The sequence below is a fragment of the Pyxicephalus adspersus genome, chromosome 5 (assembly GCF_032062135.1).
Source record: "Pyxicephalus adspersus chromosome 5, UCB_Pads_2.0, whole genome shotgun sequence".
Lineage (NCBI taxonomy): Eukaryota > Metazoa > Chordata > Amphibia > Anura > Pyxicephalidae > Pyxicephalus > Pyxicephalus adspersus.
The window spans coordinates 101978152-102050240 of record NC_092862.1 but is presented as its reverse complement, the minus strand read 5'-3'; the positions used below and the strand labels follow the sequence as shown (position 1 = coordinate 102050240).

Below are 72089 nucleotides of genomic sequence, written 5' to 3'. Positions count from 1 at the left end.
GTTCTGTTTCCCTCCTGCAGACCCTATTGGGAATGAATGGGGGCTGCAGTGAGCGATACTAGTACGCCTTCAGCTGTCACATGAGCAGACGTTGTTTCTTTTTGAACCAGTTCTGCCATGCGTGTGTCCAAGTGGTTCACTAGGTGCCAGCCTTAAGAAGCTATACAAAATTGTGCAACAAATAAGCAGTTGTGAACCTGGCCAAAATGTACATTAGTAAAATTCATAGATTTACCACTAATAAAATTGTAAATACATATACATCAAGATATATATGAATTCAAAAACACTCATACGCAGGTTAAATTTGAAAAAAAGAATCCTTATTAAAGTGAAGAAATTTAAATAAAAAAGTTAATATAAGGTAAGCCTGTCCCCCTGTAATGCTTAGTTGACAATTAGTTTACAATCAGTGATTTGTTGACTGATAAATGGATTCCCAATGTATTTCTCAGTTTCCCACTTCTTTCGGGGAGTATATCAGTAAGCTGGGGATTTTTAGTTGAATAGAACAAGAATAATCATGTAACCATATTTGTGAATTAGTCAGCCATAGGCTGAGAAATCACTGATTGTAAACAATGTTCAACTACTGATTTTGTGTAGATGTATTATGTTTATGTTTACATTTTATGTAAATGTTTTATATTTTATTGAAGTTATAATAAAAATATCATGTTTTTCCTATACCCTTGCCACTAAAATCCATTCCTTTCAATCTCACAATTAAATCTGTATTACAATGCTCTTCAGCCTTTTGTTTTTTGTTGTTTTGTAACTTTTAGGGTTGTGGCAAACCTGTAATGATTGCTTGACTATTTGTCTATCTTTTCTATCATGTCACATTGATATATTCTGCAATGAATAAATCAAGTATAACTCACTCAGCGTTGATAAACTTTCTTTATTTGGGCATAAATGAGCTGAATTACAGCAAAAGTAACTCCTACAGTTTTTCGCAAACACATCAGATACAGCTTTCACAGCATTAATTAGAAGCAAGTATGTAATGTACAGATGTATTACTAAGCCCACTCTGATTCCTTTTTCAGATAATTAATTTTAACATGGGAATCATAAAGAAAGAATAACAACCAACAACAGAATGTAGAAAAAAGAGAAGAGAAAAAATTACTGCAAAAAAACCCTGTGCTGGATAAAAAGACTGTTAGGAGATAATGCAAACCTCATCGATCATTATTAGTAAATATTTCACTTGTAAGTTCTCATCCATAATCTATTATACTATATTCTATTTTGGAAATCTGTCTAGACATTTGAGGGTTTGTGAGCTCTTCTATATTTCTCATCATTTTGTTGAACCAAACTGTTAAGTATAACTCAAGGTGCACACTCAGATATCCTTTACATGCTGTTCTGGATGTTTTCCTGAGAGCCCAGCCTTTAGGTTAAATACTGCTCATAGTATGCCCAGAGTTCTTCTTTATTTGAACAGAGCTTTGTTATTTCTCATTTGAGAAGGAATGGGCTTTTAGCTGCATTTAACAGTTGATTATTTTTCCAAATAGAATGTTTGATCAAATGGAAGAGCATATGGATGATGGACGTTGGACAATGTGAATATTGGATCTTCTCTGGACAACAGACAGGCTTTCATCTCTCTTGGTGCGAATTTCTTTGTAAAGTCTTTATGCAGACATGTACCTGTAAATAATTTTTAATACTTATTCAGGATTCAGGGAACTTGGGCTAATATGTCCTTATGAACCAAAGAACTATGACCTGAGGGGATCATAGGGACTCTAATAGACCCTCTACAAATGCCACTCGTGTTTTGTTTATTTTTTAATGTACATCTTCCAGGTCAAGCTGAACAGGAGATGCAGATCACATCTGTGTATCCAGAACTACGCTTCTCATGATTCATAAGAATGTATACAATAGGAAAGAAATGAATGACATGAAAGCCAGAAAATCAATGAAAGGGCACAGTGTGGATCAGACGAACAAGACTTGATGACGCTAGTCCATCAGCCTGGAAATAAGACAGGTCAAATGATTTACTGGCGTTTCTAATGTTTACTTTGTATTTTGACCAGAAGAAAAAGATTAATTTAGATCTTTATTTAGGCAAAAAAAGTCTGATGTTTTTCTTTTCTGGGTTTTAAAATATACAGTTTGGTTTGATTTTACATTACTTTTAGCATTGCTGTTTATGAAAAGCACATCTAGCCTGCTGCAGGTAAAGCTACATACACATGTCCAATTGTTCTCGTCCGATAATCAGCTCAGGGCCGATATCGGATGAGAATCTGGCGTGTGTACAGTGCCGGCCATTCATCGTCTGAACGGCAGTCCTGGGGGATCCACGGCCGATGGACGGTGAATGATCTTAATGGAAGTGAAGGGGGAGAGTGTGCAGCGGGGTGCTGCTCAATGTTTCCCCCCCATCCCCCCCCCCCTCCATAGAGCAGAACAGTGCTGTGTGTACAGCACTCATTCGTGCATCGTGCAGTCCTACTAATATAGAGAGAACTATATAAACTAATATATATAGAGAGAATTATTGCTTGTGTAGCACTTTACAAAAACTAAAAAACTCTGTGTGATTACACCCTTCAGGCATCTTCTGTATCTTATAGTTATGTACACCAATCAGCCAAAACATTAAAACCGTTAGCTGATTAGAATAACATTGATTATCTGGTTACAATGGCAAATCAAGGTGTGGGATATATTGTAGGAAGTAAAGTCAGTTTTTCTAGTTGTGATAATGCAGGAAAATGGTAAAGTGTAAAGATCATTGCTATCAAGAAATTTGTCAGAGCAAACAATACATTTGGTTTATCAATGTATATACAGTTCAGATCTAAGGACAGATTTTTTCTTTAATTTTATGGTATTGTGCAAATTGGTAGTCACTCTGTTTCTGGAGTGAGAACAAATGAAAAGCAATTAAGGTAATGTAATGAGACTATAAAATGAGTACATAAAATATTTTTACCCAATATTGTGTAGAGAAAAAGAAAACAGATTCTGTTTATGCAATTTTTTGTAAACATTGAATCTATTAGTAAAAAGGACTTTTGTTTCCACATGGTGGTGCTAACTCACAAAGAAAGATGAAAGCTCTCTGCAGCACAGTTATGCCGACTCCTTTCACCCAAACAACACCTTACCACTGATCTGCATGCACAAAATGATTTTAGGACAGTACCCCAATAGTGTTCCTGTACAGGAACATAGAAAAATACACTTCAGACAAAGCAAACATTCCTATGTACAAAATTGCTATGTGTGTCACCAAGATGGTAAGGGTCATTTAAGGCCCATGCTGGGCCGCAGAAGTATTCTATGGGTTAAGCTGCCATTCCAAAGTCTGCCAATTCAAGTGAATAGGAGCAGCCACAGTCAGTTGCTATGCACTGTCCCGTGTCTGAAAATAGCCTAAATGAGCGTAAAACTCTGCAAAGCGGACATAACCATGAAACGTTGACAAGCCATCTTGTTCTTCTCCACACTATTCAAAACTTAAAAAAAAAAATTTGGTTGAGCTTTTAACTTTACTTATCTTGCAGGGACATTTACTATTCATGTTGTACATCTCAGATGCATTTTACTTTTATTCTATATTCTGCTTACCTGTTTACAACATTATTCATAAACTAGAACATTGGCAGTAGGCTTTTCCTATGCTTTATTGACTGTTTACATGCAGCAGTTGCAAAAGCAGTTTTTTCTACAAAAAATAAAAATCAATAACTGCTAGGCCATTTCCTTATAAAATGAATGATTGTAGAAGATTTTTTTCCAGGAATTCAACAAGTATTGCAGTTGCTGTGCATTTCAGTTTATGTCCAGAGATGCTATGCGTAGGGTCTAATGGTCAAAGCTACCACCAACCTTTTCAATACACTTGCATAGATATGCTTTTTAAATGCTTGGTGTTTTTTTTTTTGTATTTGAAAGGAATTTGGTTAGTATTTGTAAAGAAACACAAACAAAGGAAATGTTTCCATTACCTATACTTCTCAATTTCCTGCACAACACAAGCACAATCCGAAAAAAAAAAAAATCCTATCCCAGCAGGGGTGTCTCTTCCTTAAGGAAACTTAACCCTTCAATTTTCTCTGCAATGCCATGTACAAAACACACCACAAATCGTGTTTAATTTAAAATGCCCATTTTTGTTGTATTCATGTCCATTTTATTGCCCCAGCTAAAATTAGATCATATATTTTGTTGAGACATCTATTTATAACAGTTTTCCTGCATTTAATCATTTTTAAGTCATTGCAAAAAAGAGATCAGCATTGCCGAATTGTGACTAAGGATGTTAAGATAATAATTATTTTTTAATGACTATTTTAAAAATATTTTTAGCACAAAATGTTTTATATTTAAGTAATATGACAATAGACTTTGCAAAGCTCTACTAATTATGTTAATGCTATACAAATATAAGATAATACAAATAATTATAATAAATGTAACCTGTTCCCTGCCAGTGACATATAGTAGTATGGTATATACTGGTCGGTGGCATATAATAAATAGTGGCATTAATAGGGTAAAGCAGAACCAGATTTACTATTCTCTTTCCGCTTTCCTCATCACATTATATATGCTAACCCGATACAGTTTGTCACAAAAATCAATCCTGTAGATTCTCCTGGGCTTGCCAGGCAGACGTTGCTCTTGATTTATTTGGCTTACTTTCTCCTGCAAGCAAAAAGTTTTTAATGGAATCTAACAGCAGGAAAGGTTGCTGCAATCGGAGTATACAATTTTACATTCAACACACAGCAGCTGCATTGATTTTACCTGTTAACATGTATTTATTCCTGATGTTTTAGTGCTAAGCTTATGTAGGTGCTAGGGTTTTATAATACTTATTTTTTTTATTACAAAACACAGAAATCATACTTTTCAACATTTACATGTCATGTGTTACATATAGATGCACACGGCACCTGTTTAGTACATACATGGTGGCAAGTAGCTACAGATTGATCTGGGACAGGATATACCTGCCACCCAGGTTACAGCATTTCTTGTAGTAAACAAAACTCCAGAGGAAGGGTATAACATTATAATCTATTATAATAATTTCTTCTTTTGGAACCTTTCCAGGAAAAAAGTCAGGGTGGGCTCCCTGGCCATTGTCACATTCTAATTGTCTGTGACACTAAATAGACTGTGCATAGTGCTGGAACAATGGCAATGGACATATACAAATAAAAGTGGGTGCTAGAAACCCTATAACAGACATTTGTGTTGACATTAGAAATGTGCTCCTGCCTGTATATTTATATATATATATATATATAATTGTATCAAAAAACTAAAGCTACACACAGCAACTCATGAGAGGCCCTGTTGTGTCTGATCATTAGGAAGTCACTTGTCCTATTTAGTAAACCAATACAGTAAACTGTGGTTGTGTATAAATATGGTTTATAACCCATAGCAACCAATAGAAAAACTCTTTTTATTATTTCCAGTGCAGGACATTTGATCTAGTTGCTAGATTTTTACACTTTGCATATTATAAAGCTGCATATTATGAAAGTAATTGGAGGAAAAACTATTGTGTGCCATCTGTATTTCACATCAACCAACTGGATTCTCTCTTCTTTTATTATGTAGGTTTGATTTTATATAAGAAGAAAAATCACATGGATTATCATATGAATTAAAACCCTGAAAAAAGTCTGAAATGACTGAAAATGGTGCTTCCTTCTTTAAAACAAGTCTTTTAGCCACCAGCAAAGAACTGTGAGCTATACTAAGTTATACCAGGAGACAAAACTTTCCATGCTGGTGACCAAACAGGAAATGAAAAGTTCTCGTCCTTCTCTGACCTTTTAAAAAATAAAATATGTTGTCAGTTTTACTCCTGTTAGAATGATTTTGCTTACTCCTTTATGAGTGATATGGTTCCTTCTTACTGTTTACTAGGAGTCGTGCTTTATTTTTTATATATTTTTTGTACTACAAAACAAAGTTGACTTTTGGCAATCCATTACATTCTAACTGTCTTTCTGCAACTACTATCTTTACCCGGATAGTCCTTATGAATGTCAATTTGATACCAGACTATGCTAAAGCAGAATTTTCTATCAGTCAGTTAAGCCATTTCTAGTATTTAAATGTACACAGAATTCTGTTCATAGAAATAAACATTATGTGGCAACTCTATTTGAGCAGAAGAAAATACCAACATCAGTTCTGGTATATATATATATATATATATATATATATATATATATATATATACTTTATTAGTATCTTTATTTTAACAAAATTATTCCAATGTAGAACAGTACATTTGCTTGACTTATACCATGAACTTTTTCTTAATTACAAGCTACATGTAATTCCTGAAAGCCAATGCAAAGAATTTGTCCTTATAATGGAAAAAACCACAAGATTGCCTGGAGGGCACAGCTAGCAGTTTTCTTAGAACAGTGAAGACCAAGGTGATAAGGGTCATCAGGCTGCAACTGGCTTCTGTAGTAGACTGGTATAATTACATGATGTGGAAAGCTTATTATATTGCTGACGGTAAAATAACTGAATTTGGTGATGTTAATTATATAAATTTCAGAAAAGGAAGTTTTAATGTTTGTCGTCCTAAGTGCAATATTTCAAAAATATATGGGCTTAAAGTGGGTTGTGTTTGCTGATCTGTGAAAATGTTGTTCAAATAGATGTGATCAGCAAGCATTTTTTCTGCTGTGACTTTATATATATATATATATATATATATCATTTAATTAGGAAAATGCACTACTTCCCCCAGAAAATTGTTGCAATTTTAAATGCTTTTGTATTTTCATGTATATTTCTTTTTTTGGCACTAGAAAAATACAAGAAAACAGAGAAAAAAATCTGAGACATTCCAAAATGTCAGAAAATAACCTGGACAAAATTATTGGCACCATCAACCTAATATTTGGTAGCACACTCTTTGGAAGAAATAACTGATGTTAATCACTTTCTGTAACAATCAATGAGTTTCTGAACCACTCTTTCTTTGCCAGCTGCAAAAAATGCAAGGGTGCCCACATCACTCTCATCACCTTTCTGAATGTTGAGCATTGCAACACTAATGCTTGACCTCCTTTGCTGTTCTTCCCACTTTCCTACTTACATTCTGAAATCTTCTGCAAAGAGGATGTCTCTTTCTTTATTATTTGCCCAGAGTTCAGGTGTAAAGATTGTACACACGTAAAAAAATTGCATGCAGTATATAATTTGATTTGGAAATTGAATGAATTTCCATGAATTAAATGAATTTTAATAAGAGCGTATTCTGTGCAAATAGTATAATAAACTTTATTTGTAGTTTAAGTGCTATTTAAGTTTGATGAACAAAAACAAAAATATACTTGGTTTAGTGTTGTTTAAAGAAAGGCATGCCTATTTTTGCGCATGTGGATTTGATGCATAACATTAATTCATGTAAAGTTTTTATTTTTCAGTGTTTCATTTCTGAACATGCAGTTTTCTTCTGCTGACAACACAGTTAAACTTACAGGACTGTGAAAAGTGGATCTCTCTCAAGAATTGTAAAAGAACTGCAAAAAACTAACTTTCAAAATAAAGTGCATATGCTTTATAACTGAAATTGTTTTAAAATAAACATTATTCAGCAATTTATTTTGTATGATTTAAATAATAGAATTACTGAAATATTAAACATTTTTACATTTTTAATATATGGCTCTTGGCACACTGCTAGGCATACATGCAATGCTTTCTGGTTTCTCACCCATAGATTCCCTCCGATATAGGAACAAAGCCTGTTCTATTACTCAATTACATCAGTAGCAGACATAGTGATTACAAGAAATCCAATATGATAGCAATCGCTTCCTGTGTTTAAAGTGAACCTGTGACAACATCTAACATTTTCCATTATGCATATACAAACAGACAGCTTAATGATTCCCTGCCACTATGCTATTTGTTTCAACTAAAATTTTTCCATTGCATTATATGTACATTTAGCATACTTTAGAAACGTGTAATTGTATGTACCCGTAGACATCTAAAAGCTCTGAAATTGCTGAATTATGCCGCCATTTTGGATATGATTTCAACAGCCCAAGCAGACTCAGAGCTGTAACTCAAATGACAGTCAATATTATTTATCTTTACATCTTCACCTGTATATTAGTGTATGTAGGGAGGAGAGGGGTAAAAGTGTTGGGCCAGCATAGTATTTACACACATCAGGAAGAAGGGAGAGATAAGACATGCAAGAAATGAGTGTCTGAACTAGCAAACCAACTGGTCAAATGTCTAGTATGGACTAGTCAAATACTTAAAAAAAAAAGGAAAAAAGGTGTACTTTGTTTATATAATTTTAAATGCAATTATAATTTATACACAGGATACTTAACTGTACCACGTCTCAATATATAGTTTAACAGAAAAAAGAAAATTAATAGGAACTTTACAGGTACATATTATTCTTGAACCATATAATATGCATAAACAATTGTATTTTCCCAATCTAATAATAATTTCCCAAGCTAAACAAGTCAGGTCCAACAGGTAAAATGCTGTGTTTCTCTAATCGGGATTCATTTGTACTATTGAACATCTGTAGGATCCATCCATGTGCTACCGACCGTGGATTATTGACATTTGTATTGTGTGATTCTAGGTCAGCAACTTATTGCTACTTATGTTTATGAACATAATTCTTCATAGTAAGTAAAACCTAAATAAGTATTGATATTGTATGTCATGCATTTTTGTTCATTATGCCACAAATTATGTTTCTTATGGCTAGGTTATATTTGCAGTCTCACTCTACTGAAGAAAACGTGTAGTGAAACATGTGGTGAGAAAACACTTTGGAATGTATGAAAACTTCAGTTTTATTGAATGTATTGTTTTTACATATTATGTGAATAAATAGTTATTTGTACCTGTGAAGTTCCTATTATTTTCTGTTTATTTGTATTATTTTTTACTACCTATCATGATAAATAAAAACCTATTACACACCCGTAATTCTTGTAGGTTTTATAGGGTGTATATCTTTCCTTTTGTTTCTCTGGACTATATTATCATATCAGGGATTATTTATCATTTTGCAGCCCGGGAACCGCATGCATACCTTTGTCTCTTACTCTGAGGACTGGGGCAGGCAGTAATTGGAGTTTTCCTTGGCTAGAAGCTTACTCAGGGACAATAAACAAAATTAGGTCTTCAACCTGGATCCAACTATTATTGTTCCAAAATTCTAAATGTTTCTAAAAAGCTAAACAAGGACACTTTTAAAGCAAAGTATGTAGACAAAGGACATCTCCAAGTGTCCCCCCCCCCATAATGTGAAGTACAAAACATTAATTAAAAACTTCTTAAACCTTTGTCTTTGAAAGTCTCTATAACAGCATGTTCCTGTTTCCTAACCATGCCTGTATCATGTCTTCAGTGTATGATGATTTCCAGTATGTCTTCTGTAGTCTATCCAGTCTCTGAGCATTTTCTGAAGCATAACGTACATTGTTCATTATTTGTGGGCCTTTGGTGTTGTCAGGACTGCACTCGGAAAACCTTGTGTTTAGCAAATTGACTGCCACTGAATTAGACCATCTGTCTTTCAACATGAAAGCCTGAGCAAATACATTTCTTACCTTCATAAAGGTCAGATAGCTACATCAGAATGTGAGATCCTAACTACTGTTAAAATGTCAAGGTGTCATTTCCTCTCTAGATTGCTTTTACAAGATTATATATATATATTTGAAGATATTTAATTGTTTTACTAGATTATTATATATTGAAAGCTTCCTTCAAACAGCCTGATTATGTACAGGATAATTTTTTGAAAACAGTCAATGACAATGTTACTTTACCACTTTAGTGGAACTTTTCTTGCAAAACTGTTACAGAATAAATTAATTTTTTGCGAACCAGGAAACCTTTCTCAGAAGGAGAGATCACTCCAGCTGTAGGAAAGACATTGGAGCAGTAACATCACTGATGATTTGAAAAGCTGGGAAATATTACATCATTCATCATAATGACAAAATATCTCACCATGTTTGGCCAGCATATTATACAAATAACAGGAATATTTGTTTCTTCTTCTGCATAGTAATATAAAAGGAACCTCTGAGCTATACCATACATTGGTTCTGGGAATCCAAGCTTTTTTTTATTTAAAAATAAAGATGATTTTATTTTTTTGTTACAAAAATAAATACTTGTCTTAAAATCAAACAAAAATAGTGCAATTTATTTTTTTTAGCCATTCCCATGCCCTATAGAGTGATTGCATTAGGCACAGTGATCTCACAATGACACATACCCATACAGATAAAACAGTAAACATCTTCCTATACAACATATAGTTTATTTTTGTTCATCATAATCAAGCGGCATATTTTATGCAATTATCTGCATTTGCACTAAGCATCAATTATCAATTTGCTATGACTATTAAGTGACCTCAGAGGTGGCTTAACTGGGAGGAAAATGCAACCCTGTGATAAAAAGCACACCATCTGTTTGTGTGCCTGGCAAAATGTGCTATGCATAGAGGAACACTAATGATTTTAGTTATGCCAAATAGCAGGATATAGAAATATCAAATAAATCAGAACCCACAAGTTTTTATTGCTTTGTGGGTCCAAATAGGGGAGACCCCCGTTAAATTTTTGTTTTAAAGAAACAAGAAAAAAGTATGTGTGGGTGTTACCAATATAAAAAAATACAGATGTTCTAAGCATTTTTTGCTGTACATTAAGCCCAATTACACTTTTTAAAGCCCTCCTCACCATGAAGCTGGTCATGTGACATACTACTTCCTTTTTTCCTCCTACTGTGTTGCGGGGCAGTACTCAATAAATCATAGAGCAGTGCCGATGGTATGACATCAACACCATTATCTTTAGATCATGAGCTTGGGGCACCATGATCATGCTCCCACATGACTGGTTGTCCCCAAGACTTACTGTGCAAGGGATGGTGTCTGGGGATGGGCTGGCAGCAAGTTAAGAGACCACAGATAGCAGTACCAAGATTCCAAAGGAGCCAGCCTAACAATGGATGCTGGGGATGCCAAAAAATTCATCAGGCTACACAACTAAAGGGAAGCAGGGGTTGCTGATATTACTCTTTGCTGTTGCAAGTGACATTAATGGGAAAAAAAGGCTATGTGGGATATTGGGGATGTGCACAGCACAGAATCGCTGGCCTGATAAGCATTTTCTAGCGCAGACTTTTTTAAGCCGTCTAGGTTGGAGTCCAAAAATACCATTCAAAAGCACACCTACTATAGTTATCACTAATCTCAATTGTAGTGTCTCCGAAAGCACTATTGTATTTATGGGTGTGATCAGGTCACAGAAAAAATATGCCTTCTTATACCCATCAACTGGCTCTTAGGTTCATTTTTAGGAGAGCTATATGGGGAGCTCTCTTATCTTTTTGGATGCCATTTTACCTTCTGCTGCCCAACAATGTAAAATGCAACATTTATATCTTTTTCTTCCCTTACTCCCTCCCCTCCTGTATTCCACGTGAACACCCTTGTCTTTCCTGCCCAAGAGGTAAGTGAACTATCTCCACTCCTTATGGTCTTTCACTCCCACTTCCCTGAAAAATCCCCATGTATAACCAAGTGGAAAGAAAGTAGTGTTATTTCACCCCACATCAATGGGAAACAATTTTATCAAATTAACGTAAGTGTGTTTGCTTTCTCCCAGGTATGAGAAACTGCACTTCACACTAGATGGTATGTAACGTCTAAGGATTTACCTTAAAGATTTCATTCTTGATCTTTCCTGATGTACCTCACATCTGCTTTTGGGGTTGTCCTCTAATTTAACAGATTTTTTTAGCTGTGAAGTTTACAAACATAATGGTCACACATTAACTTCCTTGTGAAGTGGCTGCTGAGTGGATGGATTATTTTTATATATTATTATATATAATATTATATATTTATATACGTTTTTTTAATATAATGTTTGCAATTATGATTATGGAAAATGTATCTATTCCATCTATAAAAAATATAGAGTCTTGAATAAAATGATATAAAGTGTAAAATCTGGTTAACTTTGCATAAAAGCCTTTAATGGTCACAATGTGTGGGTTTATTTTTTTGTTTTTTGCTTTTTCTTCTGCCTGATTCTTTATGCTTACTTACCAACAAAAGCAGTTTTGTATAAATAAGATATAGTTAAATTACAATTTAATACATTTTTTCACATAAACTATTTTTAAAATAAATTCTATATATTCCTATACCTAGTGACAAAATCCAGTTGGTTCACACATGCTATATTTTGTAGAACGTGTTTATGTAGATTCATGTTCATGTAAAATGTAAAAAAGTTCAGAGTTCAACTTTTGGGAGTGGGATCTACTTTATCTTTAAGAAATATACACATAAAAAAGCCCCTTGTTCGGATGTTTTATCTCTAACATATTCTATTTACCTTTTTCATACAACCATACAAATTGGTACAAATTTGAGTTCAGATTAATGTTAAATTAAATGACATCAAAAAATATTTGTAATGCATTACATTAAACATTTTCACAGTGCAGTGTCCCGCAATCAACAGAACACTCCAAACTAGACTAGGGTTTTGAATAAATTCATATTGGCCTGTATTTTTAGCCTAGACAATATCACCCAATATAGGTATACCTGATAGTCCCCAAATTTCTTTCGCTCCCTCTCCTGGTTTGGGTGTTACTGTACAGGGAATTAAAGTAGGGTTAACAAATACAAGCATTTTTATTATCTGCCTAACCTAGTACCAATGTAACAAAGTTGAATTTTAGTCCTTAAAAAAAGAAATAAAATAATATTATCATGTATTTATATAGTACTGGCATTTTATGCAGCACTTTAATAAATCCATAATCATGTCACTAACTGCCTCTCAGAGGAGCTCACAATCTAATGTCACTACGATAGTCTGTGGACAATTTTATGTGTCTGTAGAGGGGGAGGGTAGAAATAACCTATGAGCATGTTTTTGCAATGTGGGAGGAAACCCATGCAAACGCATATACACAACGCAAATATTATCCTAAAACCCTAATGCTGCAAGGCAAAAGCGCTAGCCCCTGAGCCCCTAATCCACTCATACAAAAACTTCATGGATTCAGTTTACAGATAAAACCTTGTGGCCCGCTTATTTTTTTAATCTTTAGCACCTGGTCTTTTTCTTTAACCCCTTTTTTAGTTGACCCCTTCCTGTGTCTGTCCTATATGTGGCTAAAAGATTAAGTGGAGATTTCCTAATCTACTGCTAAACTTCTGTAGGAACTATTCACTTTCCTAAATCTGTATTTTGATAATGTACCTTAAGTAAGTTTCACAGAATATCATTTAAATTTAAGGATGTCTGCCTTGTGTTTTGTAAATTAGCTATTTGAGGAAAAAAAGCAATTTAAATGGAAATCAGTGTGTATCTTTATTCATTTACATAATTTACAGATCTGTAAATCTAAAATATTTTCTAAAAACAAAATATGCATTATAACATGATTTTTTTAAACAAGCTATTGCTTACAAAATGTCCATGGAAGACAAGTGACATTTCTTGTAATGTCCAAGTAGATTTAATGCCTAGGGTGAGGGTCCTGTGGGAGTGGAGATCTTGGTGATCCTCCCATGTGTGGCCCTAAAGCTCTTGGCACAGGTGGGCTTGTGATAGCAATGCGGGGTGTTGGTGTTGTAGGGCCTTCTCGCCGTGTCAAGCCTGGAGTGTTGTTGTTTGGTGAGGTTATACCACTGGCTGGCTGTGAAGTCATCTGAGCATTTAAGTGGCTCTCTGAAAAAAGAGATTACAGTTTAAATTAGAACAAATTACTATGGTAAAGGAGCAGTTTGGACCATATATAGTTACTTTTATTTGGACCATGTGTCTACCACTGGTACATAACCACTGTATGCTTTAGGTGCAAGAACTAAAAACCCTACACTAGTGATTCTCAACCAGGGTTATTTGGAACTCTAGGGTTCCTCCAGAGGTTACTAGAGCTTCCTTGAGCAATGAGCAGTTTATGACTCTCAGTTTAACTGACACCCATGACCTTTACAGCTATCTTTAGGGGTGACATTCTTCCCTTTTGTTAGCAATGTAAGTGACATTCTTCCCACTGACCGCACCACTAAAGCACTGTGGATATAGTAATTATAGTGGGGGTTCCCCAAATATCTGAAAATTATTTCGAGGGGTTCCTCCATTTTAAAAGGTTGAGAAACACCGTCCTTTTGCTTTGCTTTCCTTTTAGTTAACCTCCCTGGCGGTATTCCCCAGTGTGGCTCAAGGTGAAATTTCTTTACAGAAAACTGTAAACCTGAGAAACACTTGGGGTGAAATTGAGGACTTACCAGGTACTCACGAGCCTGCGGTGTCCTGCAGCAATGCTGGCCCTGCATCTAGGTCCACTTGGTGATGCCCGGCCGGTATCCACGTCCTGTTGCCGATGCCCGGCATCTGCCTCCCCTAGCCTCGCATCCCGGTGTGTGAGCGTTGGAGACGTGAGGCTAGGGGCATACAGATGCCAGCCGGATATCTGTGCAACCCGGCGGCGTGTGTCAGGGGGCGGGACCAGATGGAAATTTAAAAATTGAAAGTATTTTTACATGTCAAATGTACCGATTGACCATCAGAAGATGATATGATATGGCATGGCAGTGTCTGGCAAGAGAACAACGTACAAGAGTGCTAAATGGGTTTTGCATGTCGATTTCCAAAACTATTTGTTTTATAACAATATTACTGTTTGACTTCCCTTGTACAAGTAATACACTGACACTAGCTCCATTTGAAAGTTCTGCTGCTATTTTTTAGCTTTTTCCAAACATGGAAAAGGTTAAACTATGCTAAAAATGCTGTGGCGTTACTATCCCCAAGACAGACATAATAATATGCATCAGTTTGTTGTAAATGTGGTTTACCGCCATTTAATATTTGATATACTAAATTTCTGTTTTTTGCAGGATGTGTTTAGTTTCACCTTTGACCACTAGAGACCATGAAGAGATTATTCAAACTTTCTGTGGTCAGAGTCTTTCCTTGTAATGTCATCTTGCTATCATGCCTCTAATTAGCAGAAGTAACATAAATTTGTCCTGGTTTCCAGATTTCTTGCTGAATTCAGAACATTGTGTAGCCAAAATGTCAAGCAAACAGGACAGGCCGCCTCCAGTTTCAAGCATTTTCTAACTACACGGAAAAAGAAACAATAAATATTGGGGGGACAAAATTGTAGGTGAAAGCTTCTCTAATTCTGTCTAGGTGAAAGCTTCTCTAATTCTCAAAGATTTGGTGTTGACAGACTTTACAAAAAGAAAGCTAATTGAGCCAGCAGTTGTCAAAATAAATGGCTTCCTACTAATAGCCTACTCAACAAGTAAATGTCACAATCTTTAAAATTTATCTTATGATGGGTTTGGAAATGTTTTTAAGTTATTATTCATTTTTTAGATCTAGTTTCAGAAGCTACTATTAAATATAATTCAAACTGAGACATCTAATAAGGTATGAGTCTTTGGGATAAGTCACTGTTATGAAACATTTAGCTCAGGGGTCCCCAACCCCGGCTGTCTGACAGGTGGGCCACGGCTCTGGTTGGTGCACTCCCCAGCGGGGTCAGGAGAAGGACCCTGCTGGGGGAGTGCACCGACCAGAGCTGCAGACCATGTCTCCGGTACCCATTGCAGGCTATGAGTGGTGGGCGGGTTGTGCCTCTGGTCTGAGCCTGCGATGGGAGAGTGGGCCCGTTCTGGCATCATGACGTAATTCTGGGGGAAGTTTCTTCCCCTTTCAGTTACACACGTCTCTCCGCGAATGCGCGTTCTGTAGCCTGTGCTTTTAGTGGTCAGCGAGCACCAAAAGGTTGGGGACCATTGATTTAGCTGACAGCAAATTTACCCTTAAGCTGTTGAGAACTGTAAACAACCTTTTCCCATTAGGCTGTAATGATACATAGTAAAACCTGAAAAAGTACAGGGCTCTACCAATGAAATTATTTCTTTCCGGTCTGCAAAACTGGTAGGTATAAAGATTTGGTCTTGACCATATATAAATAAAAGAGGAAAATTTGCACAAAACCACTATAAAACCCTTTTTACCACTTGGTTGCGAGTAATAAGAATACACAAAGTAACCTTTTATGTCTTCCTCTGGGTTTCTCTGTACAGTACTGTTAAACTTAAAGTAGTAGAAGTAGTAGTAGAAGTAATAGTTTTCTCTGGACTGTTGCTAGAGACAAAGTTTTTAATGGTTTTAATGCCCTTGTACCTGTTCCAGCAGCCTGAAGCCTGAGTGCATTTCTTGCACCTGGAGGAAGTAATTCTTCTAGGTCTCTCATAATGGAATTAGCCTGGGTGTTATTGTTTCGTTTATTCTTGTCTTCTTCTCTTTGCTTATAAGAAATATACAGTTAGATCACTATATTAATAAAGAGATAACAGGATTAAAAACATAACTCCAGAGTTAGAAGAAGCAAATGCCTCCTCTTACTAGTTCTATTGGAAATTCTATTACATCTAAATAAAGCACATGCTAAATTTTTAAATATAATTGAATTTTTCAGACCTTGTGTAAGGTACCATAAAATAACAACTGCTTGACTAATTACTAAATTGGAGAAACATTGATGGCAGACGTCTTTGGCCTTTTTCAAATGGTCCATATTTCTATTGATGAAAATAACTAAATATGTCACATTGTAAATGATGTCTGCACTTACCATCTGCATTTTCTTCTTCAGATCTATGTTTGCTTGTTGATAAGCTTTGGAAACAGCATTGAGGTAATAAATTGCTAATCTGGAAGAAACATAGTTCAGTGGAATGGAGATAATGTATTAATTACCATCACAACACACAAAACATTTGTGTGTTAGAATGGGTTTTTGATGCCTTGCCACTTGGCACAAGGGCTTTTTTGGAGTAGTCAGTTACATATTACACATTCTAAACACAGTGACAAACAAATATATTTAGCTCAGTTGGTGCTCAGTATTTATCAATATGGTAGTAGTTTCAACAGCTCTAATCCTACGATCTTAGAGGCTCATCATTTGAAGTGTGTATATAGACTGCACGGTCTGGAGTTTGTAGATTCAGCTTTAAAGAGTTTCTGAGGGTTACAGAAGCTAGTTTTAATTACCCTGGACCTATGCCTTCGGCAAAAAAATGGACCCTCCTTATCCTTCTTATTTTATGTTGTTTGTTTTATTTCAGTGTTTTGGGGAAATGCATCAGGAGGAAGATATTCAATAACAGTCTTTCTCTGTATATGCCAGGGGATATTGTTTCAATTGTTTCAGGTTTGTATTGATTGATAATGCCTGGATTAGTGGATTTCTACTGCTATTCAAAGCTTCTTTTTCCACCGCTATATTGCATTGCACAGCCAGTCATCAAGTACCAGAGTATTTACAGGCAGCGAGTAACACGCTGTTCTATACCTGAAAGTAACAGAGATTTTCTTTACAGCTAAGAGGTACCTAAAGAAAGCTAAAAATGTAGGACTATCCTTTAAAAACACAGGTTCGCTTTAAGTCAATTTGAAAGGTAAAAATTTACTTACATCATAAGAAGAATAGCTGGGATGATAAGTCCAGGATTTGCTATTGAACTGAGAATTTTGGCAACAAAAGGAGGAAAGTCATTTTCCATTGTTTCTCGGATAACATCAAACATTCTCTTTTTACCACTAGAAGCAAAAACAAATCAATGTGAACAAACACTACATTCAGTTTCTGCTCCCCAAATTTATCAAGAAACATTGACAGAGTTATGTTTAAATTGTAATATTGTTTTTTGTATTTATTACATGAACTGTTTGTTAACTCAGTAAAAATGTAACATTATTTGTGTCTTACATCTTTCAGAACATTGGAACCGTGTTTCTTAGAGTTGCTTTGCCTTTATAAAAGTGGATATATCATGTGTATAAAGTATATATTTTTTTCAGGTTTGGATAGGATAGGGATGGATGAGAACACTTGCTAGGTTTGTTCCTGTGTGTGTCTCGTTTAGGAAATTTCCTAATTTTCTTTATTTGTATCCTTGATATCAGGGCTGTTTTTCACACCATGGCCACTAGAGGCAGCATTTTCCCAGCACTTTTGCAACTCTAGCCCACTACCATCATGGCAGCTCCCTTTTCCAACCAATGTAATCATACTCAGAACACGTGTCAAGGGGCTGACAATATGTGGAAGCAGCCAGTGTACCCCCTAATGAAGAATACACATACGAAGACTGATGGAAAAGCTACACCCTAACACAGATGCAGACATCTTTGATCTATACTGTAGCTACCTTCCTTCCACCTATCACAGTAATTAGTGTGACTTTATGTGTTTGCCTCCCTATCCAAAATATGTGTGACATTAAAAGTATTAAGGTTACAGTAAATACAAATGTATTCATTTTGCCTGCTTAACATACTCTTTATCCCTACCACAGCAACCCACAGGAGGCTTGTGCCCTTACATTTGACAAAAGCTGCACTAATAAAATTATTTTATTAGTACTGCTAAAAATCAAGAATGGTTCACCCCTGTGTTTTATCTGGTGGTAAGCATAGTAAATGGCTATCCATTCACCAAATGATACATTGCCCCTGATTCATCAAACAAAATCGGATTATCGGTCGCGCATTCGTATTAGCGATCCGGAATCGCGCGCGATCGCGCTATTCAACAACCGGAAAAGCTCGCGCACGGAGCCGCGCTTATCCGACAGCTTTTTACTGGCGATCATATGTATATTGTATATATATATATATATATATATATATATATATATATATTTATATATTAAATATATATGTATATTCAAATTCAATCAGCAATCCACAGAAGTGCCCATCGTCTTGGTTTTCAAACCATTTCATTCTATCTAGCAAAAATTATGAATCTTGCAAAGTCCATGTACTATAGTAATGGTTTAGTCAAACTTCCCAGCAGCTGGTTACAGCTTCACATTGCAGATTTGGTTCCCTAACTCATACCTGAATGGCCCACAGTCAAATGATGGCGGAAGAGACATGATTGTATAAGCCACAGGCAGCAGACTCAAGAAAAGAATGAGAAGAAGAAGCCCCATGTAGAAATTGTTTGATTTAGATGCTTTGAAGACCCGTTCATGAGGAACATTACTGCTCATAACAGCCCAACACTGAAAGTACATCGAGGTGAGCAATCTAAGGACATTAATTCCGATGAGTCCTGGAGCATAAAATGAGCCCATCCTGTAAAAAAGAAGCAAACATTTTAGCCTATAATACAAAAATCCATGTAACATATTGTAAGGCTAATATAACATATCCAGTTCATTTTTTTTTCTCAAAGGTTAGGGGTGTTGAAATTAGCCATACTAATTTCTCCACTGTATCTATGGATTGAGCCACAGTTGCTACACAGGCTGAACATCAAAAATGTCAGGAAGGATAAAACGGTTTTGGATTCCACTGCAGAAAGTGACAAGGATATTGTATTTTGGCAAGATCGTTAGGTATTTACTATACTTGCTAAAATGTTCTATGCCTGAAAAATGAAAACAAATGCAACCACTACATCTAAGGACTGGTGAGCTAATAAATTATACACAGATATACATCTAGCATGCACCCTATAATGTGTGAACGGAAAGAACAGCTCAAAGCAATGCTGTGGAGGTCAGTGGACAGGAAGTCAGGATAAACCTGCCCTGTGTGACACAGAATAAAAGTCTATCAAAGAAAACATGCAAAAAAAAAGCTGACATCAGCTAATATTAGATTGTGAAAACAACTGTCTGGCAGATGGAGAGACTGAGGGGCATTTTATTAATAATCAGACAAACTTTCCAAAATACTTATGCATGCTACAGCTTGCTACTAACCTCAGACATTAATTAGTAGACAAGTTAAGCCAGTATTTTCTTACCACATTTTAGAAAAGCAAAATAATGTTTAAATGATTGTGCAGAGTGTAAGTTTACTAATTATCATGCCGTAGTCATTTAAATGCAAAGCTGAAATAATGAGTGTCAAAATCAAATGAACTTTTTTATGGTTTGAAATATTTTTTAGCTGATGGAACACAACTACAGCTGGTGTAATTATCTCTGAATATGCTAAAGTAAATTTATATTTGTTACTTGTTTTAGCCAAAGCTGGAAATATGCTCCCATTGTTTTTCATTTACTAAATAAATACAACTTTACTTGCAGCCATATATTTTTGGACATCATCCATATTTTTAACAACTCTAGAATGGACAGTTTTGCCTTTTGTACTGTTTTGGCCCTTGGCATGGAAGGTTACTGCTTGGAAGTATGTATAGGAGACAGCCAAGCGCCTCATTATTTTAATTAGACTTCTATTGTGTTTGAGAGTTTAAATTAGGTAAGTTCAACTGAAGTTGAAAATAAATTATTGCATCTGCTTACTGTACATACACAATTGCTTTCCAACACACTGCCAGATCTTTAATAATTGAAGAGAATACGGGAATATGAAGTTATATAAAAATATCCCCATAGCTGTTTGCTGACTGAAGCAGAAGCTGCTTGCTTCCAATTTCAAATAACTACCAGAGCAAAATTTGTATCTCTGAGCCTTGGATCAAATATGACTTCACTAAGGGATTTTGTAATTATTTATTAATGGTTCTCTGGATTGACCCATTTTAATCCTCTTTTTACCTTGTGGAATCACATATGCTAAATATGGGTACCGTGGTGTGGTGAAAATCCTATATTTCCAGTTTCCTCTAAGCCTTTCTTCTCTTTTTCTATATTTCCTACTTTTTAAAGAAAACCTTCTTTATGGTTTGATCCCAATCTATCACCAATAAAAGTAAAAACCCTAAGAAAACTATGCAAATCCAGTATATCTCAATTTGCTTCCCCCCAAAAACTTACCTTAGACTACATTAATGACATATGACTGAGGTAGGGGCATTATATTGTGAGCCCCTTTGAGGGACAGTTATTGCCACGACTATGGACTTTGTGCAACGCTGTGCAATATGATAGCACTATATAAATACTGTGTAATAATAATAATAATATAGAACATGGATAAAAGGTTTTATGGTGTCTCATTGGGTAGACTGCCCTTCCCTTTTTTGTTCAGGAAATACAACAGCAATAAGCATCTCTCCAAAGTGGGGGAAATAGAGCAGTTGTCCCCACTGGAAAAGATTCCCTGTATTCCTGTTTAGGTGGAAACCAGGGCAAATTTTTTTGGAGAGGGGGCAAACTGAGCAATAGCCCAGTGTCCACAGAAAAATCCCAAAAGGCTATCACATTTCATTCTGATTTTTGCTGCCAAAATCTTAAACTGTTGTCCAGGATTGCATCAGCTGCTACTTACTTCCGTCTCTGTGACCCAGCCTTCTTATTGTTCTTTTCTGCTGTTCCGACCAGCAGATCTGATGTAGAGCCCCTTTAAGGGCAATATGGCTAAAAGTGGTGATCATAGAGGTGTGCTGAGCTGTAGCTTTCTTCTTTTCAATGTTTACAAGAGTGCTCAGCAGGTCTGTCTGTCTGTACAGCTTCAGACCACTAAACTAATCAACCACCTACTAAGGCAAGAAATACTGTAAGCCCGGAAGGTGAAATACCTCCAGAAATTGGGGACATTTGCTGCTAAATTCAATTTTCTGTAAAATCTGTAGCAACTGTAAAATGTCGGCCTAGTGACAATGGTCATCAGGACAAATGTAGACAATACATTTTCTTGGTCAAAGCCACAAAGAACCTAGTCCTTTTACCACTCTATGCACAACTAAACAAAATTTCTTAATTATTAATGAATGATGTAGATAATGACCATTTGTCTGTGTTTTTACTTTCCACTGACAATAGCTTGATTATTGGTTCAGTCCAGCCATGATCACAAATGAATTATTACACATAGAAGTAAATGTAATTGTGCTGGCTCCCATACGCGTATGTGTCCTTGAGCTTTTTTATAAACTAAATAATCTTTAAGCAGGTGTGCAGCTATTATCATAGTACTATAATTTACAAATTAAATATTATTGTTAACTGCTTTATTATGGTTTGAGACCTGGAGGTACCAGCAATGTGCTGCCAGATGTAGACTAGTATATTTTTTCTGCTGCATGGATAATTTTCTTGGATCAGGAAATGAGAGGTTGCTCTGCCTTACTTCTTCAACTATTGCATAAAAAATTTCACTAAAACAAGAACTGAATTTAATAAATTATCCCTCCTTGTCATTCATTCTGTTTTTTCAATTGAAACTAACAGTGCACCATTATTTACCTTACACTATCTATAGTGTACCAGTGTTCTATTCTTAGCACTAAACAACTGAAACAGACACTACACAATTACCAGACATTCACTAAGATGTTACCAGATCATTCCTTGATTGAAGACCAGACCCAGCACATTCCCACTGATGTCAAACTCTGCGTAGGAAGGCTAAGAGGGATAAATGTAATGGTAATATTGTTAAAAAAAGGCATATATAATACCTAACTCCTAAAAACATTGTACACTTTGTTAAATAACATCATGCAGTTTATCAATTCACTTTCAATATGAAGATTTATTCATTAGAGCCCAATTCCAGGCAAAATTTTGGATACAGCAGGGAAGATTAGAAAGTTTAGTTGAGGTTAAAGCTAAAAGATTGAAAATGCTTGCTAACAAATAGCAAATTACTTTGAAGAAATCCAATGCAGGCTTGCAGGACCACCCACTGAATTGCTAGCAGCAGCCCGGAGAGCCTCAGGGGAACTAGGAAAACAACTATTTAGGTTGCAGCTACCCTTTCAATACTGCTTAGATAAAAATACATTGCATAGTCCAACTTTATTCTGTGTGGCGGAAAAACATTTTATAGCATCAAGTATTTTACATTGATTTGGGAATTGTTTTTGAGTTTGCACTTATTTAGACTTTCTTGGTGTGTGAGCTACTTTGTCATTTAATGTCTGGCAATCGAAAACAAGAAAAATGTTCCCTTAAAATGGATGTTTTGCTATTTAGCTATTGAGCCATTTTGCCTAGGTCAACCAAGGCCTATGTAGAATGAGGATGTATCTAAATAGACAAAAATTGTATGTAAAGGGAATAGCAGAAATTGTACAATCAGGTTGAGATGTGTGTGACAATGGAATGCAAAACATTTTCTATAACGTTGTATAAACAGATTTTTCAAGTTCAAAAAGTTCTTAGCTGTTATGTTCTATTCAAATCAATGCACTGCTAAACTTTTGATACAAATAACTTTGTTAGAGAACTGCACACTCTATGTGTTTTTATAGGAGATTAAGCAAATTTCTTTGTCAGGTCATTTAAAATTCAACTGAAGTGCTGAGAGTTTACAAATCATTACAGTTTTCATCACACCGAGGACTGAGCACTCCTTATTAATGCTGCAGTTTTCTGTAGAGTCAGCATTCATGTTATGCTATTACTACCTATATGGGGCAAAAAACTATGTCAGATTTCAACTTTCAGGTAGCTAATACACCCCTATAGGTAGTATAAAACCTGTAATTAAAGATGGCAGATGTATTCATTAAATGACTTTATATATCCTTATACAGGGTTTTAAAAGTCTTTAACTCCCTAGTTGAATTGGAACTTTTCAGGCACCTTGCCATTACAATTATTTTCCTGGTTCGGTAACATCCCTTGTGAATAGAAGGCAGATCTAGTCACTTGACATAGAGATTGGGACCCAGTCCAGAAAAGGCTCCACATCTGGTCTATATTTATACGTCTGCACAGGACTTAAATACTAATTAGTTCAACAGAACAGAACTTATCAAATCCAGATAAAATATATACAACTACAACCCTAAAGTTCATATATACTGCCAAAACAGAAATCACCAGGCATATTAAAATTGCATGCACATACTGGTTTTGGTTTCTGTTGACATAGTGTTGCTCTGTTGTTTTATTAGGTTATGCTCTGTTTTTTCTATAGACTTTATCATTGTTAACTATTAACTAACTGCACATGCGTGAGATTAGTATTTTTTTCTGTCGTTAAAGAAAAGGCTCAGAAATGGGGCATGCCCACAAGGAGCAACCAGACCCTCCCAGGGTGCGTGACGTATGTATCCCAGGAGGCTCGGTGCTCCCATTCTGTCTTGATCGCCCTGGTACTGCACCCTTTTTTTAACCCTGTCTATCCTTTTATGTAAAGTAAAAATGTAGAGTTTAGGTCCTCTTGAAAGAGCACCAACATCTTACGCAGCACTTTACAAAGTCTTTAGTCATATAACTAACTGTCCTTCAAAGGGGGTCACAATCTAATGTCCCTACCATAGTCATATATTGTTACCACAGTCTAGGGCAAATTTCAAGGGAAAGACAATTAACCAAACTGAATGTTTTTGGCATGTGGAAGGAAACCCAAAATATGGAAAGAATACAAACTCCTTGCAAATAGTTTACAGGTCGAGATTTGAACCTGTGTTGTGGACCTAGTGCTGTAAAGGAAAGAGGTAGCTAGCCTGAGCTGCTGTGTGGTTTGTACATATGCACTTATATATCTTTATATAAGTATACTCTTTTAAAACCTATAATAATTATTTAATTCTTTTATCCATCGTCAAATGGCATTCAACAAAACCTACTGTGTCTTATAGTATTGGGACAGCAACATAATAAGTTAATAAATCATTCCTATAGCATGCTTGGATTTACTTATGCCCTCAGAAGTAATTCAGCTTCATTACAGCATCCAGTTTTGTAAATTCATGCCAGTCGTGAATAAAACTGATCATAAAACCTATCCCACCAACTCCTGCCACTATAATGACAGAATCCCTGGGTTTTACAAGTACAGTCTTGGCCATTTGTCTATATTTGTAGAATCTGCCAGTAACCCGCTCAATAAATTAAAAAGTCACTGATCTGCCAGGGCTTAATTAGTGGTTGGTAAATGTATTGTATCATTTTTTATTTGTGATTATTTAGAAAATATATATACATCATGGACTTTTATGCAGCCCAGCAATATAAAATCCAAATAACTAAATTAATTTTTTAGACCAACTTGGTATTTATATTAAAATATAATTTCAAGGGGGCAAATAGCAGGCATATACAAAATTAAATGAATATAGTTTACCTATTTATTAATAATTAAATAGTTTATTAATTTGTATAGTTTGCAAAAATTGCCTTTTCCATTATTTCACATTTACCAAATGTTAGAACCCTATATGTAACTTACTTTAATATTACCATTTCGCCTATAGTAAGTAGTTTTACATGCACCATCCTCACCATCTCTTACCCCACTGCAGTTTAGGTGCTGAGGGAAAATTAATACCCTTTTATTCACCTAAACCCATGGTCTAGTGGCTCCGCAGTCTCATGTCTTCTCTCATCTTCTGTTTATGGTTCTAAAGTCCATCTTTGGGTGCCCATGCCATGCAAGTAGTCCACTTGGCTGTCTAGTGCCAAGGTCCCTACAGGATCCACACCAAGGGACTGGTTTGCATGGGCATATCTGTAGCACTTGATTTCCAGGCACCTGCACCTCGAAACAGTGCCAACAGGAGACCCAGAAGGCAGATTTTGTTTAAAAAAAATGCTTAACGGTAAAATATTTAAAAAAGTGATGAATTGGTTTAAGGGGTAAAGGGGCATATTTTGCCTGAAAATAGAATTTATTTACTAAACTGTATGATGTTCAACAAGTGCAGAAACAGACAGCATGACCACTAAAAGGTTCATTTTAAGACAAAAATTCAACTTACAAACCCAGCCTCCAAGTCCCAACACCAGCAGTAGTTCATAAATCTAACAAAGCAGGCACGTAGAAAATCTCCAACTAGGATGGTGACATAGGTTACCAGTATGTCTGACACCGTCAACCTTACGAACTCCTAAACAGAATACAAACAAAAAAAAAAATGTAAAATCCAACAATTCATGGGGTGCAGCTTCAGGAAATGGGTACAACAGTGGGGTCTCATTGTGGCTCAAAAGCAACATGTGGCTGCCTTGTGCCTTCCCTGTGACCTTTAAGTACTACCACAGTTTAGGATGGAAATTCTAATTATGTGTTAACAACATTTACTTTTTAAATGATGAGCTATTGAGTTTTAGAAATATAAGGGAAATCAAAGCCACCAGTGATGCGAAGTATATATGACTAGTTAGTTATATGTCAGTGCTGCTGTTGGTAATGGCCAAATTTATTTAAAATAAATTATTTTTCCATCCTAAATACATTTATAAAAACCCATGCCTTCTTTTGGAACTGAAGGTCTTATATGAACCCTCTTTTATCCAATATTACCAGTTACAATTCTCTGAATTAGATTTCATTCTTGTAGTGATGGTACCATGACAGTTTGTCCAGTTACAGAATGAGTAGCCAGACCTCATACCAGTATTTTTCTAGAAATTCTCAGTTTTGCTCATCTGATGGCCTAATGATGCATTAGAATAATGTTCACACATTACATAATGAAATTTGTATCTAACAGTTGTATTGTGGCTTAGATGTAATAGGGAAGCCAGGTAAGTTACAAATATACATAGAATAAAACACTCTTTTCTTTACCGTACCAGCTAGGGAGTGTGTGCATTGCACGACAAAGCAAATGGACACATGTAAAAAGACTTTTAATGACTTTGGCAAGGTTTCAAAACAAATAATTTTTTTTTAAAACTAGGGGCTGGTATGTTATCTAACGCCACATTCACAATTTCTTATTATATAGAAAGACAATTTTAAAGGATTTTAAAGGCATAATTGTAAAATATTTCACACATTTATTTAAAAAATAAAGTTTTTAGCATTATAATACATTTTGATTGTAGTTTTTAAAAAATGTGTGACATATTTTACAATTAGTTCCTTTAAAATCCTTTAAAATTGGCTTTCTATGTGCAAAACTAATCAGCTATGGTCCGATGAGCTGGTGTTAGGCTGCTGCCATTACTTTGCTCTGATTAACTTTTTAACAAAAGAGGAAGAATCTCATTAATAAAATAGTAAGATATGGCCATTTATTATAACTTTCCATAGCCAGCTATTTTATTGTTTACTTACAGCTGACACTTATAACTGTTTACTTAAAATGTTTTGTTAGCAACATTTTCTTTTCCAGGATGGGTGCCAAAGTCAAGCACTCATTCCACTTTGCCTTAAATAGGAATGATCAGGCACACTCATGATATCAACCACGGTAAATGTAATTTCTGCACGGTAGTTCTCACTGGTGCTTTGTGAGATTCCAGTCAACATTCTAAATATTTTTTTCTGGTATTCTCGTTAAGACCCTTGCCAGCCTGCAGATTCTGCTATTCTTCTTTGAGCCTCCTTTTCTTACCTGTATCTGTACCAATTATAAACAGCTTGTTCCCACACTATGCTTTTTTCCTGTTGATTTTGAACATTGCCTTCAACATAAAACACATCAATCATTACCAGTTGGAAGTCTAAAGTGCTGCAAGGAAAAAATATCATCTTTGTAGGTGTAACTTGTGAGGACCAGACGTTTCTTTGACTTTGAGGCTCAGGGATTCCAAGCCAACCCACTGGGGACACACGGGATACATACAGAGTTCATATAGTACCGTACAAACATAAATACCATCAAGGTTGCAAAGCAATATGTAGTGTAAAAACATTTCCTTACAACTCCAACATTAGTTTCCCAACAGGGCCCTCTTGGCACGTCAGCTGGATGCAGAGGTGGCGGTGTAGTATCAGTTCCATTTATAAATGTGGAAGCATTGTAATAATTATATAGGGTCCAGTGAGTGATATTCTTTATTATCTCTTCTTGGGCTAGCTGTAACAAATTCAATTACAGAGTAGTTTAACTGCAAGCATATATGGACAGTACATTTTAGAAGCATTCTTCAGTACATTTCTTGTGCCTTACTTTTTCGTTGACATCATCCATCAGAGCTAGTAGGAAGGTATAGAGGTTACCAAGAAATAAAGCAAATATTCGACCAAGCTGCCACTTCAGAGCCACACGGGGATGGTAATCTTCTAAATTTGCTATTGTTTCAAATAATGGTGGGCAAAACATTCCAAGCAATGACATTACAATCTCAACCTGTAATAGAACCAAATAATTAAATGTTCAGTACACACAAATAAGGTATTCTACGTATGTAACAATGCTAGTAGTGTCATGGACATGTATTTATAAAGTAAACTTTTAAACTAACTGATAATTTTTATGAAATGCATTTAGAGGTGACTGTACATACCTGCAGATTTCTTCTGGAATGTTATTGGAGCCCTGCAACATGGGGTAATATAGTATGCAAACTGGTCAGAGCTTTTGCCACCTCACAAATTTACCGAATATTACGATGACCAGCTTCATAGGCCACAAAAAGGTAAGTGAACGACCCAAAGCTCTGATGTCCTTGTTAAACTTCAGATTTTATTAGAAGATACCAGATTTCAGAAAATCTGAAAGAAAGGCCTAACACAAATCTGAAGGCCTAACACAACTAGGTGCTTACATTTTATTGATCCTGCCTGTTACAAATTGCAGTAACAATGGGGTAATCTTCATATAATAACAATGGGGTAATTCAAAGTCATCTTGGTTTCCCTTTATTTTGTACCCCTTTCTGTGCACCTTTTGTTACTTTTAAAGAGTATCTGAAATCTCCCGTGTTTTAAACTGATGAAGAATGCAGCAATTTAGTAAACCTCCAATTAAAGTAATGATGGTACAAAAGAACCTAAAGCATTGTGAGACTGATATAGTCAAAATAAAATATAAAACAAACCCGTGTCTGTCCAATCAAAGCAAACAGACACATTTGTCTAATAGACCTATAGCTGTTTATACTCACCTTTCTTTTATATTTGGATTATTTTCATCCTTTTCACACTTTCAGGTAAAGGTTTTTTATTTCACTCTCAACAGCATGGGTGATTAGCCTAATGCTCTCTCATAAAAGTTGGGAGAGAGTATACCTGTGAAAGCTCTGTTTAGAGAGACTCAGAGTTTACTGAACTTTTTTCTTTGTTCATGTAGGTGGCAGAGATCTAAGAAAAAGTATGAGTTGATGGGGAGTGTGGAATCAAAACAGGTCAGTGACATTACTCTCCATTGACTAAACACAGGCTTGCTTTAGGCTGGCTTCTCTTCTGTTCATTGTAACACTTTGTACAGAAATGCACCATTCCTGCATATAGACATTATAAATAGTATTCCAACATATTAAAAACACACTTCTGACCAAACTGCATTAAAGTGTTCTGTAATACATGGTAATGTCCTATCACAGTGCTGTGTGTGAAAAAAAATGTGCAGATGGGTTTTCTGGTATATTGTGGCGCATTGACAACCCTAATGAGTCACTGGAGTTGAAATGTGCATTAGTGAACTGGTCCAAAAAATGGGCATCAAGTTCATAACAAGGTAATTAAAGCAAACTTTGTATGAAAACAATCCACTTTAACAAAAAGGGCCTGATTTATCAAAGCTCTCCAAGATGGGAGTAGATAGACTATCATGGGAGAACCTGGGTGATCCAGCAAAGCTGAAAGAGATCTGGTTCAGGATTAAAAACATTTGCCAACTAATAGCAATGATTTTTAGGGAATCCAATTCAGGTTAGCTGGATCACCCAGGTTCTCCCATGATGGTTTATTTTCTGCAGTCTTGGAAAGCATTAATAAATCAGGCCCATTATATGTCTCTGAACCAGAAAAAGAATAATATCATTCAACACAAGAAAGTAATTCATATATATGGTTACAAATCTTCTAAATGACTGTCCTAGTAGTGAATCCAAGGCCCAGAACATACCACAAAGAAAATTACCTCATTTCTCTCATACCATCCAACATTCTGCATTTTGGAGAAGGTCTGTGAACGCTTTACAACAAAGTAAATGAGATAACCACTCCCGCACAAGCAACATATTATCATTACATTTGCCAGGACCCGTAGGAATCTTGTAAGATGAATGTTTTCATCCTTATTGCTTTCCTCCTCGTCTACAATAGATTCCTAAAGGAGAGAACACAATGTACAGAATGACATTATGCCACTAATAGAAAAGGAACAAAACATGAAGGTATCAATAAGCAAAATTAAAGAAATCCTTTAAGACATTATTTTAGCCAAGGCAGCCTGGGAACCTGCGGAGTCTTTGAGAATTGATAAAGTCAAAAAAAGGGGGGTGTGTAAAATCACTGGATACTATATTTAATTTAAAAGGATTGGCACATATGCTTGACAAAAGAACTGAGTACATTCGGAAATTTGCGGTTTTCAAAAGTACAACTTTTTGTTTTTTATATACTGGTATAAAGGCAATGAACATAACAAAAGATATGCATTTTTTATGAAGACTAAATTAGTTCAAGCTAAATTTGACTTTAGATGGAATGGAAAACCTTATCAACTGTAAACCCTCACATAAAGTTTTAGCAAAAAACAAGTGGTATGTCAATTCATGAATATCTATTTCATCCTTATTTTGCACAGTACAGCCAGCCATTTAGCCTCTGACACAAGTAAATTATAATTATTTATTGTTCTCATCTATATAATATATTTACCTAGGAAAAAAAATAAAATTAGAATGTGTAGGTAAAAAAAAAGAAAAAAAAACCAGAAAAAAAGTAGTCATTATCTATTTTGGGTTTAACCTTTAGACTAGAATTTTTTGCAAGCATTTTTTAACATTCTTCTGCCGCCTCCATTGACTTGAATTGGTGGAGCGTATGAAAAGAAGGTAATGCGCAGAAGGTAATGAAAAAAAAAACCTCACCTTTACTTTTGCAGACCTGTCAATCCCTTTGGAGGTTTCCTGGATTGGGTCCCACGTCGTCCTGTAATCTGCCTTCATCCCGGCACAGAGGAAGCGATGGGCACCGCCATTTTTTACCTCTACTTCTGCCTTCAGGCGCGAGATTGCATGACCTAGACTGCTGTAAATGGGGGGTAAAAAGTGCTGATCTCAATGCAAATGCACGAGATACGCATTTTTTTCACCTTTGAAGAAAAAGTTCCTACGATCGGGCAGTCACTAAAGGAGCAGCCAGAAGCCTCCTGGGATGCTTGACGTATGTAGCCCAGGAGGCTCTGCACTCCCATTCTGTCTTTAATAACGCAGCTTTGCAAATGCCTGAAAAAGCCTACAAGTAGCAGCCTGTTACAACTCCTGGGTATTTTTGATTAATTAGTAATACTCTTGGATAAAGATATATGCTGCTAAAATATAATTTATGCCATACAATTAACAAATAATGTAAAACAATATAAACATAAAACTTGTTTTCTATCTTGGACTACTGTGTACTTGTGGAGAGAGCAGTAAATTTATACTTGTAAGTTATCCCAAACTCTATGTAGAAATATCCTCCTAATCACTCCGTTCCCAGGATATTCTCTAACCTGCAAGTTTCAATTGGCATATCATTTTTAACGGCATAAAAAATGTGGTGCTTTTTTTTCTTCACTGATTTGTATTGTATAAATGAGACATTTAATATTCTAGAGGATTGTATGTACTAGCATTCCTTTATCTATTAAATTAAAAAAAAACATGTAAGAAAGAGAACAATAACTGATTACAACATAAAACTACTGACATTAACATTAATGATGAGCATTGAATTATGCACCGTATCGATGCTGTCAAGCTAGACTACCCCTGAGCATAAGGATTAATAGACTTTTGTTTTTACCTTAAAGCTAGTTGTTATTGATGCAAATTTGTTATCTGCTGTCTCTGGGTTTCCAATCAAATAATCCCAGCTAGTAAACATTTTAAAGCTGAAATTGAAATTCCCATCATCTCCATCAGCTGTGTTTTCGTTGGCATTGCTTGCCATCCTGGAACATAAAATAAGTCATTGGGTCAATTTACAAAATTATCATCATACAAATTATGAAATTGTCATTAGCTTCTGCCTGGAGATAACTCTGAGGTTCTTTGGCATGTTTATGGAGAAGATGGGGAGAAAGCTTTTTTAGTTTTTGGTAAAATAACAATTTAAATTAAATGCCCATTTATGAGAAATAGTGGCCTTCAATAGTTTAACAATTTACCGTATGGTTTAAGTGTAATACTGATGACAACTTATAATTACAAAACAACGGTACAGATAATATATAGAACTTGGAGATCATGTACCCAACTCAACACACAATAATAATATTCATGAATACCTATAATACATTCATATCTATACTAGCAAATTTATTTCATTACTTGTACAGGAAACTTTAGTCATTCAATATATGACAGAGAAGGGGATGAGATGAGAAACCAGTCTATACTATATCACCAAAAGTTTTTTTATACCCAACCACCACACTTATGTGAGTGTGTTAGACATTTTCTTTTTAAAAAATGAGCATAATATGCAATTGTCCCCCACTGTGTGCCTGTAACAGGCTCCACATTTCTGGAAAGGTTTTCCTCGAGATTTTGGATATGTGTAAGTGTGACTGTGTGCCCAATTAGCCAAAACAGCATGTGTGATGTATTGTTGAACAAGAAGTGGTTTGTAAAGCATTCTAAATTTAGCCGCAGACTGAGACTTCCCTGCACATCTCTGACATTATCCTATGTTCACTAACATCAGATTAAGGACGTCTAGCTGCCTCAATTGACTGTGGACCTAGAAGAATATTCTTACCCAAGTTAGGGTATAAACACTCTGGTACAACGCAGTTCCGTGGTATCTTTCCTTGACTACAATATTTTAGATAATCCTTCTACCATAGCATTGTGTCTCAACTTCCCCTGAGGAGGCCAATAAGGCAAAAGGCGTCAGGCCTAATGAGACTTTGTGAATCTTTCATCATACCTTAAAGAGTACCTATCCAGAATGAATTAGTCACAAGAAACCTCTGTATAGCAAACCTTGATTGTATATTCTGTTTTTTATTCTCCTACAGGTTGACAATCAAAAATCCAGCAACCTCCAGACCTGAGGTGTGCTGGATTTTCGAAAATCCTGAATTTTTTTTTATACTTACCTCCACACACAGGCCAGCCTTCCTCTTGCAGCACCCGCGGACATCTGGCACAGTTCCAGGGAGCAGGCAGCAGGGATGTCTCAGCGTGTATGTAGTTTTCCAAGCAAGACCTAACTGCTCTTTCTGCAGAACAGCACCATGAAAACATTAGTGGCCAAACAGTGTACTGCAGTCCCTGTATTGAAGATATGATCTGAAATTTTTGCCGCGAAACTGATGGATCCGGATTATCGATGGCTGGATTTTCAATTGTCAACCTTTATTATATCTGTATGACATTAATACAATTTAACAATTTTGTCTACCAAGAAAACCCTTTTATTTCCATATTTTATCATTGCAAATTTGTTAAATATGAGGTCAGAGCTCTCTGCAGGCCACTCAAGTTCCATTACACTGAACTTTTTAAGCCATATCTTAGGGAGCTGGTTTTGTACCAAGGGCTTATTCTTGCTTGAACAGAACAGTTTTTTTCCCCACAATACTGCCACAAGGTTTAAAGGACACAGTTGTCTGAAATAACAATGTAAGCCTTTACATGAAATACCTGAATTCAATAATGTGGTGTCCATACCAGCCGTACAAGAGGTGTTAATTCCACCCAGGTTAAGCAGACAAAAATGGATTGATTTATTAAAGAAATGGAGAATGTTAATTTACAAAAATTACAATTTCTTAGCTTAGTGGAAAAGCTGAAACTATATATCCATTTTATTTATCCAGGTCTATGCAAGCAAAAATCTTTTATTTGTTTCCCTTTTTCTTACACGTCATTGAGCATTGAAATAACATAGATTCACCTTTGAGAAGCCATGTGAACATTATGTTTGCTAATTAAACAGTTTCTAGAGTTTTAATAAATCAATCATATTGACTTACAAAGAAGAACAATGATGTTTAATTACTTTACAGCGATACTTAGCTGGATGTATGTCTTGCATATGCAATAACCTACTATATACATAAATGATATACATATATTTACCAATCTTTTTCATTTTATTGCATTCACATATATACCCAAAAATGTTTTATTATCGCCTTTAGGGTTCCTTGAGAATAAACAGGTAATATCACATCAGTTTCTATTTGCATATTCATTGAAATATATTTTACTGTTAAAATAAATAAGTAAAGATTTAATGATTTATGAATAAAATACTTTTATTGTGCAAAAAATGGCTTTCATACTAATGGCTTATAATGTAAAAATTATGGAAGACTAATACTGTATGCTAGAATAACAACCAGAGATTTGCATGCCTACTGGCATATACAATTGCTGCAATTAGAACACAGTTATTAAATTCATAGTCTGACTAAACCCTTCCTTGTAAACACTCATTCTTAAACTCTAAGTGAATCTGTTGTTTTCCATTCCTAATAAAAAAGTCATATAAGGGAATTACATAGAACTGTAATAAATAGTGTAAAATGTAACAATCTATATAGCTCCATCTAAACTGCAGATATAGTTTATTACATTGTATTAACAGTTACATTTATTGTACCCGCAATATTTAAAACATGCTGGTTATAATTTACACAAAGGTTTAAAATAAAGACACCCCTAACAACCCAGTAATGGGAACTGCCGGATATACTTGTTTTTTCATTTAGTGTTCAGATATGAAAAAATAAATAAGGAGATAGTAAGCATCATAGCTCTTCAGTCCCCAAGTAAGTTTGGTTTACATTTCTTTATGACAAGCTTGTTGGTTTTTGCTGACAATATGGTTACCTAGTTATTGACGATAATAGTATACCTCTAATTTAGGCAGTAACAGTGTACCTCTGATTTAGATCAATTTTGTTTTACATACCATACTATAGGTTGTGACATTGATTCTCTGAACTAAACCAATGTATTTTATATCTAATTGACTCTTTCTAACTATACTGTACGATATTTACTGATTCTGATCATAAAGTATATTTGTTTATATGCCTTATTTAGTAGTCTATGTATGTCTCAAGGCTACCCTGAGGAAGCCAATATGGTGAAACGCGTAGGTAATTTGAGGCTTAGGACTTCACCCATTAAGGTATACATTTAAAGATTCGGTTTGTCCATCTGACCTACCAGGATCCATCCTCCTCTAATTCTATACTAGCAGTGTTTGTCTAGTATTAGAAAGAAACAAAAATACCTGCCTTTGTTGCATGTCTTTAGCGCACAAATGGGATATCTGAGTTTCAACTATTGTCACATAGTATATATCTTCTGCACATTTCTTGAATTACTGATATTTAATATAATCAGCCCTAAAAAACCCTTCTTCTTTGCTCTCCTTATTTAATTTCGCTATAATATGTGTACTATGATTTTCTATCATTTCCAATATAAATACATTTAAATGAATATAAACTAGGATTTTGACTTGAAAATGCCATTAGAAAAATAAACTAGGTTTATATGTGAATATTTATGCATTATTGTTGACCATCACTAGATGGCACCCTGTCAAAATGTAAAATGTTTGACAAATTTGCCACATGAGACAATATTCAAGGTTGTTGCACACTTTAAACAAGAACACAGTGCCATCTACTGGTGGCTAAAAATAATTCAATTTAATTCAAAATGATCAGTTAAGACCAAGTAACCAATCATTACCAATTCAAAACAACAAAATAAATTAATTTTTAAAATAAGGGGCCAAATAGATAAAAAGTCCATGCAATTGCCACATTTTGTACGTAGGTTTACATTAAAGTAAATATAGCTTTCCTGTTTTTTTCAGGTAAAAGTAGGTATCATAATTTATATTCAGGTCAGATTTTTTTGTGGAAGATATGATAACTATCCTATTACATTCTGTGTTTACAGCATAAGAGTATTATTATTAACACACAAAACTTGTCTTTCATTTTTTCTGACAGACTCACAACTCTAAATTGATAAAAAAGTTGTCTTAATTTTAAAGCTTAATATTAGTAATACATAATAATATTAATACATTAATAGTAAAGCTTTTAAATTATATTATGCATTTCAGTAGATGGTGAATTATTTAGGCATTGAAAACTTTACTGGATTTCAAATAAAGTAATTTCTTCCAACAATTCTTTAATTATACACAGCCAGTTATTGGGCTGATAAATTGGACCATAAAAACTCCCTTGAGAAATGTCAGTAATTTTTTATAACGATATAGAAAGGAAAGGCGTTGACTTATATTGTTAGACTTGCCAAATTATACTCACTGTAAGATTTGGGATGTCTTTCCTAACACACCTAAGGGGCAAAGTGACACACGCATTTTCTAGTTTGACTTGACTTTTGGCTAAACCACAAGCATTGATGTACAGTACTTATAACCCCACAAAATAAATAAATTCATACTTAAAGAATCTGATCTGTTCTGTTGTTTTAAAATTGTATGAGATATGCTAATAACAGGATGTAACAATATTAAGTAATGCTAAAAAATGTAAAAAAAAGTAACTAAAGATACACATCTTGGGGTAGATTTTTATTTTATTTAAAAGGAAATTTGTTTATTTCTTTTGCCAAAAACTCCTCTCTTTTACTTCCTCTGTGGTTTATCTTCAGTTTACATTCTCATTCTATTCCCAACGTCTTTAGGACACAGAGAATAAGTCAGGTGACAAGGCAATGTAACTCACGCATACATACGCAAGAGTTAAATAATTAGTGGGTGTCAAATAGCCAAGGAAAGAAGATTCAGTCCAGAGGAGGTGCCAATGAAGATGGACGTCGCACATCAGCACTGTCAGTGTTGGGGCACAACATTCTAGGTAAGGTAAGTCTGGTGGCCATACCTGAGCATTATGGAAAGAGCTCCTGCACAACAGCCAAGTTTAGTTGTACTTTAAATGATGATTGAACTTTTAAAATAAGTGCTGTTATCCTATTCTTCCCCTACACTGACTAAAAAGTAAGTCATCTTCTCCAGCCACAAATTTATACTTACCAAGATCCCGGCAGCCACAGCAAATTCTACAGTCTAGATCCTGCATAATCCATACTGCAGAACGCCACAAACGTCTATGGAGCAAGTAATAATATTTATGTACTCAATTAGATGTTTATATTTTACTGCATACATTGATTGATAAGTAACTGCAGTCCTCGGGATCTCTATAAAAGTAAATCTTTGAAGGGGGAGAGAAATCTGTAATTCACTACGTGTCATAAATAACCTAATATTACTTACGTTCTAATAACAACCATGAGACTGTATCCAAAAACACCAACACCAACCAAAAAATAGGAAAGTGGCAGTCTGAATTTCAACCATCCGATTGTGCGCTGGTTATTGTAGAAACCATAAAACAGAACAGAATATTTGGCATAACCCTGTTGAAGTAGATAACAAATAAAACAGTTTATACAGTAACACAGTGATGATGTCACTGCTACTTCTACAAAGTGATAACTAGATTGGCAAAAGTAATGGTATTCCAACACAGATCAAAGTTATTCTGATCTTGAAACAGAACTCGGAACTTCTCCAACCTCAAATTCCTAGCTTGGTTATCCCGCATTTATAATATAGGAAGAGTGTCTCTTATCATCCGCTGTATCACTTAACCATAAGGAGACCAGGTGTTTTTGAGTGAACTACATTTATTTGCACTGACTGATATATTTTTCTTCACATTAATGCTATCTGGGGCAGAGGCATCACCCAGGAGCCCTTTCAGAGCTTAGGGTAAAGCTAAAATTGCATGTATTTCTTAAAAGTCTAGTGCTAATTTATGGTCTATAAACTGGCCAATTTTTATACCTGAATATGGAAAATGTTTTAGATCTTAGGTATCCCCCCTCCTCCAGTTATTTAGTGATACACCAGGAGAATAAAAAGGTTCAAATCTAAATTTTCTGCATGGACTTTGCACCCCTTGATTCATATTATGTAACTTGTCCAATCCCTCATTTACCTCTCTCAATTATTCATGGTGATTTTTCAACACAAAAAATCAGTTTTAACTTTTTCTTAAAATATTCACAGTTCTGAATACAATCAGGTTTCTCAACTGATCCAACCCCACTTTTCTTTTTCTGTGTTTTTTTTTTGTTCCGCTCCCCTCTAGCATTAGGTACACAATAGGTGAATTTATATCTTTTATGGTTATTGAAGAGAATATTTTTATGAAATGTTTTGTTCAGTTCTAAACTGTTTTTCAAGGATTTCTCCTGTAACTGTTGAAGTTGATAAACTCAGCAGCATAAGGTGATATTTAGCAGAGACAATTACACGGCCCTCACAGAGCAGGCTGCATAGTGTATTATGATGTTATTAACTTGACAAGTTAATTCACAGCATCACTTACTTTGGAAGTTGTTGCTAAGATCTCACAATAGTATTCTAATTGTTTTTCTATAACGCTATAGAAAAGAACTACCCTGGTACATTTTAGAACACAGGGCAAAGCTGAACAGTTGCCAGGCAATTACACAAACCCTGGATGATAATAAGAAAAACAGAATAATATACCTCAAAATCCCAAAGCACTGAGAAATCCATTGCAGTTTTCTCTTCCTTTCTAGGCACTGTCTTTCGAGGTAAGCTGCCATACGGTAGACCCATTAAAATCTGGTAATGGAAAGATGGCACAGTGAGAAACATGATTAAACAAAACTGGGATTTTAAGTTTATTAAAACATGACAGTAGTTATATTATTTTAATATCTGGTATTCATTATCAAACACTGAGATAAAAAGTTTTCTAGTATTTTGTTTAGACATAGGCTTCTATTAATAAATCAATTTATAGTGCCTCTGTTTAACCCTGTAACCTTAGGATAAGAAATTAGGAGAATGGGATTCACTTGGAAAAGAAGCCAATGACAGCAACAGGTTTAGACCCTGGATCTGTCCTCAATACGATCCCGCGTTGTCAAGGTTTCTTGCTTCATTCCGGCATGGAGGAAGTGTTGGGCGCCACCTTTTTCTTCCTTCGTCTGCCTACGTCATCCGATCTTGCACTGCGCAAGTGCATTATTATGTGACATATGCTGCTGTATTTTTTTTTTTAAAAGGAGCAGATCTCACTGCTCATGCATGAGATTAGCATCTTTCTCTTTTTAATGACAGAAAAGTCCAAGGAACAGCCCAAGCCTCTGTGCTCCCATTCAGTCTTTACCGCCGCAGTGGTAAAGACAGAAGGTAAGGGACTTTGCCTTTTTTTAAAAAAAAGCATTTAATAAAGAAAAACAAAACACAATTGTACTTAATATACAAGGGTTATCCACTCTTCTATTTAAAGTAAAAATTGTGGTGATGGGTCCACTTTAATATTCTCAACCTCCTATTAAAAACTCTTGTTTAAGATGTTGTTCTCCACAATGATTAAATCTGCAGCTTTTAATAAAAGCTTTTAATAAAATTGGCAGGTATGCTCCTAGGATTGTAAAACCCAGGCAGAAATATTTTGATCATGTTTACTGCACATTTTTAATAAGTTTTAATGTAAACGTTTTTAATGCATTCAAATAAGGATATATTATATTTTGATATATTTTTAGAAATTGAGTATTCTTGGCCTAAAAAGTCCTTTCTGCTGATCTAATCTCTCAGAACTCCTTTGTATTAATTAAAGGGTGCTTGACTTCTGTTGAAGGATGACAACAGTCTTCCAACTGTGCTCTTATGTTGCCACCCCGTAATATGTGCACCTGATTTTATTAGTGAGATGGGTAATGGATGGCAAAAAAAGGCCAGTTAGGGTATAGTATAATCAGCAAAATGTTTTGTCTCCCTCACTGACCTGCCCCTATCTAAAGTATAAAATAGGAAAGATAAAAAAAAAAAGGAAGACCGTGGGAATGTCATCATTAATGATGAAAATGGGTAAAAAAAAAGTACTTTACAAAGGCTCTAACTGTTCCTGTGTCTTTAAAAATAAATAAATACATAGGTGGATTGGGTCTTTAATACAGTAGATCCTTTGTACAATATGTTTAAATTGAACTTTCCACTTCATGTTTTCAGTATCTGAATTGATATTGTTTAGCCATGTGTTTTCTTTTGTCTAAAAAATTGCTTAGTGATTGCTGGAGTGTTTGGAGCTGCTCACATTCTTATGCCTGATGATACTTCTGGTAATAGCTCCGTAAGGATGATACTAAAACTCATTGCAATATTATTGATTATTAGATAAAATGTTGGAATGTTGCCTATGCTGCAGCTTTTAACCTCTTTAAATGTCTTAAGAAGCGCTTTAGAGAATTTACACATTTAGGGCTGTCGCATAAGGAATACCTGTCCTACAGGAGTACATGGAGTGCAAGTAGCATCTTTGTCTTTTGTATGAGTTTTTCAAGTACTAAATGTCATTTCAGATATTGCATGAGCCAGAATAATAAATGTATCCTGTGGTATGTGATGGGCTGTTACATATACCAGCATAATAACTCTATTAGTGTATGCAGTAATCAAAGTAAGTATTCAGGAAGTAGTTTCAGCAACTACTAAAGATTGCTTTGAGAAAAAGATTGATGTTTTTCTAGAAGCACAGAATATAACTGGGTATTAAGGATTTAAAGTAAAGATAACACAGACTGCTGATCCAGGGAACATACGATTGCCTCATGGAATCAGGAAGGATTTTTTTTCCCCTGTTGAAGCAAATTGTACCAGGGTTTTTTTTGCCTTCTTCTGGACCAACTATGTCTTATAGGGTTTTATATCTGGGATATGTTTATTTCCCTAGTGGTTGAACTTGATGGACTTATGTCTTTTTTTCAAACTGACTTACTATGTAACTATGTAAGGTAAATGTTATGTAAATTAAACTAAACTAAAATTTTTACCTTACATAAAAGGGTAGACATATATGTTTATGTTTATTTTATACATATTTTGTATTGACATAAATCTCCAACAGTTTTTCCTGATCCTCATGCTATTCATTTTAGCTTTGTTGTCTAAAGCAAGCTATATCTCAAACTTTTTACCCAAGAAAAAAACCTTAATTAGTATCCAGGTCTTCATAAACTACTGACAAACCATTTACATTACATTACTGATCACTTGGAAGGATGTTCCTCTTGCTGTGGCGATCTAAATGCCACTCATACTGACAGCTAAAATGGTCTTTGGTGTTACCCCACTGGCTCTGCGAAGTAGTGTTGCCTCAAGATGCATTCACCAGCAAATTAATTGTCAATCATTCATCCACACCCAAGGAACCCCTTGACCCCTTGCAACTTCTGTGATACCCTAGGGATTCATGAACCCCAGGTTTAGAATAGCTGGTATATAGCTTGTCCGATAGCCCCACAATTCCTCCTATTTCCAGAATATTTATTGCCTTGTCGGGATGTTTTTATAAACAAGTCAGTTTGACATTCACAAATTTTCCTCTGATTAAGATATAACCAATGCTTTTGAAAATACATGAACCTGAAAGATAAATCTCTTTGGAATATTGGTTAGATGTCAGATTTACCACTTTATAAATCCCTTTTGATGATGTAGTATTCAGATTATTAGACATATTTTTGATATAACAAGTGACAGCATAATAACTGTCTTTTGAGAGATGTTATACAAGTGATGAATATGATTTCTGATGTTACAACTGCCAACGTAAGAATTGTCTTTTCGGGATATGGTATGCAAGTTATTAGTGGTATTTCTTATGTTCAATTTAGTTCTTCGTCTAGGAAAATTGTTCTTTAGAAAAACTGATTACCTCCCATGAGAAACAAGTACACTTATCCTCTAGAATACACTTTTTATACACATGGCCCTGTAGCTCCATGCTGTGTAATCAGAAGCAGGAACAAAAATGTAAAAACTATTAGCAGAAAGCAAAGTGACAAAAGGGAATCATGCTGGGAAAGACAGGTAATTTGTACAGTAAAAACTTTACAATAAAGTGGAGGAATTATTGAACTGCATGGCATGTTTGAGTCTTTCTTCATTAGGCTGTGATATTTAATGGATCTGCTACATGAAGAAGACAATTCAATTAAAACAGAAGAAACCAAACTATTGGCCATACACTGCTCTTTCACCCTTTCACCGTCTGTCTTTCAATTCAAAGGGTTATATTAATTTTTATTAATTTTTAAAGCTGAATTCTAAGCAGAAAAAATACACCAAATAATTTAGCTCTGTGCTTCTTAATATATTATTGTGTTTTATAAATTCAATTATTGTAATTACATGAGTTTGTTATGATATCAGCCTCTTGTCCTCCTTGTACAGCAGAGCACATAATCCACCATTCTTTCTCTGGAATACTATACATGGGAACACAAGAGACTGATACCAAAACATACCTTGCTTTTAAATACAATTCATTTTATTTTAATGAAAAGAATACAACTTTATTTCTTATATTTTTATCTTGATGAAGTTCACGGTGCAACATAAATGCCCAATATGTGGTCAAAGCTTGTGTGAGCACACAAAGTTAATAGAATTTATTAAAGCTCTCCAAGACTGGAAAGGATACACTAAGCTTTAGACCTGGAATGGCATTATTAAAAGTCATTGCTATTTGTTAGCAAATGTTTTTAATTCCAGATCAGATCCATTCCAGGTTTGCTGGATCACCAAGGTTCACTTATAAAAGTGTATTCTCTCCAGTCTTGGAGAGCTTTTAATCATTCAGGCCCACTGTATATAGCAAAAAAAAAATTTGAGTAGGCTTACATTGGAATCAGCCCTAAAGGTGCAGCAACATGCTAGAACCAGAATGCAGAAACCAGAATCTAGACATAGTATATCCTAAATGCAGGAAAGAAGGTATATGGCATTTTTTTTGGTTTATGTTTATAATAGTACTTTCCCTAGTGTAAAAAAATCACTGGATGTTGAATCCAACCGTAATATTTTATGTTCCTTATTCATTAGTATTAAAAGCACTATTTATTTTTACACTAATGTTTACTGTGATAATATATAGATCTAAAGTGTTTTACTGAGAAAAGTATTTTGTTTCTGTCTACTCAAGAACATACCAGGTCTAATTCTGAATAAACCAATGCATTTATTTTTCAACCTTGAATTTTTTAAAATGGTAATAAAATATCACCTACCTCTGGAATTACAACAAGTCCAAATATTAAACCAAAAAGAACTAGATTCACACCATACATCCATCTTAAGAATATAAAATATGAGGCAACAGATGATCCAAAATGACCTGAAATATGTTTGAACAGAACAGAATCACAATTTATTTTAACAATTTATTTATAATAGAATTACAAAACATTACTTGTGCAGGCTGTTCTTAACTTAAATACAAATATGCATCTTTTTTAAAGAAACTTTTTACATTTTGGATGTATGACCTGAAATATGTTTGAACAGAACAGAATCACAATTTATTTTAACAATTTATTTATAATAGAATTACAAAACATTGCTTGTGCAGGCTGTTCTTAACTTAAATACAAATATGCATCTTTTTTAAAGAAACTTTTTACATTTTGGATGTATGACATCAGTTTTACTAGCAGGGGATAGCCAAGCAGTTGATATACCTGAGTGGGTCAGTGTTTCATATTGGGCCTTAGTATTTGCCTAAAGAGCTGGTAGCCCACAGAAATAAAAAAAAAAGATATAAGGTAAAATATAGAAAGGAGCGGAGGAACTAAAAAATGTTAAACATCAGGTTTGCAAATAATTCTGGTTGGGCAACTCATGGAGACTCTGTAAACTATTTTTTATATTATTCATATTCTATTTTGCCTTCAGTCTCCACTCTGAGCCAGTAAACTGCCTAAAACAGGCAAAACAACCTGAATCGCATTGGGATTTGTATTTGATATGCAACAGGAGTAACATACAGGTAATAAAGTCGTCCAGTGTCTCAAAGCCAGTGTGTATTGACCTGAAATGTCCCTGAACATCAAATAGTTGGTGATTAGCCTAAAAGTCTGTCAAGAAAAAAGATGTGCCAACCACAAAGAGATTTAATCACATATATGCTTGAACTGTTGTGACACAAGCCAGCAATGAATATCTTTGATTTGAGGAAATACTGATATCTTTCCCATATAATGAGAACAAATACTTGTCCTAAGGCTACCTAATAGAATATCCTAAAGCGTTATGTTACCAGCCACGTTTACAAGTGAGTACTTGGCTTAAGGCCAATGTGGTTCCTATCTTCAAAAAGGGAGCAGAGTCATTACCAAGTAACTACAGACCGGTAAGTTTAATGTTCATAGTTGGAAAGGTCCTAGAGAGTTTGATAAAAATCAACATGGAGGAGTTTCTGCTAGAAAATAGTTTAATAAGTGAAAGTCGGTATGGATTCAAGAAAGACCGAAGTTGTCAAACTAATTTACTCTCTTTTTATAAGGAAGTAAGTAAACAGGTAGACAGTGGAATAGCAGTTGATATAGTGTACTTGGACTTTGCTAAAGCATTTAACACCGTATCCCAGAGACGGTTAATATGCAAGTTGCGGTCCATAGGGTTAGAAAAGTCAATCTACAAATGGATAGAAAACCGACTTAAAGATCGCATCCAGAGAGTTGTAATTAATGATTCATTCTCTGAATGGTCTAAGGATATTACTGGTGTACCCCAGGGTTTAGTGTTGGGACATTTACTGTTTAACATCTTTATAAATGATATAGAGTTTCGGATTAAAAGCACTATTTCTGTGTTTGCAGATGACGCCAAACTATGTTATGGAATTAGGTTCATGCAGGATGTCTATAATCTACAAGCAGACCTGGATGTACTGTTTGATTGGGCAGCCAAGTGGCAAATGACATTTAATATAGATAAATGTAAAGTTTTGCACTTGAGAGCTAACACCATGCCTGCTTCATACTGTCCAGGGGGAATACATTTGGGGGAGTCAAAAATGGAAAAGGATCTGGGGGTTCTGGTGGATCATAGACTTAATAACAGCATGCAATGCCAAGCTGCAATATCTAAAGCTAGTAAAGTACTTTCTTGTATTTTAAAAGAGGAATAGACAGCAGAGATGGAGACATTATCCTGCCCCTGTACAAAGCATTGGTCAGACCACATCTGGAATATGCAGTCAAGTTTTGGGCACCAGTTCACAAAAAGGACATTGTTGAATTAGAGAGAGTGCAGAGAAGGGCAACTAAACTAATAAAAGGAATGGAGGAGCTCAGCTTTGAGCTCAGCGACTGCAGAGACGGTGCGGGCAGGAGGAGGGGCGGGAAATTTAAATAATTTTGTATTGAATTCAAAACAAAATAACTTTATAAACTTTATTTAAAAAACTTTATATAACATATATAAATATATTATATATGCTACTGTACAGTCATATTACAGGTTTCAATATTTTTATGCACCTTTGTTTTAACATATTTTTTTTTATTTAAAGTTTATTTATACATTTAATACATTTATTAAATATTGGACATATTTCAGTGAGTTATGCCTAAGAATTATAAGGCTACAATGTAAAATAAATTTCAATGCAAAAAAATTTGTACGCTTTTTGCATGAAAATATGGACAGAATTAGAACGCCAGGGGGGTTTATAGTTTAATATAAAGATAACAGAGACCGTTGTACCAGGGGTATTTTTGCCTTCCTCTGGACCAACTATGTCTTATGGGGTTTTATATCTGGGATATTTTTATTCCCCTAGTGGTGGAACTTGATGGACTTATGTCTTTTTTTAACCTGACTTACTATGTAACTTGCAGCATCTGGTCATCTGGGTAAGATGAGTATAGTACAATGCTACCAGAACTCACTGGGGTAGGGGGATGTAATATAATACAATGTTGCCATTTTACACAATGACATTTAAAGTAACTCCACTTTTGTTGAGTAAACATCCTTGTTGAGTGATCAATGTAAATTAAAATAATTTTAGGAAATGTAGCAGAATAATATCTTTCCCTGTCTTTAGCTGCTTGTTTTGTCCTTTGAAAAATTATTCAGTTTGGGAGTGTGTGGGCCATTATAATCAACTAGTGCCCTTCCTGTGCCCTAGTAGGAAAAGCTGCAGTGTCTGCATTGGTGTAGAAGTTTTTGACCCAAAGGAAGTTTCACACTAAACACTAAAATTCCTATTAAAGTATTAAATTCATACCCTATCATATATTCTTATCGCAAACCAGGGAATGCCTAAAAATGGCTTATAACTTAGTTAAGACTTCTGGGAAAATCGGTGAGACAATCACACAAGCAGGAAATGACATTTTGGTCACATGTCTGTACCAATAGTGTTCAAAATACCTCCCGTCTGACATATTATTATTATTATTCTTGTTATTAATAATAAGAAACAAAATTGATATAGCTCCAACATATTACACAGGTCTGTACATCAGGGGTTTATAGGGGTTACAAATAACAGACAGGTACGAACAAGGGCACAGTAGGGGGAGAGGACCCTACCCAGAACAGCTTACAATCTAAATGCATTACAGTGACCACAGATTCAACCTGAATGGTAATGTTTTTAACAATAATAACATTAATTACATAGTTATTTGTTTAGTAATTCTATATGCTAAAATATTATTTAAAGCAGTAATTAGGCATCCATGTGAGTAATGAAACAACTTATAGGTAATATTGGAATTAACACTTTAATTAAGTAGCTACTGGCCCTTAAATATGTTGGATTTTTCTTACAGAGTAAAATATTAGTGTTCTTTTAAAATATTATTCACACAAATTGAACATACTTTCCACTTCTTTTATCTTCATTTCCCATGGTATGCAGGCTGTTTTAAAATTTTCAAAATCCCTTTTAAACTTTATCCATTTCTGAAAGACAATAATCATAAATATGAAACAGTTTTTTCTTTTTTGTCATAATCAAAAGGTAGAATAAAACATTATGCAATGTGTATGGAAGCAATAAGAAAGAATACTTGACATGTTTTTGAATTGAATGTACAGTTGACATTCAAAAATCCGGTAACCTCCAGACCTGAGGAGTGCCGGATTTTTGAAAGTTATGCTCACCTCCACACACAGGCCAACCTTCCTCTCACAGCACTGCGGACAACTGGCACAGTTCCAGGGAGCACGCAGCAGGGACGTCTCAACATGTATTTAGTGTAGCAAGCAAGACCTAACAGCTGTTTCTGCAGAACAGCACCATCAAAACATCAGTGGCCAAACAGTGTACTACAGTCCCTGTATTAAAAATGCGATCCGAAATTCATGCTGAAAAGCTGAAGGAACCAGATTATCCATGGCCGGATTGTCAGTTGTCAACTGTATAACCAAACTAAGCCAAACAGATCAAAACATAATTTTACATACATATTTCTTTATAGACATATTCAATCATAGTGGCTTTAAAAATCAAATATTCCTGGTCATTGACCTATATTGCTGCCATGCAGATGTTGTGGCTACGCTACATTCTGTTATATAAGGATAAGAAATTCAGATTTTTTCCTGACTCTTTGTTGCTGCCTACTTGCACCTGGTGGAACTGCTTAAAACTATTTAACCCTAATGAATTCAAGTAATTAACATTCTCTGGCTTTGGTGGCCATTTTTTATGAACGTCAAACCAGAGCACCACTCTCCAAGACTAAATGTGTTTAATATTAGTTAAATAGTCCAAAGCTGCAGCAACTAGATGCTGAAAAGTGGGCCTTGTAGTCTCTTAGGAACTTTCTAGGTGTATGAGTTGCCTGTCCAGTGCCAACACTCCAAGGTTGATCACTACAATGGTACTCAACACAACTACACCCTTTTAGGCCAGTACCATTTATCTAACCAATGTTCTCTCTTGCCAGCTTTACATTAAGAACCTAGTGTAATGTTACTCATTGGAGTTGTAATTTCCAGTACTTTTAAATGCTACTACAGCGTATAAGTCATAAAAGTGAGAAAATACCTTGTGAAAATGTATGCCTATGTTTAAATAATATCTCAAATGCTTTTTATGCAATAATAACACCTTAGGTTCAACCTTGTAAATAGATGATATATTGTAGGTTTATCTCAGTTGCTGTCACATTGAAATCAGCTCCCTTATGATATTAAATATTAAGCATAGAGGCCTTGTTGTGTTAATAGCAATATATATGCCCCCTAAACTCAGGAGGATGATTTAAGAGGATCTTCTAAAAATACTGATGGGTACCTGAACACTTACTTCTTCACACTTATTCCAAAAGTAATTTTGAGGGGGCAGATTTGTTTTTACCCCTTCCGTAGAAAACTGACAATACTTGAAAAACACATTATAATGATGTAGTATATTTATTCATAGCGTAACAAACAAAATCCCCTCCCATATTTATTGCTAAAATGGTTAAGAATAAACTGTGTTTCCTCTTTGTTAAATATTTTAATGAAGAGAAAATGTTATTGTGCTTCCTATACTATACATTCCCATTTCCATTAATCAATTCCTATATTATTTCAAAATATAACCAATCAACAGCCTTTTTTTATCATGAATATATGGTGCAGGGTTATTACACAGAGTTTACAATAGTCATGTCACTGACTGTCCTTCAGAGGTGCTCACAATTTAATTTTCTCTATTATAGTCATATGGAGAGATGTTAATATGGTTGGGGCTGTCCAACTCTTGTCTTTGAGGGCCATGATCTGCACATATTTTTAGTATTTCTCTAATGGTCAGCAGTAAATCTAATAAGGTGTGTGTTTATATAGTGTCAGTGGCCCTTGAGGACTGGAGGATATGTTTATATGAAATGCACAAAGTAAAGATGTGGGTGAGTTTATTCCCCCAATATATGCTCTAGCCAAGGTAAAATGTTCAATAGAGTCAGTGGGCATGTTTTATTAAAGTTTTCCAAGACTGCAGAAGATAGACCACAATGGAAGAACCCAGATGATCCAGCAATCTTGGAATGTATTTCCTAAAATAATTTGCTACTAATTGGCAAAAGTCTCCAGTCTTGGAACATATCCATTCCAGGTTTGCTATATCACCCAGGTTCTCCCATTAGAGTCCATCCTCTCCAGTTTTGCACAGCTTTAATAAATCCGGCCCATTGAAATAGTTTTTATACATTCTCTATTTACCAGAAATAAACATTATCAAAGAAAAACAAACAATTAAAGAAGATAGAGAGTAAACCTCAAAACTTTCTGCAAAAACAATTATACAGCCATATATAAACCAGCAACCTGGTTTACCCCAAAAGTGAACACAGAGAAAAGAGTCTAGGTATGGACAGCCATCCTGAAAAATCCTCATCCTAAAAATCTCCCCTGTCTCCCAGGTGTTTTCAGACAATATCAGCAGGAGCTTTCAAATTCTCCCTGTTTGTGTGGATTTTCTCCAGGTACTCAGGTTTCCTCCCACATTTCAAAAACATGCAGTTAGGTTAATTGGCTTTCCCCTAAACTAACCGTAGACTGTATTAAAGTCATATGACTATGGTAGGGACATTAGATTGTGAGCTCCTTTAAGTGACTTCATAAAGCGCTGCATAATATGTCAGCGCTATATAAATAATATATATATTACTAGACAGTATTTATGTAGTCCCCACATAAGCACTTTACTAAAATCCATAGTCATGTCAACTCTATAGGTATGTGAAACATTTTTTACAGTTTACAAAATCTGATCCTGAAAGAACACATAATTAGCATTAGGAAGCAAATTGTATTCTCAAGCAGGCATTTACCTGAAAGTAAAAGTTAACCACCTAACCGATAAGCTTGAACTTTTCCGTGCTAAAAAAAATTACTATTTTCGATAACCCCGAACTTTTCTCACTGTATGTAAATACAGTGAGAAAAGTTCGGGTTTATCGATCACTTACCTGGTTCCGCTGCGATCGTCCATCCGTCGTGTTCCAGCGTCGTCCTCCAGCGTCGGGTGTCCTCTCCGGGAAGAAGAAGCCGGCTGGCTTCTTCTTCTAAGTCGGCCGGCTTAGAAGAAAAAGTCCAATACAAAATATCCAGTCCAATACAAAATAAGACAAAATATATTTATGTGGTTTTGTCTATAGGTATGTGACGTTGGACGGTTAGGTGTTTTAGAAAAATATATTACTATACAGTATACCGAATTATCACGTTTTCAGTATTTTTCATTTATTTATGTATTCTTGTTTAAGCTGATTTTTGTGTATTTTAATTTTATTAAAAGTATTTTTTTTTTTTACATGATTGTGTGTTTCAAACATTTTTTATATTCATGATATCTACTAGAACCCTGTTTGGACATATTTCTGTAAGTTACAGGTCTACAATTTAAAAAAAAAAATTTCATTAAAACCTGTAACGCTTTTGGAACAGAAATCTAGACCTCAGTGTAACGCCCAGGTGGTTAACAGAGTAAACTTTTACTAGTAAAAAGTAACCAGTAAACAGATATAGGTTATGTACAGATTCTAATCATTTATAAACAATGCATTTGGTATTATTTACTTTACTTTGATTTAATTTACCAATATTCAATTTATTTATGTATCCAAATAACTTAACATGAGAACTTGATTGTAAGCTGGGCTACTGCCCTAATACTAGCCTTTAGTGTACCAATAACAATGTTACATGTAGGTAAATTATTTTAAATGATAAAAAATCTAACTTTTACAAATAGCAACAATATTTAAAATAATGAACATTTTATTGTGAGTAAATATTCAATTTTTAAAATGCAAAGCAGCATTTTCTTGACAGACTTTTCACTTTTAAAGGAAAACAGAATATGCTTAAATGTATTTATACACCCAGCTGTGAGAACCAATCAGGCTTATCTTGCTGTCTGGCTTCAAAAAGATTCAATCTACATATGTTTCTGTTGACTATCGTTACCAAGCCAAAGGGAGATGAAGCATCTTGAGTTGTTTGGGCCATTTCTAGCACTACATACAACTGTCTGACACCCATTAAACTGGTTTACTAGGGTACTAGGGAAGGTGCAGGCCAGATCATTTTGTAATGTCTTGGAAGTAGAAATTTACTTTAACTCATATATTTTCAAAATATATTTTATCATGATCTAAAACCGATGTTTATCATTGAGTTTTTCCCTGCGGTTTGTAGAATGATAAATGATTACTATGGCTCTCAATAACTATGATTATACTTAACTGTACTTAAAAGTATAATCCTAGATTTATATTCATTATAATTTGCAACATTTAACAAGAAATGATCTTTCCCACAAGAACAATCAAAGTTTTATGTCTTAAATGTGATACTGTGTATCTTCTATTTATGCAAATCAACATACAATTTGACAGCTAGAATCTTAGGTATTTATCATTAAATATTAGGTATGTATTTTTACCACTGCACAAACTTGTCATTTTCGAAATTCTTTTGTTGAGTTTTAAAAGCCCATGCTGCTCTGCTTATAAATGCCAGATAGAATGGTATATTGGATACACTGGCCCTGATTTATTAAAGCCCTCCAAGGCTGGAGAGAATACACTTTCACCAGTGAAGCAGGGTGATCCAGCAAATCTGGGATAGATCTGATCCAGGGTCAAAGCATTTGCCAGCAAATAGCAAATGACATTGAAACAATCCATTCCAGGTTTGCTGGATCACCCAGCTTCACTGGTGAAAGTGTATTCTCTCCAGCATTGCAGAGCTTGAATAAATCAAGCCCACTGTATGTTTACTGCTGCAGTGGTAAAGACAGAATGGGAGTGCAGAACCTCCCTGAGGCTTTTGGCTGCTTTTTCTGTGCATGCCCAATCATTTTACTACATGGGGAAAATTTCCTACATTTTCCTACACGTGCAGCGAGTTGAGCACTTTTTTTCCCCCATTTACAGACGGCTATGTCACACGATCTTCTGCATGCATAGTGCCTGATCAGGTGACGTAGCCAGCGGAATAAAGAAGACGGAGGAAGATGGCGGCACCCGGCACATTCTCTGTGCCGTGATGGAGGATTCTAGGATGGCGTGGGACCCAATCCAGAAAAGCTTTGGCGGGATTAATATATCTACAAATTAAAGGTGAGTTGTTTTTTTTAGTTTAGTTTCGCTTTGTATATGTTTTTCTTTTGTGGTTCACTTACCAAAACAAGTGGTTCACAATCCTTTTTTACTTCAAACTTTTCACCAAATTATGACTTAAAACTCAACTTTAAGATTAGCAGTGTGTCTCACTAGGAAGTTTTCAAATTTCAGGACATAAAGTGATGTAAAATATCTCCAGTGGTAAGTAATATCATTGTCTAAGTCAATCATTTGCCTAATTTTTTGTCTTGCTTGCCTAGAGTTGGGTTTTCAGGTATTATGTAAAATTTACTGTTACAGTAAACTATGTCTAAAACTTTTACTATGTTTATTGTGTTGTCAGGGGACATATTTGCCACAAGGGAACATCTATTTGGTCATTAGTGTCCTCCACCATGCATTGTTCTCCATATTGCAGATTATCAGATTCTTAAATCTCTGTAGGCGCTGCAGCACAGTACTGCCTCAGAACAAAATACATACTATGTATTGTAGTACAATAAAATACTCTTGAGACATATTATTATACACTAACTGGTTGTGAGTTAAACAATGCTGCCTTTGATGTCATTTTACGCTGCACCAGGGTTAAAATTTGTTAACTGGGCAAATTTATTAGGCATGTCTAATCAACCTGGTGTTAAATTAGGAGAACTTTATTGTCTAAATAATTAAATACCCTTAAAAAGAAATTGCTTATGGTGCTTCTCTTCAGTAATGTAAATTGTAACATAAACACTCTTGTATGTAGACTTAATGGGCAAAAACAGTCATGTTTGCTGTTTTCCTACCTACATCATTAACACATTTACATATAGAACATTGTAAAATGTAACATTAAGAATGATATATTCTTGTCATTATAAAACATTTTTAGGGCATGTGTCAGTGGGGTTTGGGCTGGTGTTAAATGCATCAGTATGATATCAGTTAAGACTTCTCTAGTCTTGGAGAGCCTTAATGGATAAAACCTAATATATTTATATATTTTTAGTAATTACATACTGACCACCCAAGACTTGACCTCTTAGACATGTGTATGATATATATATATATATATATATATATATATATATATGTGTGTATAATACGTCTTCCATACCTTTAACATCATGACTTTGTAGGCATAAAATTTCTTTCCTTTTCCCTTTCCCAAAGCACCTTCAAATTTTTCCACAAATTTTTGTGCTTCCCTATAACAAAACAGAGATTATGGTTACTACTTTCCTTGCTGCAATGTAAAAAAAAAATACTAAACATTAGAGTTGCCACATTGCCCTTAGACAGCTGAGAAAAGGAATTCAGTAATTTAAATAAAAATTAAAAACCTAACCCCCCTCTATAAATGTGTGTTCTTACTGCAGTTATATAATTATGTGTTGGAGGTGACAATTCTGCGTAGGAAAAGATACATTTTTCTTATATTTTATTTTATAATAAGAGCATTTGTACATGTTTCTAATTTCAGTAGTAGATTACATTTCTTATATTTTGCTCAACATCTTAAACTGTTTGCACATGCACTGTGATCAACTCATCACAGTGAATTATCCCATATTACATGGCTCCATCCAAAATATCCATCAGACATTTGTATCAACATGTAAGCTAGATATAAGAAAATTCTTTCTAATATGTTAAACATTTACCGGTAGCACACAGTTTAGAAACATATAGTAAAAAAGTTTAAAATAAACCATTACATTTCTTTAAACAATCCTTGCTGGAGTAAAACTTTTGAAAGAATAGAATAGTAAGGAAAAGTTAAATGCTTATCTTTTAGAAAAGTTTGACCTTTGTTGTATTACACAGCTACCAGCCTTAATGATAGAGATACTTTTATCAATTACTTAGATTTGATTCTATTAATATAAAAAATACCCACAGTGGAAATTAAAGCATTTTTTGCTATTATTTGAGTAATGGAAACAACTTTGCTTCAGAGACCATACAAATCCTTGTAGCTTTCTTAGAAGTATTACATTTCTTTGTGTCTTTAATTAAGACAGATCATTTGATCCGTTTCTAGATGACGGTAAGATAAGCTCCTTGCTCTATGTCATAGCTCTGGTTTCAGAGTCCAGCTGCAGAATTAAAGAACGACTTTAATGGTATTTGGTGTTTTAGGTTGGCATTTTACTGTAAGATTGCTAAGGATTCTGCTGCAATTGTTAGCCTTGAAAGAAATGATAAAATGTGTTTGCCTAAGTTTATTCTTCCAAAGCAAGGTTGTATATCATTATCTAAACACAATGGCCTATGAAAACTTTTTTTCCCCAGACCATGAGCCTGGTGTTCCTAGTTCTTATGTTCCCAAATCTCAGAATTATGGTAATAGTGTTGGTGTCCATGTTTGTACCTAACTAAAACCTAACCCTTGCCTACCTGACCTCCTAACCATCACTTAAATTAGAGCCTATAATTTCCAACACTTTTAAACTGGGCTCTAACACGTAACTCCCCTAATTCTAAACTTAAGCTACACGCACAGGGCAGATAAACATCACCAAAGACGAATGGTCATGCTCATCTCGGATGAAAATCTGACATGTGTACAGAGATCCCCCAATGTCATTCAACAATTGGATAGGTTGGATTGAATGGCTGATCAAGAACAGCCGCTCTGTATTTCAGTGGGGGGGGGGGGGGGGGGGGGGGGGGGCCGCGGGGCGGTGTCTTGGATGGTATGCATTGATGTGACTTTCTCTCTCTCTCTGTGTCTCTCTCTCTCTCTGTGGGGGGGGGGGGGGGGGGGTGCTCACTTGTCCTCCTTCTTTCTCTCTCCATAGAGCAGAGAGTAAGTGGGACTTATCACTTAACCCTCCTCAATAGTTAACCCCTAAAACAAGCCCACATATCAATTTACCAAAACAATTATTTTGGCATTCCATTACCAAAACAACCTCAGCTGAACTAAGCTGCAAAATGAACATTCAGAAATATAATAAGTATGACAAATAAAAAATTGTTTATTGGTTTTTCAAGTGGACTTTCAGCAAATCACAGAATATCTGTCCTAATATTATTATATGTTACTTCAATAAATGCTACTTAAGTTTTACTTTTCTAGGTACCTTAAAACAGAAAGCTTTTTCTTCATACGCCAGGGCTTGTTCCTAATAGTGGATATTAATTTCTTCTTTTCCTCTACTTGCTCCATGAGTATCACCATTTCTTCTTCAGTCATTGATTCTTCATCAGATGATGAAGATGAAGCTGAATCACTGTAATAGGTGCAAATACAATATACGTTATCAATGTCATATTCATTGTTAATATGTAAAGGTAGCTAGCTACCTGTATTACAAATTCTGGCTCTCCTGAAAATGTTGGTTGTCATTGTGATCTTCTGATCATTTATCTGGTGATTATCCAACCCAGAACACAGCCAGAGACTTGTTTTATACTGTATTACCTATTCTATGTCAGTGATTTAATAGAATGTAACTTCTGTTGCTAAAATACAACATTTATAAACAAATATTTATGCAATTTCCTATTATTAAATTATACATTTGTACTTCAATTTACAACCAGTTATTATTTACTTGTATACACAATTTGGTAATTTCTTGCTTGATTTATTGGCTTGCTTTTGCCCCTTGCAGTGTTTCTAATACAACACTGGGTTTGATAATGTGCCTATATATGGTCCATCCAGTAAGAATTTAAGGAGTAAGAAGTGGCAGCAAGGTATGTAATTAATGCCTAGCTGACCAGGGGAAGATATTTTAGGGCTAGGTGAGAATTTTTTTTATTTAACAAAGCAAGAGGAACAACATTACAGTCAGATGACTGACATTATCACTTAATGGTGCCACCAGAGATATCAGTCTTATAATAACTCTTTTTTTTAAATAGTCAAAAATTAGGTTATTGCATTACAATATTTGCCAAAAACATCATTACAATGAAATTATTCTTAAAGTAGTAAAATATAATGGTTTAGGTTAGTAGGTAGAGGATACTCCGAATGTTGTTTCCATTTCTTAGATCTTCAAATTCACCACACTTCAGTTATATCAAAAGCAAACTGCAAGAGATCTTTGTGACTGGCCTCTGCTCTAATTATGGAGTTTTCTCTAAAAGCAAAATGCAGAGAACAATCCATGGGACACTGCAGAATCCATACACACAGACCACATTTTGTTAATGAAGCATAAACTGCTGTGGAGTATGTACCGCTGTGTCCAGCAGAAAGGCATATCCGCTATAAATAGGAACATTTGTTTTTATTCATTATTTACAAACCTATGGTAGAAAATGACATCTTGGAAGAAGATTTATTGCTCTGCATGAGAAGAAGAATTCTATTTAGAATACTCTGAAAACATGATCATCTCTTGCGTCTAACATATTATGGTTGTATACAAATTTATATTTTTTCTTTGTTAGCTTAAATATTCACATTTAAGAAAATAAATATTGAGAAATGTCCAAATTATTTCAATTTAAAATCAATTTACAGCTATTATTCCTAGGTATTGAAAAGCAATTTGTTTACAACTGAAAATAGTAACAGAAGTGAAATGTAATACTATATAGGACAAATATTCTTAATTTTTGGATGAAGGAATGAATCCCATAAATTATGGCTAACTCCCCTTTACAATGAACTGATTAAATATTTGTAATACGGTTTTATAGGGCAGGAATTAAATAAAATAAAGGAGGAACCACTGATTGTGCAGCAGAATTCAGAGCATAGAATGTAACTTGTTGTAAGAGCTGCTGGTAGATTTTAGGGAATTTTCAAAGGCCATGGTTAAAGGAAAACAATATAGTTTACTGCATGTAATAAAAATACAGAAGATAAAAAATCAGAAGCAATTATTTTAATTAACCCAAAAAATTCAACTTAGAACCAATTTACAGTAAAAATTATTACTTGTATAAAACGCTATTGAAAATACCTTAAAATAGCCTGAGCAATTTCAATAAACTGTATCAACCAACAGGCAGTCTGTAAGTCCCTGGTAAGCACCGGCCAAGACACCAGTCCCCCAATTTAACACCGCAGTCTTAACCTTTGGTAAGGCCCCGCTCAGCCTTGGAGAAACTGGTTGTGCCTCCCACTATTCATTTGCCCCCAGGACTTACTGCACAAGGGATGGTGTCTGGACATGGGCTGGCAGCAAGCCAGGAGCCCACAGATTGAAGTACCAAGATTCCAACAGATACAAGTCCAGAATACACAGCAGAGGTCATACACAGAATATCTGTCCACCAAAGTACACAAGGGCAAATCAGAAGCAATGTCGGGGGTCAAAGGCAAAAGGTCAGTCCAGGCTGCATAAAAACGATGGATCAGGAACAGGCAAGGTCAGCATTAGTAAATCAGACGAACACACACTCCCGCACAGATTAGCCCAGCTAAATGTCAGACTTAGAGCAGAGAGGCTATAAAGTCCCAGCAGCTGACAGCAGTGCAGGACTGAATCAGGAGCTAATCAGCCTCTAGAATCCCCTTCAGCTGTGCACAGCCTCACAATGGATGCTGGGGATGCCATAAATAAACCAGGCTGCACAGCTAAAGGGAAGCAGGGGCTGCTGGTATCCCAGTTCTCCTGGCTGCTGCAAATTTATCGCTAGACAGAACAAACAGTGTTTTATACTGCAATAGTGCTCAGCACGGAGTCACCGGACAGATGAGCATCTCATAACACAGTAAATTTATTATTTTTCTGCTGCTATAAACCGAATAATAAATCTCATTGGTTGCTTTGAAATAATGCACTTTACAGGGGGGGCTTTTTTTAAATAAAGGCCTAACTTTACCTTTAACACACCAGAAGTAATAATGCATGGACTGTGTAAATATAAACAAACTCATTATTCTGATTTATTATATAAGTTTGGAATCTCCGCACAACAAATTGTAGATGAATATTCGCTTCACTTATCCAGTCACATGCATATGAAATAAGTAAACAGAAGTTTTCTTTTCACATGACTTTTTTAGTCTTTTAAAGACTTTTAAACAGAGCTTTTGCTTCCAGTTTATAGGATTAATTAAAGCCTATATATCACTAATCAAATTAAATTCATATATTTATCTCATTGACATAATAACTGGCAAATTTATGTAACTATCCAGTCCTAATATTAAACCTAGCTTATTGTAGTTTCAAAAATTGTTTTCAATCTTCTTAAATCTGCAACTTTCAATAAACTAATACTTGGTTAACAGTACTTAATGAAAAAAAAGGTCACGCATTAATGATATACAGTGAACAGAGAAAACTACCGTATATACTCAAATATAAACCATTTTAATATAAACAGGTACCTACTTTACCTGGAAAGTCAGGACAACATTGACTAGAGTATAAATCTATGAAAGGACTTGCAGCCATTACTGCAAGCATTCAAAACAGTAATCATCTGAAATGCCAATAAAAATAATACAAGCAAATACATCTATAGTTTGTTATTTAAAAAAATTAAAACCACAAAGGTTCAGGCTGTTTATCCTATGTACCCTACCCTTTTTTACAGGTTAAAGTATTTTATACTTTTGAGTCGGTTTTATTGGTTCACTTACTCTTAAATGACCTTTTGTGCATTATTTTTGTACACAGTAAAAAACTGATATTTTTTCTAATGACATTGTTGAGGTTAAAAAAAATATCTCAGTTTATACTTGAGTATATATGGTAAATGTACAGCAAATACAGTTAGCCCTACTTTTAAAGCCAAAACAACCAACAGAGCTGCAATACTTCCTCCAAAAATGACCTATAAAGGAGGTGAGAGAAATCTTTCAATGTAGACAACTGTGACAACTTTCTGAGCTTGGCTGTCTTTGCTGTTTGCACAATCGAATAATCAATATATTTTACTTTCATAAATCTGATCAAATATCAATTTTAGAAAGCTGCACTGATAGGTCTAAACAGCTTAATGCAGTACCAAACTAAACTATAACCAGAAAGAAAGGCAAGAAAAAAAATGCGGCTCTGTAATCCTAAATACATCAATAAATTGTAGGACAGAAGAAAAGTACTGCATGGGTAATCTCTGAAATAAATGTCTTTATACTTTTGGTGTTGCTTCTACTTTATTTTTTACATTGTGCACCTTAGATCAGCTCATTGTTTTTTTCATGTCTGGTAATTATACACACTTTTTATAATAAGGCACAATTGAGACTTATAGGTGTTACCGATCTGCAGCAATGACTGATTTGGGGGGAAGCATTTAGCATTGTAATGCGTAAGTAAAGTAAAGTGATATAACATATAATGGAGCAGTATGCACACATACCTTTAACTAAGCATATTTCACTGCAGCCAGTGCACCATTTGGTAAACTAATGTAGAATCTACCATTAGATTAATATAAAATCTACTGTTTAATCAATAGAAAATCTACCACTGAACAAAGGAGCCCTTTATATGAATATCTTCTATCTCACATTTCAGCAATCATAACATACTGCTACACAAATATAAAAGGTTATGTTTTCTTATATTGATTACAATCTCTTTGGGGTCTATTTATGATGTAATGAATCTGCCAGTTACTGAAATATTCCCTGGTGGTGAATCAATTACTGGTATTGAAATACATCGACTTGGAAGATTCTCCACTAGGGAATGTTTTAGTGAATAACAGACTTACTGCTTTATAAATAGACCCCTTTAAGTTTTATTTGAAAAACACATATGCACCTTTCTACATAGGTATTACAATGAAGCTGTGATATTCATGAAGTCATATTCACTGCATCATAAATAGACCCAAAATATTTCTTAGTGCATAGCTTTAAATGCACTGTTAATAAGAAGTATCACATAATTTTCACATGTCTATTTTTAGCTGTTTTTTTGTTTACAGAGCTAAATAGCTCAAGCTCAAATTTACACCCATGACTGAATCACTCAGATCATTGCCCCATTTTTATAACCTTCTGCTTTCTGTTTCAATTAGATCTATACACACACCAAGATAAGTCACAGCAGTATGTGACTTATGCCTACCTTCCTTCCCTGCTGTGTTCATAGAGTATTCCCTAACAAAGAGACAGTCTAATCAATTTTCACTTTAAAAAATGCATAATCTAATGTGAAGCTAGTGTCAGAGGCAGGTGTCCTTCATGAAATGTTTAATTGTAAAATTAGGATTTTGTATAAAAAAAATTAAAGAAAACATCAATTTAAAACATATAATGCACAAAAGACATTGACCCACAAACACTTAACTTTCTTTTAAATATCTGCATGTGTTGCAAATGAAATCTACTACACTGGGCTGCATAAAAAGACTCTTGTTTAGTTGACTAGTTTGTAATGTATTCACATGGAACAAAAGGTATGGGATTACTGTAGGAAACCATTAGCTATTTTGAAAATAATAGGTTTGTAAGATAATAGGCAAGTAAGATATACAAATGTGCTAAGAAAATAATGAGTGAGCCAATCCAAACATAAGTGATGGACCAGCAGCACACATGGAGATATCTTGTAGTCTGTAAATTCTGATAATGCAGGCAGAGCACCGGGACTGATAGAGGTGTATGGACGGAGTTTCAAGCCCATTAATCAAAATAGAGGTACTAATATGGAACAACATTGACCAATACATTTGTTATTTATTCTGAATTTTTTGGGTAATCATGCATTTTTGTGTCATAACATATTTAATATGTTATATTGTATGTATAACGTATGGTGTATGTGTAATGACACATGAACCCTGATTGAGAATGCCTATGCTTCAGTGTAAGTGGTATAACAGTTAGACAATACAAATTAAAATGCAAGATCCATTTCTGGTAGATTACCAGGAATTTCCAAATCAGTACATGTATTTGCAGGGTCGTTGAAGAGATAAAACATGGGAAATGGGATGCATTGCCAAGAAGTTGTGCATATATATTTTTTTTCTTGACATACGCATTAGGCTATTTTATTCTTTAACGCTGTTGCAGCTTTATGTGTATGCATCAATGCTTTCCTTTATATTGCATGATTTAGACATTATTATGTCCAAGTATTTTCTTATTGTGGAGAAATTAAAACAGAAACAGAGCCACTGAGAATGATTCAGTCCAACACAAGGATTTTATAGCAGTGTTAAGAAAAGATATGTTTAAAAAAAACTGAGAAATACATATTTAGGTAACATGTGAATGCAGTTGTGTTACTAATACTATCCCACAAATACTACAATGCTTATTAAATTTACCCTATTACAAGGTTTCTGGTTAGTGTCAAATTCAGCTCCATGCATGGCCACAAGGGATGTACTGACTAATTACTGTGGGAAGCCTGTCATAGGTCTGTTTGGATTAGTTGTGCATTAGAAGCACACAGATCATCAGATCCCCAACACAAGGTACTGTACTGTGTGACTTTTTTTTATCTCAAGATATTATCATATTTCATAATTAATAAATCTCATAGGTTACAATGAGGCTACCGCTTCCTCGCATCTGTAAACCACGCCTGTGGGTGAGGCACTACATGTAGCATCTTATCCTTGACCACCCATAGGGAATAAATGGGGGCAGTTGTGAGTGGTTCTGCCATCTGGTATAAAAGGTTTAAACACCGGTTCATTAGGTGGCTCACTGAGTGGCTGTTGAGGTGTCAACAATTAGGAGATGGCTGGGAACTGTTGTTCCCACTCCTTGTGCAAACCTTTCCTGTTAACAGCTTTATTTCATTTTAGAAATTGTGAAGCCCTGTACAGACATTTGATGGATGTGATACAGTGACAGATTAATGTAGGGGAGAATGAGCAAGCAGCACCCTATTGTGCTCTCCTCTATAAGACTGAAAAGCAGACATTCCAACTGATTGTTCATCAGTCTGCTATGGTCGGAGAACCTCTATAGATATGGTAGACCTTCGCCCAAGACGAGCACAACTGCTGAGACTTTTATCTGATGTGTATACATAGCGTTAGTTAAACAGCACTTCAAACAGCCTCAATAGGCACCCACTGATTTTTCGATATCACCACCCTAAATCTAATGTTATTTGAAAGGAATATTAGCCTGTTCAGTAATCTTTGAGAATTTGCACTTTCATTTTATTGCAGAGGTTGTTAGAATCACAATGTCAGTTACTAGTTATGGTAAAACACTACGTATAAAGCAGGCAAAATACAGTGTTGTATGTTCCTTTGTGGATTGATATTGCAGAGATAGAAGCAATGGAATGCTTGGCATTCAGAAAATTATACATTAAATTTAAAATGAATAAATTACGTTCCATAGTGATATTTAGGATTAAAGTGTACCTGTGCCCCAACTATGGGTGTTAAACTCTTTCTACTTCTTATACCCCTCCCTTTGTGTATACCCCGGTGTGCATGTGAATATGAGATATGATCAGTCTATGGTGTTTTGTAGTGTCCAAAGCAGATTTCAGATTCTATCTACTCATTTTTTTCTTATTACTTATCTCAGCTGTTTTTACATGATAACTTTAGGAACATCAAACCACTGATATTTTTTAACTGGCTGGATAATTGCTTGATATTTATTAAACAGACTTTCATTATGCAGGAAAAAAATCCTTTCTTTGATGTTCCTACAAAGGGCAAAACATCAGGTTCACTTTAACTAAGCCCTTCCCCAGCACTACATATGTACTTTGCATACATATGTGCCCCACCCCTGCACTACATAGTTTTGTTCCTTTGCTGCAGCAACACATAGCTTACATAGAAACGTAAGCTGTGTGTTGCCAGAGTCATATCTTACACTATGCTAAGGAATCTTCTGTGTCAGCACTATGGCATAGAGTAAGTCACGTGCTTACCCCTACCCTCAATCATCAAGAACTTTTTTTGGGCTCTTGGCACTGAATGAAGTGGCAGAGGAGTAAGGAATGTAATGCGATAGTAGAGAGAGACTGGGGATCAAACAATTGGCTTGCCCATTCAAGCTTAAAGTTTTGATCTGTGATGTGTAAAATTTGTGATCGATGTGTCACCTCTTTGGAATATCAGCATACCTTTGGCCAGTATGGCACCATGAAGAACCTGACACTAATGATTAATAAATATCTTGAACTATTCAAAATCAACCAGATTTTTTAAACATGGTGAAAGTAAAGGAAATGCAAGGGACTTTATTTTTCTGTAAATGTAAAGAGCACCACATAAAAAAATCTTTTTATAGAAACTTATAAAAAAAAAATCATAATAATATTATCCTTGATTTTAGCGTTCTTACCTACCACCACTTAAGTACCACACAGGATCAATTATATTATTATCAAAAGTCACCTCGGAATGTTCTCATGGATTTCAAATTATTCTTGATATCATAATTTCTTGAGTGTAAAGCGTAAAAAAAAACTGAAAGCATTGCTCTATAAATAAAAAATGTATGGTGATATATTGCAATCCAATCAAGTGCACTTCTTATCTACTGCTCCAAACTGTATTCCGATAGTAGAAAATATAACTGATGTATGCAAGTTATAATTTATATTAGCATATAGATAACAAACTTTTAATTGGAAATATTGTGTGTATCAATTCATAATCGACTATGAATATACACATATATGTATGCAAACATTAATATGTGAAGTTATTTTTGTTCATTTCCAGAGTTTAACAGTAATGGGAAACTAAAATGCATTAACTTCTGTATATTGAGGCAGTCACACATTTAACTTAGAATACAATGAAATCCACTGCAACAGAATGAAAATGCTGGGAAATATATAGCAAATATAATGCAGCAGCTAATACTCTATTTACAGAACACAGCAGTACCTGCCACTTCTCTTTTTCTTATCTTCACCCTTCTTCCCATCTTTCTTTTCATTCTGTTCTTTTTGTTTTTTATTTGCATTTCTAGTCCTGTTTCTGTTACCACCTCTCATGTTGGTTCCATTGTCTTCATCCTCATCATCATCTTCATCATCCTTTGGCTTACGCCTGGTTCTGGTCCTTCTTTTCCCTCTTATTGACTCATCTTCACTACTATTATCCTCACTGTCATCTCTTCTTCTAGCTGTGTTTTGGTGTTGCTGTCTTCCACCTGGCTTTCTTTTTGTGCCTTCTTCCTCTTCTTCATCTGCAAGGTAGAATTACCTAATTATATATGAGCAGGATGGATTGGTAATTGGTAATAGAATTGTTATTAATGCTCTTTTTACTAAGTCATACCATTAAAGGAGTACACTAAACCATGGGAGTCACAAAAATGTTACACTGTAATGAACAAATTTGAAAGTTTGCATTTATTGAAAAATGTCTAAATGAACAAGGAATTCAAAATTTAAAACTTAGAAGCACTTTTTACCTATCTCAGACCTATTCCTGTGACAAAAACAGCCTCATGGTCCCATTAATAATATTATTTTACAAATGGAAAAATCAGACAACAAAAAGAGTAGAAGCAATAGCATAGTAATAGAGTGCAAGGAAAAATTATTTGCTAATTTCCATTTGCTTCTAGATTGGAATCATGATATAACCAAACATTTTTATGGAACTCCTGAACATTATTATTTAAACCAAAATCTATCCCACTCTCTACCATTCTTACTGTTTCACCTGCCAGCACCATTATTAATTTAGTATTCTTGTGCTTTCTATCAAGAAGGAAGGACCCATAGGGTTTTTTTTATCTGGGATATGTTTATTTCCTTAGTGGCGGAACTTTATGGACTTATGTCTTATTTCAACCTGACCTACTATGTAACTATATAACCTATAAAATGTACACAGCAAGCATTTTTCTGGTACTGCTGTGGTTTATGCAAATGCTCATAGCCTGTGGAGTTGTCTGAGACAATGCCAAACCTCTTTACAAAGTTCTCTTTCTAGCTTTAGTAAAAAAGAAAAATGGTGCCAAAGAAAGTATAGGCAGGAGTAAGACAAATAAATATTTAAATGCAAAAAATTAAAAAAAAAATAAAAATAAATGTTTAATACATCGAAAAAAAACATTTAAAAAACATGCAGGTAAAGCAATTTTTCTTTCTCATTTATGGTTGACAATGAATGACAATGAGCTATAAAGGATTTTAAAGCATCACCTAAGGATAATATTGAGTAGCATCGTTTTTCACCTATACTATTTTAAGTATTGACATACTTGGTATCTATTTATTTGACTCAGCCTTATATTTTATATTTATATTTATGCAAAACAATACGGGATTTTGTTGAATTTCTTTGCTCTGAAAATAATTTTACTGTGTTTTTTTACTGAAAATTTGATTTTGATAATATGTAACATAACAAAAAAAGCATTTGATGATTTTATTTTACAGGGCTTCTGCTTTCATCAAACATATTATGGTTTGTAGTTTTGTGCAATTTTAGTATGTATGTGCAAAATGAAGAATAGCAACATCGGGGTTAAGTAGACTTTGCAGTCTGAAGCAACCAATGGATATTTTGGTAGCCAGCCTGCCCTTCATTATATATGTGCCCTTTATAAATGTATATATGCCATTATTATTATTCATATAAGATATTTATATTTAGGACACTCAGTATGTTAAAAACAAATCACCAAGCAAAATACACACTGCAAAATACAAAAAAACATAATTACTAAATACTTGTACTGCCTTTCCAAGGTGAAAGTTACTACAAAATCACTGTGTTCATTTAATTTGTTAGACCTGTGTCAGTCTACATCAAAATTGGTTTACATATGTACAATATGTCAGTCAAATCTCGGATCAAGCTGTATTTACTCATGCAGCATGGACATATATTAAATTCTTGCAGCTTTTATTCTCATCTTTCTTCAATAAATAACAAACCAAGCAAGTTTATTTCCCCTGATACTTTTTGTGTTTAATCTTTTTATCCCACCTACTCATTTCAGCAGGTTACTAAGTCTCCAAAGTGTAAAACGTAAGAAAGAAAAGAATTATATTCACAGAACTTCTTATTATATTATATTCACAGAACTTCTTAAGGAAAACCATCAGACAGCAATTCCCAGAGTTCAAACTCAGCTTTGTACCATTGAATGTCCTTTGTAGTCTCCTATAGGTTGTTTCAAAAACTCAACACTTAAGAAATTTCTAAATGTTGTATGAAGATACCTAGAGTTTAGTCGGCACCATAAAAGATATGATCTACTGCTGCATTACGTTAAGGAAAAAGAGAATGGAAATTGTTGGGACTGAAATGACTGGAAAACCATTTTATATGTTTCCTTTAATTGGGTGTTCAAAGAGTTTAAAAATGGGTCATGATACAGATTGCTGTGATTGAATATTAGCTTAAAGCAATCAGTTATTCATTATTTATACCGAAAAACGAAACTCTTTCAAAAATATAACATATAGCATTTAAATATATACCTGGTATTTCTATATCAGTAATAAATACAAGTTGGAATTATCTACTGAAGGAGTGGTAAAATACAAATGTGTCTATAATACCTACAGGTAAAGAAACATTCTGCCCTAACTATAGTTGGATCCTTTGGGATGAGTCACCCATTGGTTTCCTAAACTTCTTGGGGACCTTAGCTATGTTAATTTTCTTCCATAGAGTGTCCCTACCAGATCTTGCATGTTTCCACTTCTCCTGTTATATTCTTCACGATATAAAATACACAAACATTTAGCAAAGTGGGACTCCCTAGTAGAAGGTGTGTATGTATGTAGACCAGGGAACTCAGAAGCACAAATCTGACCACCAGAGTCCCCAAGAGACTTCAGAAATGATTGAGGGTTTAACTCCCAAGTTTCCACCAAAAATGAAAAATATCAATTTTGGATAGACTATATCATTTAAAAAATACAGCTAACTTACATATTTGTGGTTTAGCCCATGGTACTTCTCTTGTTACATGGCATCTTAATGGAAGAGCAGGTAATAAATGCATCATTTAGTAATTTATAGCTACACTAGAAGTAAAAGTCACTAAAAAGAACAGCAACAGTGAATTACTATGACTCCTACTGCTGCCTTCCAACTAATCCAATTTAGTGCAATAAAATATCAATAGGGCAAAATTACAAATATCATCTTTCATGATATTCTAATTTTGTACATGTTTCTTTTTAGGTTTGGAACGAGCAGGAAAAATGGATCAAAACTCCTTACAGTTTTTTGAAAATTTGTTTCTGTGTTGCACAGGGAAGATTTCCCTCATTCCCTACCTAAATGCCATTAGAGAAAATTCTTACAAAATTAAGTTGTTACCAGAACAGGTGCCTCCTTTAAAAAATATTTGATTCTCCATCACTCTCTGCCCATGTAACAATGGTCTTTAGGACAGGTGTGTGGAACATAATCCATTATTGGGACACATACAGCAATAAAACTCACAGTTTCCCATCCCTCTCCATTTTACCAATAACATGTTTTATACATACACTTTAAAATAAATTTTATGTTTTTATTCATCAGAAAATCAAATAACTAAATATATACTAACTACAGTAATTATTAGTATAACAATAAATTACATTATTACAAGTATTCTGTTTGATTTGTGTATTTAAAATATATTATCATTATTTAACCATTTATATTAATAGTAATGCTTAATGGCGGTTAGAATAGGCTGTACTAAAATAAATCATGAAACTATTAAATTAAATGCTTACCGTCACTTTCTGAGTCCAGCTGTCCATCAATCTCAATGCCAACTGCAAAATATGTAAGTGACAGTTATGTCTGAATGTGTCCAACACAATATTCTTACTTTAATAATCAGCTTTCAGTGTGAAATGGTTAATGCGTCAGAGACTACAGTGATTAACACAAGGAGGTGTTCAAGTATTGACTTTTTAATTTACAAAGTGAAAGTTTACTATTTATTTGGCAAATAAAATTAAGTTGTGAAAATTTTAATCACCCAATTACATGTAACATGTAACTGTTTCTTTTATTTCTAATGCAAATAGCTGGGTGTTCAAAGTGATCACAGTTTCATTTTTTTACCAAGATAAGTGAACATTTGCAATTATTCATCTTTTAGTTGCAATTATAAATACAATTTTAATTACAATACAACTAAACTTAAAAATAAAAACTCTTTTTTATTGCATAGTCATTTGAGGCATATGTAGTCACAATTATCTTTGCAAAGTTCACCAATATATAAAAATTATGTGACTGTGTTTTCCAAGCACAGTGCCATGAGGCTTTATTTTGTGAAAGCAGACCTTTTCCAACGACAAACGACTGCACGATGCATGAACGACGGCTGTACATATAGCACCGTTCAGCTCTATGGAGAGCGGAGGGGGAGAACGACAGAGCAACACCCCGCTGTGCTCTCTCACCCTTCACTTTCATTTCCCTCGTTCATCGTCAATTGTCCGTGGATCCGCCAGGACAGTCGTTCGTACAATGAATGATGAACGCTGTACACACGCAAGATTTTCATCCAATATCAGCCCTGAGCCAATTATCGGACGAGAGCCATTGCATGTGTGTACCTAGCCGTGATGCACACACCTATATAATACGAGATACATTAAATACTCAATTTAGATCTATTTAACATTTTCTATTAATTCAATTTAATACTCAATTCAATACTAAATTATTATGAAATACAGTATTGCAGATACTTGTACATTGCATGGCTTTATAAGTGTACAGGGTCTGTTTTTCTCTAATATGCCCCATTTATTAATGATTACTAAAATGTATGTGACTCAAACTGAAGTCCTTACAAATCTGTCAACAGACAGAGTAGTTGGGAAAATTTCAATGTAAAATAGTGATTTTTAGTAAAAACTTTGTGTCCTAGTGCATTTTGTCTGGTTGTGTATATTAAATACATCATGGTAGCCATAAACATCTTTTTTGTGACAGATTGCCTTTAAAGTAGGAATTTTTTATCTCAAAAGGAATAGAGGGGATGCAAACACTGAGGTTTTTGTAAAAGAAGTCCTTATCTGTATCCTTGTACCAGTGCAGTCATCCCATATACCTAATCCAAAGGGGCAACATGATAGTCAGAGGCCCAACTATTTATAACTTAATCTGTTTTGTTTCTATTTGCGTGCATTATACTTATGTATTGCAAATATTTGTTCAAGTTGAGTATGTATGGGAATGGGAATATAAGTTCATACAAAAAATGAAAACTCTCTGGTCAAAAAAAAGGAAAAGGAATTGTATATGCCATTTTTCTCTTAATTGAATTTCTGACCTGTGACAATAAAGCCAATTTCTTCTGACGCCTTTGATCATGGAAATATGGACAAGGTCCCTAGTTCTTCCTGAAAGGTCAAGAGTGTCTAAGCTTCTTATCCCCTTGTCAGACCAATTACACATATAGTTCTGATTAGCATAGATATATCCTAACTAATTACAATAACAATTACTATTTAAGTATAAAAACAAATCTTTTTTTTGAAACTAACATATTTTATTGCCTCTCTGATTAATTGACATTTTTAAGTAAACTCTTTACAGTTGCCATTACTGCTGATAAATGAGCTGATGAATGAGGTAATATTACACTTTCCTTACTTATTGATTTAATTTCCCACCTCTTTTGGGCAGGAAACAGTGGTTATCAGAACAATTGGCAGAAGCCCGAAGAAGACATTTAAAGTATCCCGAAAGCTTGCACCTTTACAAACCTATTTAGCCAATAAACTCTGAAACATTCTAATCTTAAAATTATAGATTGTTTTTGGCTCGTTATATTATGTTATCTTTGTAAATAATATAAAAAATGAGCATACCATTTTTTAGTCACTCACCATCCTCCATTATAATCTCCAAGCGACTTTTCTTCTTTTTCCCCATTTCAGCAGTCTGAAAATTGTTCTATTAAACCAACAATACTCTCTCCAGGGGATAGAATTAGGGCACCTGGAGCTTCTCTGTGTTTAGCTGGAAGCACATTTTAGGACTTTCTGTTTTTGTGCTTGGTGTCTGCATTCAGCAAGAGCTGATATATCTGCTTCTGTGCCATTCATTCTCAACCTGTGCTGCACCTGTGCTATTAGATTACACTACACATCACTTAAACATGAAGAAAAGGCAGGGAGATCAGATGGAGCGTCTTGTTGCCTTTTAATGCAGGATTCATGACTTTTATCTTAGATCATATTAATGCCGAAATATCTGTTATCATTGTGTTACTTACTGATAAGGTCCTAGGTCAAATGTGCAAATTTTCTCCAACTTAAGGTTATTTAATGTCCTGATGGCATCTGATTGCATTAAAATTATATTCTGTGTTTTTTCTTTGTTTCTTTAATGTTTGTAAACCTAGAATCTATTTAAAATATTTGCTGATTAAGGGTAATTTTTTTCCCTAAGTGGTATGTTTGACCTATGAAGACTGGTGACTGACAAAGAAAATGATGCACTTAACTATAAGATGTACTGCAACATACAAAAGTTTTGTTCATTACATGTAAATAAAAGCAACTTTGGAAACAACTGTAGAAAATTGCCTTACCTTACCCTGGTATCAAAAGGGGGGGTGCCACTATCTATCCACCAACATTCTGGGAACACTAAATATTCTAACGCTTTATCTCCCACACAGTGCCGCCTCTTAGGCACCATAATAGATTACATTACATATAATACATGACTAGGGTAGCTCGTACCTTTGCCCCTTCAAGATTCCCCCCCATACCTACTTACACTCCTCCTCCTTGCCAGCCCTTCTCCTCCTTCCCCTTCCAATTCTTAACCTACAAAATTAAACACACTACACATTCTGCATTTAAAGTGGCTTCCAAGCAGCCGTTTATTAACCAAAATAACATTTTAACAAATTCTTATAACTTAATAATTATTATGCATAAATATAATAATTTAACACACACTAATAACAACAAATGAAACACAATATACAACAATAGACAACAAAATAAACCACAATAAATAACCTTTTAAATAACAACCTTTATCCAAAAAAACCCTTAAATAACCACCCTTACAAATTATAGCTTAACCATTTATTCACCCAGAACCGATTCTTAGTATAACCCATCCCTTTGTACCCAAGAAACAACTAGGTTGCAGGTCCGGAAGGTAAAGTCCGCCACCACCACCACATCACCATAATCACCAAAACCACCATACCATTCTGGCCCCTAAGCAGCACAGTACCACCTCAGGGGCCTCCACCTTTCACCACTTAAAGGGGGTCACCACCACCTTGGGTGCCCCCTAACCAAAATTGAACCAGCACTCCTACCTTCCACCAAACCTCAACCGCCTCCTTATAACAAGGGCGGGAGGGTGGGCAAATTCTTCTCTCAAAAAATGTGCCTCACATCCGTTCCACTCTCCTTTTACCCTCTCCTTACTCCTCCCCTTCTACTTCCGACCCAACCTTCTCTCCTCTCCCTCCTCTGCCCTGTAATTGACCTTAACACGTCCCCCCCCTATCTTTTGTGTCTGCCCGAGCACGCCTGTCATGCAGCCCTCCGCATATTTCCCTGCTGCGGGCCTCTCTTTACATGTATATATTTAACTTTTTTCCCCCCAGTTATCATAGTGGGGTTTTTTTTACAAGAAAGGTAAGTCTCATTTAAAAAGAGGACTTTGCCTTTTGTTTCAAGTTTTATTTTAACTTTTAAACATGGGAAGCATGTTGAAGGCCCTCAATCAATGTACATACTGCTTTGGTGTTCTTTCCAAGGCTTATTGTTAGTTCTTGATAACGTTGCCCAATCTCAAACTGCACAGGCGCGATATTGAGTAAGGTGTCTTCCTCCAAATATAAAAAAATAAGGTCTGATTTCACTCTGTGCATGCATGAGCACATATTTTTTTACATTTGAGGAAAATGCCTAATGATGCAGTGCCTGATCTCAGACATGTGCAGATTGGGGAAGCATAATGTATTCCGGAATATGTAATTTAAGTATGCTGGAAGGCTGCAGTTTTCCCCTGCTGTCTTTATTGCTGTGGCAGTGGCTACCAAGGCAGTAAAGATGAAAGGTGCGGGAAGTTTAAAAGAAAAAAACTGTTTTATAAATAATTTAGGTGAATAAAAACCTTTTTTTATGTAAAAGGTAGCCTTTTACATAATGGTAAAAATAAGATGTTAGGGCTGTTTGTAAGGGAGACTTTTGAGAAGAGGAGGACAGAGAACAATATTATTGTATGTGGTGTCTCTGCAAGTGATCTTTTCCTTTTTACTCATTTACTATGCTTTGTTTGGTACAGTGTCTGGAGACAGATATGTTGCTTTATGTCAGAGCCTCTGGCAAAAAGAACAGTGAGGTCACCAAATCTCATAAGACTTGAAGTCCGTGGCAGTATTGCCTTTGATTCACACAGCAGATATACAGCTAACAGGCTACAGAACAGGATTGTGCAGGTACCATCA

At 34.9% G+C, this 72089-nt stretch overlaps 1 protein-coding gene across 1 annotated transcript; it reads right to left on the bottom strand.

Moving 5' to 3' along the window:
- Positions 1-13534: 13534 nt before the first annotated feature.
- TMC2 (transmembrane channel like 2) lies at positions 13535-69538 on the bottom strand. Its single transcript, XM_072413374.1, has 20 exons — positions 69493-69538; positions 67375-67416; positions 63560-63863; positions 54895-55044; positions 52923-53013; positions 46577-46658; positions 42971-43077; positions 38415-38513; positions 37131-37273; positions 31650-31797; positions 29776-29964; positions 27862-28041; positions 27613-27768; positions 25720-25848; positions 22347-22414; positions 18987-19226; positions 17556-17681; positions 16711-16789; positions 16260-16383; positions 13535-13781 (listed from the first exon to the last, which is right to left on the bottom strand). The coding sequence occupies exons 1-20, from the start codon at positions 69536-69538 to the stop codon at positions 13570-13572; spliced, it is 2715 nt and encodes a 904-aa protein (XP_072269475.1). The 3' UTR covers positions 13535-13569.
- Between the last annotated feature and the right edge of the window lie 2551 nt (positions 69539-72089).

Bases quoted from the DNA above. Each gene is read 5' to 3' on its own strand.
- TMC2 (XM_072413374.1), bottom strand. From the start codon at position 69,538: ATGGGGAAAAAGAAGAAAAGTCGCTTGGAGATTATAATGGAGGATG. The intron at 46,659-52,922 runs GTATGGAAGACG...ATTGTCTTTCAG, and splicing joins ACAAAGTCATGATGTTAAAG to AAATGGATAAAGTTTAAAAG. The intron at 25,849-27,612 runs GTAAGGAAATGT...TATTCTGTTTAG, and splicing joins GGGAAACTAATGTTGGAGTT to GAGTTCGTAAGGTTGACGGT.